At 40.4% G+C, this 71,208-nt stretch overlaps 6 protein-coding genes across 7 annotated transcripts in view; 3 read left to right on the forward strand and 3 right to left on the reverse strand.

Moving 5' to 3' along the window:
- Positions 1-2,597: 2,597 nt before the first annotated feature.
- LOC310985616 (neuritin-like) lies at positions 2,598-5,956 on the reverse strand (the record flags this gene model as incomplete). Its single annotated transcript, XM_083971235.1, has 3 exons — positions 2,598-2,841; positions 4,938-5,091; positions 5,905-5,956. 3 exons carry the CDS (start codon positions 5,954-5,956, stop codon positions 2,598-2,600), a joined length of 450 nt encoding a protein of 149 aa, XP_083827361.1.
- Positions 5,957-8,719: 2,763 nt separating this feature from the next.
- LOC310986111 (translocon-associated protein subunit alpha-like) lies at positions 8,720-20,197 on the reverse strand. The gene is made up of 9 exons (XM_083971877.1): positions 20,007-20,197; positions 18,770-18,891; positions 18,441-18,534; positions 18,185-18,312; positions 17,390-17,524; positions 15,734-15,810; positions 14,979-15,057; positions 9,743-9,836; positions 8,720-9,601 (listed from the first exon to the last, which is right to left on the reverse strand). Exons 1-9 carry the CDS (start codon positions 20,074-20,076, stop codon positions 9,537-9,539), a joined length of 864 nt encoding a protein of 287 aa, XP_083828003.1. The 5' UTR covers positions 20,077-20,197; the 3' UTR covers positions 8,720-9,536.
- Positions 20,198-22,460: 2,263 nt separating this feature from the next.
- On the forward strand, positions 22,461-27,561 carry LOC310985950 (signaling threshold-regulating transmembrane adapter 1-like). The gene is made up of 6 exons (XM_083971630.1): positions 22,461-22,552; positions 26,213-26,329; positions 26,413-26,434; positions 26,551-26,612; positions 26,689-26,765; positions 26,961-27,561. Exons 1-6 carry the CDS (start codon positions 22,525-22,527, stop codon positions 27,234-27,236), a joined length of 582 nt encoding a protein of 193 aa, XP_083827756.1. The 5' UTR covers positions 22,461-22,524; the 3' UTR covers positions 27,237-27,561.
- Positions 27,562-32,576: 5,015 nt separating this feature from the next.
- On the reverse strand, positions 32,577-34,022 carry rh50 (Rh50-like protein; the record flags this gene model as incomplete). Its single annotated transcript, XM_083971236.1, has 1 exon — positions 32,577-34,022. The coding sequence occupies one exon, from the start codon at positions 34,020-34,022 to the stop codon at positions 32,577-32,579; it is 1,446 nt and encodes a 481-aa protein (XP_083827362.1).
- Positions 34,023-35,389: 1,367 nt separating this feature from the next.
- Positions 35,390-47,670, forward strand: arfgap1 (ADP-ribosylation factor GTPase activating protein 1). Of its 2 annotated transcripts, XM_083971592.1 has the most exons (13): positions 35,390-35,610; positions 38,025-38,095; positions 38,670-38,779; positions 39,142-39,313; positions 39,554-39,654; positions 39,765-39,851; positions 39,943-40,057; positions 40,280-40,336; positions 40,446-40,478; positions 41,592-41,648; positions 42,844-42,903; positions 43,906-43,961; positions 44,066-47,670. In XM_083971592.1, exons 2-13 carry the CDS (start codon positions 38,036-38,038, stop codon positions 44,412-44,414), a joined length of 1,257 nt encoding a protein of 418 aa, XP_083827718.1. In that variant the 5' UTR covers positions 35,390-35,610; positions 38,025-38,035; the 3' UTR covers positions 44,415-47,670. The 2 variants fall into 2 exon arrangements, with proteins under 2 accessions (XP_083827718.1, XP_083827719.1); XM_083971593.1 differs by lacking the exon at positions 41,592-41,648.
- Positions 47,671-49,951: 2,281 nt separating this feature from the next.
- Positions 49,952-71,208, forward strand: part of elmo2 (engulfment and cell motility 2) — a gene marked incomplete at its 3' end in the record, with an annotated part of 32,614 nt that continues 11,357 nt past the window's right edge. The window contains exons 1-11 of the mRNA XM_083971828.1: positions 49,952-50,145; positions 56,113-56,181; positions 57,027-57,123; positions 58,217-58,257; positions 58,986-59,058; positions 59,815-59,865; positions 61,069-61,238; positions 62,146-62,245; positions 63,091-63,242; positions 67,372-67,450; positions 70,779-70,814. Coding sequence (XP_083827954.1) covers positions 57,046-57,123; positions 58,217-58,257; positions 58,986-59,058; positions 59,815-59,865; positions 61,069-61,238; positions 62,146-62,245; positions 63,091-63,242; positions 67,372-67,450; positions 70,779-70,814 — 780 coding nt within the window. The 5' untranslated portion in view covers positions 49,952-50,145; positions 56,113-56,181; positions 57,027-57,045. The remainder of the gene's footprint in view (positions 50,146-56,112; positions 56,182-57,026; positions 57,124-58,216; positions 58,258-58,985; positions 59,059-59,814; positions 59,866-61,068; positions 61,239-62,145; positions 62,246-63,090; positions 63,243-67,371; positions 67,451-70,778; positions 70,815-71,208) is intronic.

Below are 71,208 nucleotides of genomic sequence, written 5' to 3' on the forward strand. Positions count from 1 at the left end.
GAAATATCTAAAATTAGATGTGACAGGGGATTTTTTCTTTCTTTCATGTCTGCACAGTAAATATGAAATTAGCTTGAGTAAGAAGCTCCACCTCATTGGTTCACAGATCTCTGCACAAAAGGTCAAAATCAAGTTGAGTTGAGATTAAAGGTAGAGTCTGTAGGATTCTGCTTCATCGTCGACTGTGTCTTGTCTGTATTCTGATGTTTTGGGATGTTTTTGGGCGGAGTTGGTGTGTTTTCTCCAGCCAGTGACAGAGCATTTCAGGTGAAGTTTGGTGTGTAACGCTGTGGGTTTGTATAAAAACAACCCCCAAGATAAATACTGGACGCGGTCAAGCCGGGGGAAATGGACACTTAGCAGAGAAGAAAAGGAAATACGAGCCGCTGACTGCCCGGTATGGGCGCGACTCTCCAGTGCTTCACTCAGACTGAATTTCCTTTTTCTTCTCTGCTAAGTGTGTTTATTTCTCCCGTTGGCCTGACTGCGTCCAGTCTCCATCTGGGTGGTCGTAGCAAATATTCAAAGGAGAAACTTTGAATGCCGAAGTGTTCAATGTGAACAGCAGCTGCAGCATTTTGAATGTTGTGCTTGCAAACCTACAGACTCGACCTTTAAAGGGATAGTTCAACATTTTGGCAAATTGGCCCATTGCCATAATCCCTATAGTCATAGCAGTAGGTTCGTTACCTTTAATTGTCGGTGCAAGCTATTTTTAGAACGGCGGAGCAGAGCCGTGAGCTGCTCAGAGCTACGCTACGGAGACTCATGGGATTTTTTGGTTTCCTTCATCAAACTCATCAAATACACAATCCAACAACTCCAAAACGCTCTGGACAAGTTGTGACCTGCACATTCACCACGTTATGAGATAATAACACAACGTTACGAGACAGAGTTGTTTTAGAGGGAAATGTAGAGACTGCTGCTTTTTTTTTTTTTTTCATGCGGTTTTGCATGAATTTACCTCTAAAACAACTCTGTCTGATAACGTTCTGTTATTATCTCCTAGCGTGGTGAATATGAATGTGCAAGCCTCCGTAGCGTAGCTCTGAGCAGCTCACGGCTCTGCTCCGCCGTTCTAAAAATAGCTTGGACCGACAATTAAAGGTAACGAACCTACTGCTATGACTATAGGGATTATGGCAATGGACCAATTTGCCAAAAATGTTGAACTAACCTTTTAAGTATTTCTTAAAGCTACTGGTCTTTTAGCTATAGCTTCACATTTAAGGAACAGACATGAGAGTGGTTTTCTATCTATCTCAGTAAAATCCAGAAATGTTGAATTATTCCTGTAACTATGACGATTAAAAACATACACTAAGTGGTGCAGCAGGGAGTGGACACATGAAATGACCGTTAGAGTGAATATAATAACTGTCAACAGACTTTGATCTTTATAAAAACTAAAAAAAAAGTACAGACAGTATTGTGTCCACTCCTCGTACAGTTCAGACTCTGTTCACTCTGAGTGTTTGTTTGCACTCATAAATTGGCAGAAATGTTAATTTTCCTCCTCATTGCTGCACCAGTTTCCAGACATAAGGGGAGATCAAGCTGTAAGTATCTGCGAGGATTTCAAACATAATTAATCACAGCAAATATTGATTGGCTCGCCCACAGGCGTCCGTGGCTCGGTGTCAAAATAATCCTTATTAAAACATTTGTCTCTCTTAAAATCCTTGGCTTTAAGTTTTGAACTCAGAAGTTTCTTTGCTTCCTTCCTTCCTTCCTTCCTTCCTTCCTTCCTTCCTTCCTTCCTTCCTTCCTTACCTCTCCCCCCACAACCCCTATAGTCCAATAATTTTAAGCCAAAAAAGGGGTCAACGTTGAACAAATTGCAACAGGAGCAAACTCAAAAGCCCCGAAGAATCCCATTAGGGGAAAGTGTAGAAAAAGACCCAAATATAGCCCATTCATACGCCTATTAATTATTTTTCTCACCTGAATAGGGTAAAATTTTTAACCTTTAGATATCTCCATGAAAATTACTGAGAAAATTTGCATTAAGTTGCATAAATTCCGCCATTTTGACGGCACAAAATATATAAAGGGGCTGTGGTGGCTCATTAAAGCTACAGTTGGTAAGCTGACGAAAGTGAAAGTAAACTCCGTGACTTGGTCTGAAATTTCAAGACAATACACAGTACAGGTCCCTTTAGGAACCTCTGGAGTCAACTCATAACAATTTTCCAATGCCGGTACCACCACAGCACCTTTACGTATACATGTGCCGTCAAAACGGTGGAATTTATGCAAATTTATGCAAATCTGATCATGTTAACAAAGAATTTAAAAAAAACTCGTAATACATTTTTTGTTTCTCTTAATGTAAGTAATCAACTCAGTAATTTTCATGGAGATATTTAAAGGTTAAAAATTTTACCCTATTCACGTGAGAAAAATAATTAATAGGCGTATGAATGGGCTATAGCCTATATTTGGGTCTTTTTTGAAACTTTCCCCTAATGGGATTCTTCAGGGCTTTTTTTCCCCTCACTCAGGACATGTTTAGGATACAAAATCAGTTGAGTTTGCTTCTGTTGCAATTTGTTCAACCTTTTTTCATAAAATGACTGGACTACTAACCCCTCTTATACAGAGCACCAGTCGGACCCGGTGAGGATGAGGATCAGCGGCAGAGCGAGGGCGGCGATGGCGGTGAGGCCGAGCGATCCGGTGCGCCGTGGAGCCGAGCTGGGGCTGCACAGGTCGAACAGACTTCCCTGGAAGCGCATCTTCCTGGAGTCCTGCCGCAGCGTCTCCCAGATGGAGCTGACTTCCTCCTGACAGTCGGACAGCGCCGTCAGGGCACACGTGTGGAAAGCTTCCCAGTGGCTGCAGGGCGAAACACACAAGAGGATCATCATCATCATCATCATTATCAGAAATGGACAGAGTATACTCTACCCCAGTACTTGAGTACAAATACTACTGGTCAAAATTTACTCCGTTACAAGTAAAAATAGCTCAGTCCACATGTTACTCGAGTAAGAGTATAAAAATACTTGCTTTTAAAGGTACTTAAGTATCCAAAAGTCCATGCTTTTAAATTTTACTTTAAGTAAAAATAAGAGTAAGAGTAAGAGTAAGAGTAAATTTCTTATTTTTCACATCAGTGAATTACTATAATTTTTTCTAAATGGTAAATGGACTTGCACTTATATAGTGCTTTTCTAGTCACTCGGACCACTCAAAGCGCTTTACAATGTAATGGTCGCATTCACCCTTTCACACACATTCATACAGCACTGTTTGCAGACAGGCTTTGGAAGATAATCATTCACACACATTCACACAGGGCAGGTGTGGGTTCAGTGTCTTGCCCATGGACACTTCGACATGCAGACAGGGGGAGCCGAGAATCGAACCACTGACCTTCCGGTTAGTGAACGACCCGCTCTACCACCTGAGCCACAGCCGCCACACTTTAAGGACCTTTTAAAGGGACAACGAGGAGTTTTGGAAAAGCGAAGCGTTTTCACACTACATTTATGAGCCTCCGCGCGCACCGTAAAATTCTTTGACCGGCGCAAGACAGACTCATGTTTTCATTCATCAAGAATTAAAGTCAGAGGTTCAAAGACGATCACATACCGTCGTAGTTCCGACCATAAACGGCGATTCGGCGGCGTTATTCTCATGACTCGCCACGAAACCGAAAGTAAAGAAACACTGGTCGGCTCACCCAGCATTTCCGCCACCACTAATAATAACAAAATAACGATAGAGACAAAACAATATATTTATCGAAAATGGACCCATTAACAAGTGTGGGTAGCGTAGATTCATCCACATTAATGTGAGACTTTTTTTATAACCAAATATAAACTCCTTGTTGTCCCTTTAAGTATCCAAAAGTACATGCTTTTAAATGTACTTTAAGAGTAAGAGTAAATTTCTTATTTTTCACAACAATGAATTACTATATTTTTTTCTAAATGAATTTAAGGACCTTTTACCTCTTGTTTCTGAGTATTAATTGCACTGATGTGCTGCTTTTAGGGGTTAGGGTTTCCTTCTTTGACAAACACAGCTCGTGCCCAATAGTATTTTAGAAAAAAAAAAAAAAAAAAAAGAGCAGACATGAAAGTAACGAGTACTTTTCAGCCTTACTAGAAATTAACTCGAGTAAAAGTAAAAATATTTGTCTTGGAAATGTATTCAAGTAAGAGTAATAAGTACCAAAGAAATCTAATACTCAAGTAAAGTACTACAAACCCTACTACAAACCCCTACTGTACTTAGTAAGTACAGTACTACTCAAGTAAATTTACTCCGTTACTGTCCACCACTGATCATTATCATCATCATCATCATCATGAGATCAACGCTCGCTTTGCGTCTGCTCCATTTTTCACTCACCATTCAGGCGTCGTGGTGGATTAATTCTGTTTGCCAATGAATCCATCGCTCAGATGGCCACGGCGACTTCGAGTGAGTCTGAAACTGAGCTTTAATTGCCATGGCAACTGCATCACAGAGTGAAACAATATCACAGATGATGATGATGATGATACTGCAAAAAGCGGGCGATTTTCAACTGAGAGGGCTTTTGTGTGAATTCTTTTTTACAAACTGAAACTGTACTGAACTGAGGTTGTAGAGTTCGTGCAGCAACAATGACAAAAACCGTCCCTGGAATTTCATTACTGCTGCAGCGAAGTCATAAATTATTTAGTAGAGTGGCTCAGTGTCTCAGCACCATTCATTTCTCCATTCTCCCTCTGAGATTATAGCTTCTGCTTCTTTTTCTCTCTCCAGTTTTTTTTTGTCAGGAGGTGGAAGATCTCTAGTCTACAGTATATATCCGTCCATATTTTCCCACCCTATTTCCTTATAAATGCTCATGCACAGTGTTTGTTTTTATTTTATTCTATTCTATTCTATACAAGTTGTTACTGTAGTTACTCTGCTGCTAGAGTTATTCTCACCTGCACACGGCTGCCACTCCCCTCTCACTGGTCACGTTCTCCTGGTAGTTGTCCATGCTGTCTCCCAGCTCCAGGACACAGTCGGAAAAGTCCTTATAGATTTTCTCACACTTCACATCTGGAGAGTCTCCTGACACGGCGAGGGACAGGAAAACTGCAAAAACAAAACACACACACACACACACACACACACACACACACACATATACAAAAAAAACAAATTAAAGTTATCAAAAAGGTCTTTGCATTGCATATTCAGTCTTTTCTTTATGTAATACTTTATAAATACTTATAAAAACCAGCTATAGGTTCCATATGTAAATGTAAAGATTTGTGCATCTGAACTTCACAGATGTCAGTGGGCGGCTGCATGGCTGCAGAGCAGATGTTGTACCACCGAGAACAGGCTTGACCACTGCAGCTCATACATACATAGGCTACATACTGTATATTTCACTTCCACATGGACCGATGAGTCTGGTTAGAGGTTTTTTTGCAATTTAAATGGTAAAACACATCCACAACTGAACATTTAGTGAAAAGAAAAAGGTTCATTTAGCTCAAATAAAGCACTTAATATTCATAAAAGTGACATCTAAGAGAGGCAGAGAGAGACAGAGAGAGAGATGAGTCCGAGTCCTAGGGGTTTATTTTTTTTGTGAATGGTGCACGTCTAAAAGAGAGCTCACACACTATCTATCACCTAAGTATAGATAGACACCCAGTAGCCTATCTATGGTCGCTGCTGGCTGGGTTTGTCCTGGAAGCAGCAGCTGGTGCAGATCTCAGACTCAGAAGCATCATGATGAGAGATAATAATAAGTGATGGAGAGATGAGATAACATGCAGAGAGAGCAGAGAGAGAGATGCACGGAGATAATAATAAAAACCACAACAGATGCACATCATGATAATAAAAGATGAGGATGATGGAGCAGCACAGAGCAGCTCTTCGACTTCTTCTTACCCAAGGCGAGAGCGAGAATCCCCCCGATCTTCGTCGACATGTAAAATCCCATATCATCCCATTTCCAGCGGAGCAGCGGAATCACACGTAGCCGATTAGCTGCCCATGCTTAATGCGCTGCTGCTGATTAAGCGGCGATAAACACTTGGTGGGTGTGTTTCTATATATATGTATGTGTGTGTGTGTGTGTGTGTGTGTATGTGTGTGTGTGCTCCGTCTTTTCCTGCTCCGGATGACTGCTGACGTTACCTGCCCCCCGGCGCGCGCGCTGAGCTCATCCTCTTCTCCCCCCCCTCAGCTCAGCTCAGCTCAGCACCGGACAGCTACAGCAGCTCCCACGTCTCCCCGGGCAGGAAGCGCCGAGTGCAACCCTCCTCCTGCAACACACACACACACACAACACACACAAAAAGGTGTCCCTGCCACTCAATTCGTCACATTAGATATTTATTCCGGATGTGTTATGGATGATAAAGCTGCCATTGTTCCATTTGTGTTGCATGCTTTCTTTTCTTTTTGGGACAATTAGCCTATCATTTATGAGTAATAATAATGTTAAACTTATTATTGAAGCTTAAAAGTTCTTCTTTAGAATAAATATGCAACTCATGTACAAAGGTTGAACTGATGGACACACAATGTTTCCCATAAAGGACAATAAAATGACACAAGTATAAATAAACACAGAAGGAAAAATCAATACAGAAATGCGGAAACAAACATCTAAATGCCTAAATTAATTAATTTTGGAGATAAAAAAAATGCTATTGATATATTTATTTATTGATACATAGGCTACAATATGCTTTTGTCCTCCATTGTCTTCAAGTATGTTCTATAGGATGTTATGGTAATTGGAATCAAATAGTTTGGTTTTATATCATGAAGCTGCATAATCCATTTGAACAGCACATTTTCAAATATCCTTAAAATTTGTGCGACTTTATGTTGGCCTGGGTCCACCCTGAAGTCATCTTATTTACTTATATCTACTTTACCTATTTTGTACAACAATAAATTATGAGCTATTTCACACTCGAATCATGGTGGCTGTCTTGAGTTCTGGGAAGGGAGCGTCTCGTATTCATGTTCAGGGATGCAAACGGGTCAGGACCAAAAAAGAGAGGAATTGTCTGGCGGGGGGGGGGCTCACCATTAACAATAGCTTCTTCGTTAAATCCAAACAGTCCGACACAGCGACGCACTGCTCCTTTAGACTCTAAAGTCTCTGTAGCTCATCAGCCCGGAACTCGCCGTCATGGACCAGAAGCGACGGCGGCGTTTGGCCTCAGTGTCGCGGACTTCCAGAGCAGCTACAGCAGCGTTGTGACCTCGACCATGGTTGATGAGAGCAGAAATGTTGTTGTAGGCCTGTGCATATTCTCATTTGTCCAGGTCATAGTATTTCAAAGGAGGTTAAATCGAAAGCAACTGGACTTATAGCCTACTGAGTCTCCACACCAGTTAGTTGGACCAGTCCCAGCCTGGTCAGATGCTACATGAACTGATGAAGCCTCATGGATGAAGGTGAAACGTCTTCCTAGACAAATAACTAAGTCCAGTTGAACCTCCTTTGAAAAAAAAAAAAAAAAGTTGTTGGCGGGCTCGCGAATTTTTTTTTTGACACGAGTCAAGGAGCGATAAATCGCGTATCTCGCGTATCTCGCGTTTGGTCGCGCGTCACAACTCGAGCGAAAAAAAAGCGTTCCTCGTGAAAAGGTGATGAAAAGGACGAAGACGCGAAGGTCCCGTCGCCATAAAAGAATCGGGTGTAGCGTCGCAAAAAAAAAAAAAGTCGCGTATACCGCGTCGCCCGCCTAATCGCGTCTTTGCGTCACGGCCTTTTACACCGCGGACGTAACGAATAAACGGTGACGTGTGAACGAACAACATAGAACAGGACCAGACGTGGCGTCGTTTCCTCTTTTCACCTACAGCTCCACTCTCCCTTACTTACACAAACTACTGTTATTGTTGAGAGCAGAGAATTGTGGGATTTGTAGTTTTTGTGATTTTCCTGGTTCACACATGTATTTTTTTTAGGGGCAAATGCTCGCCCATGGTGGGCATAAGAAAATTTAAGACCTGTCTAAAATTATTTAAGACTTGAACACAATAATTCAACAAATTTAAGACATTTTAAGGCCTAAAAGTGCCCCCCCCCCCCCCCCCCCCCCCCCCCCCCCCACGATTCACACAAGTCACCTAATTGGTCATGAAAAAAGCGAGTTTCGCTTTTCGGCGCGCTGTTTGCATCCCTGCATGTTGCTCCTCAGAGACCCCTAGCTGGGGCGTAACATTGAAAATATCGGTCTGTGACCAGTTCAAAGGTTTTACCTGCTGGACACAAAATGTTTCTATGGAGGACCAAAAATGACATAAGTATGAATAAACAAACATATGAAGTACAAAAAGCACAAATACCAGTACATGTTATTTCTGTTTACTTATTAATACTTATCTATTACTTACTTACTTGCTCTGCACAGTGATGTAAGGCTAATCATTGTGTGCCAATCAAACATCTCTTTCAATAAGCTTTTACAATTTGGTCCAAATCCTTTTTAAAATATATTTTCAATCCGAGGCCATGTATTATAAATCCTCACCCAAATATTTTTTGCACAATCTCTGTGGTAATAAGTGACTTTCATCCTCATTTCCTGATCTGACACCATCAGTTGAGAGGATTGCAACACGGCGACATGAAGCACAAACCGTCAAGTCTGTGCACATGACAACAACAGTGTAATCAGGAAGAAATACTGTAGCTACGTATACCGATTCAAAGAAAAGCAACCACGGAGACCACAAACACATTTTGTTCACCCTCTTTTTTTTATTTTTATTGTTGTTCAAAAAGGAGTTTCATCACAAATAACGACCCGCGCTCCGACAGACCGCAGCGTAAGTAAGCGCCTGATAGGATGAGAGTCTGAGCGGCCTCACCACAGTCGTAGGTGATGATGATGAAACAGATAAATTAACCTCCAGAGAACAACGCTGTGTGAAAGCTTGTTGAACTTGCAGCTGCCATTGTCCCCTCTGTAAAACACACGCACACACACACACACCACATCACACCTCACCACAGCCATTATTACACTGTGTCTGTGACTGGACGTCTAAAGTAGGGTGGTAGATAGATAGAAAAGGGGCATCGCAGCCGGCACAGTACAGGTTAAAGCACAGCGGTGGTTTAAGTTAGAGAGGAGGTGCAGCGTGAGACAGGAATGTTTCAAAGTCATAAAACGTGTTTATTCCCGAAGATTCGTCTCTTCAATGTGATTATTATGGCTTCACAGCAGCTTGTACCGCATCCCTTTGTGTTTTTTTTCTCCATTATTTTTAATGACTTATTGGTGCATCCTTTCTCACTTTGCACATACACACACACACGCACACATGCACTCATAAAAAAGTTGTTTCAAAAATGAACTCTAGTGAAGTCCCGTTAGCGTCTGAGTGAGAGGCTGAGAGAGCTCCACACAAACATCTTTAACACACTTGGTTTGTGCTGGGAAGTTGCGTTCCAGCTCTGCGGACTCATAGTGGCTGGGAATCAATAATCTGATCTGGATGGAAACCGTTTGATGACGATGATGACGATGATGGATGCAGAGTGGACGCGTTTATTGATCGGTTCCAGCTGCTCTCTTGGTTCTTTTCCGTGGAGACGTTTTGGGGGAAGCCTTGTCTGTGAAGAGAGTAACAGGAAGTGAAGATCAGCTGTGTGGTTTGTGTTGTTGTCAGTCAATCAGAGTTTTTACAGTAATGAGTTTGTTATTGGTTGTAATGTAACAGCAGCTGGGAACAAAGACAATAAAGTTGAACGTACTCATGACGTTGAGCGTCTCCTGAGGGATCCAGCTGATGTCGACATCGTTCATTCCACCGGTGCCCTTCTCGATTTTCACTGGGAGTCTCTTCTTCTGCAAAACACAGATTCAAACACAGGTTTAGATGACTTCATTTCATACTCTTAAGCCGTTTTCCCACTAAAATTAGCGGGTCGACGCAGGTTTTTTAAACGCGGGTCGACCCGCTAACAATCGGCATTTGGCCCCTTTCCCATTGACCAAAATAAGCCGAGTCTGACCCCCCGCGGGGGGGGGATCAGACAGAGCAACCATGTTGCCCCGCTCTCATCCACGGTGCTAGTCATGCCACAACCATCCACCGCGGAGGTCTGTCGGCCGAGGCAGACGAGGCGTCTGGCCGACCTGCGGAGCACCAGGACCGCGGAGGACAGAGAGTCTGCCGCGGCCATATGACGGTTCGTCCGCGACACAACACGTCAGTTAAAGTCCCTGAAAAGTGACACTGGATTCGTTTTCTGAGTTAATCACATCCCAGACATATGTCCTATTAACCATCCTGCCAATTTTGGATGCTAGAAAAATTCGTTTAGTAGGTGAAATTAGGTTTTAAAATCATGACTAAATGAGGCAGTTCTAGCAGCTCTGGATGTCTGCTGCAGGCACATAAGCCCCGCCCACTTGCTGAGCTTCGTCAAGTTTCAACTGTCAATCAAATGGCCTACTGCTAACTGTCACATCGTACCCGAGCAGCTACGGGCTTGAGCCTGAGTCTGAGTCCAGCTCTTATCTGAATGTCTCGGATACACACTGAGCAGTGAGGGAAATATGCTGGGGGCACACGAATCTCCGCTACCCTGATAGCGTTAGCTCGGCGGCTAATAGCCCGGCGCTAACACGTTAGCTCGGCGGTTAGCACTAGCCCGGCGAGCTAATAGCCCCGTTCACCCCGAGCCACTGCAGCATCGGACCCACGGCTCACCGCCACAGCAACGGGAGCATTGAAGGCTACACCACAACAACAATGAGGGCCGCCACCGTCAGCACAGGACGACGGGCCTAGCGCTAGCCGCCGAGCTAATGCTATCAGGGCAAGGGGAGATTCGTGTGCTGACGGCGGCGGCCCTCAGTTTTGTTGCCGGTGTAGCCTTCAATGCTCCCGTTGCTGTGTCGGTGAGCTGTGGGACGGACGCTGCAGAGGTTCACCTGGGCTGTGGCTGTTTTGGCTTTTAGTTAGAGTTTTAGTTAGAGCTCCGGCTGGTCCCACTGTGGCTGTCTCATTAGTTTGTTTGAATTAAAAGTGGAGCTTCTTGTTTCACATAAGAGCAGCGCTGCCTCTGGGATCTGTATAGACTATGTTCAAATAACACCACATTTACATCAATAAATAAATGTTTTACAATGACCTGATAAGTCTGCATTACATTTTATTAAAGGAGATATCAGTGAAATGTTTTTGTTAATATAAGTCCTAATTAGTCATATTTTCCGTCAGCAATCACTTACATAGAGTGTTTCGACCGGAACACGAGTCTCTCCGTCACTCTGCTCTGCTGTAACCCGAGGAGAAAACATTTCTTCTGGGATACAAGTGTTATCCAATGAGGAGAGAGAACGGCATGAAGGGCTGTGTGTGCAGCCAAGGGATGCGCGTGAATGTGGTGACGTAGCACGAGGACCAATTGATGCCTGACAAGGGCGGGGGCTGCTAACTCATGGTGCGTTCAAAGAAACTCGTACTTTGTGTTTTTCCTTCCTGTGAAGTCATACCAGTTCGATCTGGTACGAGTTCACGGGTCGGAAGTTACGAGTGGCCGTTATAGGGAACTTTCACAGACAACAGGACGGTAAAAACACGAGCTACGGGTTACCTGGAACGCTACCAAGTCGTAGTTGTGACTTGAAGCTGTAACTTACGGTTTCAAAAGCCTGCCTTAAACGCAGCATTAGCCGAAACGGCCGCGAAGCTGATATCTGCTTTAAGACAGAGACCAAGCTAGTGGACTGGGAGCTCCGGCGGCGCTGGTAGCTCTAGGGGTAGTGGCAGCAGACGCTCGTTGGCATTCTTGAAGTATTTATAATATTACTGTGCACATGGGAGGAGTTATGAAAGTAGGGACGCCAGTGCGTCACGGCGCCCCCTCTGTAAGCCTGCCCTTAAAAACAAAGACCACTGAAGCTGAGTGAAACTGTGAAACCCTAACCTCTAAAATTAAGCACTGCACAGAAATGAGTATTTTTGCATGTTTTTATCAATAAATTTCGAACACTTTTAATATATTTTGAAACAAAACTCAAATTTCACTTTCCAGGGACTTTAAACAGACTGTCGCTTCTTTTCTTTTTTTTTCAATCGTTTTCGGTCAGTGTTCTCTGATCTTTTGATCCCAGTCTCGGATGAGAGCAGAGCGGAGCAGAGCTTTGTTTTGGTACGTGATATGAGACGCGACCGGCGCAATGACGTGGCGTCACGTAACGCTCAACGTCGTCACGTAAATTAGCGGGTTGACGCGTCGCTTGCCGAGTCGTTTGAGTGGGAAAGGCGCACTGAGCCCAAAAGCCGATTGTTAGCGGGTTTAAACGGGTTTTCTGGCCAGTGGGAAAGGGGTATTATTTAGATTTCATTTCTAGTTAAGAGTAAAAAAAAAAAAAAAACGCAAAGAAGTGTGTGGCTCAATTCACAAAGTCTCAGACAACAACAGGATTAAAGAGGATAATAAAAAGATAAAACAGTCAAATAAGCAAAAAGTGCTAAAAATGTTAAATAAGATACAACACTGATAAAAACAACCAAACTACAGAACCAAACAATGTAAGAACTATGAATAAATAGACAATAATTAATAACAGCTCCAGAGAGATCTCATGCAATTTGCCATTTACAGCTTGTTTACCAGTGTGTGATGGCAGCTGGAATAAAACTGTTGTTAAAGTGATTAATTTGTTTTACACAAGGGGGCAGTTGTGGGTCTGAGAAGTGAAGCTCACTTCCGCGTTCAAAAAACTGCAATCCCCCCGGCTTCCTCTGGGGGCTGGTGTCAGAAGGGAGCATTCCCCATAGACCCCCATGTTAAAATCGCCGATTTTACATCCTCAGTAAACATGTTAAAAGCCTGGTGTCAGAACGTTTTTTTTTCTCAATCGATAGTTTCTACCCCCGCACACACTCTGAGGGGGGTGAATTTTTTTTTAACTCTACCATTTTACTGTTATTAGGTTAAGATTCTGGCCAATTAGGGCGCGGAAACGTTGAGTGACAGGTCCGAGCAGCTCCGTGGACAGCTGCTTCGAGGCCAGTGGGCGGGTTCTCGGCCGGCCAATCCAACATGGCGCTGTTCAGGCCGCCATATTTGAGTCACAAAAACGACTCCCCGAAACCAATGGGTGACGTCACGGATGCTACGTCCATTCTTTTTACAGTCTATGGTTTTACATCTTTGTCCAGAAGAAGAGGCTGGACCTCACCGTGCAAATGGTGCAGGATGTTACTGATTTCTAATGGATTCATATAATATAATAAGATTATAACTTGTTTTTCATCTATTAGCCTCTTTCTGTTACAAGTTAATCGTGTTTCAGAGCAATATTTACAACCGCCATTGTTAATGTGTCCTCTACTGTCTTTATACTGCTGCTGGCTTAACGCATAAAAATATTGTTTTGTAAATTTGCATTGGTAAAATAAAAATGTATAAATCTTGAAGGGATAGTTCAGCATTTTGGCAAATTGACCCATTGCAGTAATCCCTATAGTTTTAGCAGTAGGTTCGTTACCTTTAATTGTTGGTGCAAGCTAGGCCTGGGACGATAATCAATAAATCAATTAATCGCACGATAAATGAAAATGAATTCGATAGTTTTTCCGGCCTCGATAAATCGCCATGTACATGCGCACATTTGTTTTCCTCCAACCAGGCTGGATGACAAGAGGCTTCACTCTGTGCATCGGTCTCAGCACCTGGGCCGTTTGTTTTGCAGAATGAAAGGAGTGAACCCTCTTTTCAGTCATCCAGGATCTTTGTTTCCCAGAATGCATGTCGTGGCAACCGGCAGCGCTAGCGGTAGAGCCGTTAATATAATACATCCATGGGTAGAGCTAAAGCTACGCAGCTAACAGCTGTTCTCGCTGCAGCGCTGTTAACACGTCACTTTTTAAAGTTTTAATATTTTTTCATGCCAGAAAGTCACAGTTTAGATCCCAGTCTGTGGTCAGTTTATCCACATCGCCTGTTAGGAGATTTCCTCCGACGTTTTTGGAGCTAATGTGGTAGCAGCGAGCAGGAGGAGCGGGGCTTCCCACAGTCTGCAGCCGTCTGCAGCAGCTCACGGGCCGGTCAACCTCCGTCATTGGGGGAGAAAACGACTAAGAAAACTTATCAGCAGGTTTTTAGAGGTTTACCGCCGGCTGGTTTAATACTTTATAGGAGATAAATGCTAGTCTCATTGATGAAATCTTACATCTGTGGAAGTCACATTAGTTTGTTTGAATGAAAAGTGGAGCTTCAGGTGTGTAACGTTATTGAACAGAAGAGCTGCACTGCACTGTTTATTTATTTTATTTATTTAGGATAGTAGCTATATGTTCTTGTCATTCCAATTACAATGGTTAAAAAAAAAAAATACTAATGAGAAATAAAAGTTTATCGCATTTAAAAGGGTCTACTTGCATTATTATGAAATATTATTATTATATTAGTGGTTAATTTGTTCTCAAAAAAATGTGTCAATAATATCGTTTATCGTCAATAATTTGTGGGACAATATATCGTCCAGCAAAATTTATTATCGTCCCAGGCCTAGTGCAAGCTATTTTTAGAACGGCGGAGCAGAGCTGCAAACTATGAGATAACAGAACGTTATCAGACAGAGTTGTTTTAGAGGTAAATTCATGCAAAACCGCTGATGCGTGTTCCTGTCAGGAGCAGTTTTCCGGCAAGCAATTTCTGCATTTGCCTCATTATCTCATAGCGTGGTGAATGTGCAGGTCACAACTTGTCCACCAGAGCGTTGTGGAGTTGTTGGATTGTGTATTTGATGAGTTTGATGAGGGAAACCAAGAAATCCCATGAGCCTCCGTAGCGTAGCTCTGAGCAGCTCGCGGCTCTGCTCCGCCGTTCTAAAAATAGCTTGCACCGACAATTAAAGGTAACGAACCTACTGCTATGACTATAGGGATTATGGCAATGGGCCAATTTGCCAAAATGTTGAACTATCCCTTTAACACACACACACACACACAAAAAATAATACACGTACCGTCCTTGTCTCCAGGACCTGGTAAATCCCGAAGAGCATCAGAGCCACCAGTCCACCGAGGAACACGTACAGGAACATCCTGCAAGAAAACAACAAATCATTTCACAAAATGTTTTTTCTGTATTTAAATATCAAGTTCAGACCGAATTCACTCTGCAATTTACTTTCCTGACAGAGCCTGTGTATAATATGCAGGCACTTTTGTTTGAAATGTTTTATTTATATTCATTTCAATAAAATAAAGCAGCCAAGCAGAGATTTTTGTCTCCAACCTTCGACTGTGTACTGACTAAATAATGGATGTAAATTTAATCGGAGCTCTGTTCTGACAAATGGCTGCTTGCAAAAAAAAACAAAAAAAACAAATTCAAGTCCAATTCTTGGTGTGAACATGCAGCACAAAGCCTGGTAAAGCAACAGAAGCTCTGACAACTGATGCCTTTGTGCCAATTTCACACCTTCGTTTACAGGTTCTTACATGTGCTGCGGTATTCAGGAGGAGCTGGTGTTATGAAGCCTTATAGAGACGGACTGGGGACTAAACAAGTTAAGTTAAAAAGAAAAAGTTTATGTAAAATGTGGGGGAGAAAAAAAAACTGGAGATGTTATTTAGACTGAAGTGCGATGCATAGAAATTGGCTGAGTAGATCCATCTGCACACTGTGAATTTGTCCTTTTGCTATAATTCACACTCTGGTTTCATGGTTTCCATATTATGATGAAATATAAACCCAGTAAATGACGGTATTTCTTACGTTTCTCCGTCCAGACCCTCTTCCTTCTCAATGATGGTGACGGTCTGGTTGTAAATGGCGGTCTGGAACACGCCACCCTGAAGAAAATGGAAGAAAAAGAAGATTAGATCAGCAGAAACCTCTTGGTAACTTCTCATTAAAATGAAAAAAAAACACTGTGACAATATGAGTCAACATTTATCACGTAGTCTGTTAGAGCGTGGAAACAACTGTCGATACTTAGCAGGGAGAAAATAATGACAGTTACAAACCCACCAGCGGGGTCGGTTATAAAAAACATGACTAAGGAGAAGCTGCTCTCCTGACAAGTGGCTTCTTTAAAGTTTTAATTTTCATGAATCATCAAGATTTGTGGTGGTGGGCTGTGAAAAACCGTCCTGTGGCACAGTCGCTGTCTTCACACACACACTGCTGAAAAGTTGTAAAAGATGTACTTAAAAACACTCGGAGAGAAAGTCTTTGCTTCTTGGAAGTTATTTCTCTGGCTTTTCCCGTATTACAGTTGGTGAGTGAGTGAGAGAGAGAGAGACAGGAAATGTGAAGAGGATGATACACAGTACCGGGCCACAGGCTGGACTCTAACATGAACTCTACAAAGTGGGAGGAAGCTGAAGTACCATCACTCACTGACTACGTTTACATGCAGTCAATAACCCTTTCATAATTGGAATATTAGCAATAACCCAGTTGTGCATGGCCACCAATAACCCTTTTAAAAAACCAGAATATGCTCACATTCCCGTTTCTAAAAACTCGAAAATGACCCCTGGATTACTCCTTTTCTAACCCGAATATCTGGCAGTGTTCCTAGTCCTACACATTTGAAACTTCAAAATCCCATACCCTAATTTCCAGAATTATCGTAAAAAAACAAAAAAAAATTGTGACATTTGAGTAATTAGATGTGTATCATGTAAATAAATAGTGAAATTAATTTAATTTATTAATTTTCATTATTCTGAATTTGTATGCCATTATGTGACCAAATAATTTCCAAGAGATTGTAGCAAGTTACAATAGCGCATACAAGATAATTAACCCAAATAACCAAACCCAGATAAGAAATAAGATGAATATATTTCCATACAATAGTTTCCATTTTCCATACTTTTCCAGATCTGGAATTGTATAAAATCAAATTCCATACTTGCGTAGGAACCCTGATTTGGTCATGTATACGCCTATCGGGATATCCTCATCTAAAGGAACATGAATTTCTTGGTCTTTTGTGTACAGGAGCTACTTGTTGAAAACATGGCGAAACGCAAGGTAACATCACACTTTTGGAGCGAGGAGGAAACAAATCACTTCATAAGTGGTGAAAGACATGAACATCATGTCTTTTGTAGATGGTAGAAAGTACCGGGATAGCAAGCTCGCCGTGCTGTTATTGTTTTTGGATACAGGAAGAAGAAGCGGAAATGACGTGCATTGTGTCATGACGTTGTCCGCGTGTCGCTGTTTCGGGATATCCCGATTGATTACAATTGCCATGTATACAGGAATAACCCTGCTTGCTCACACATGTAAAAGGGTTATTCAGGATGTTTCAGAAACTGGAATATTGACCTTAACCTGAATATTGACTGTATGTAAATGTAGTCAGTGAAGTCAGTGATTGGTGATTACAGGGCTGACCCTGTTTGTTCTCTTTACCTCATTGTCCAGGTAGTTGAGGAGGATCACGAGTCCGAACGGGCGACCTGCCATGGGCTGAGCGGGGATGAAGGAGTACTCGAAGGTGGCCTGAGCCTGAGGCTGCACCACGGTGTTCAGGGGCAGAGCTGTGAACTACAAACACACACACACACATAATATTAAAATAGGCGATTAAACTGTTTAACTATGACATGGTCATTCATTTTAGGGCTGCACGATATGAAAAAAAAACATCATCCAAGTTAAAAAGATGTGGGATGTCAGTGTGAATGCTCTTTTTTCGCATTTGATTTTCACTTGAACATCACATCTTCAAACAAACATGTTCCTTTTATGTCTTGGGATTATGATTTGCATCTCTGCATCAACATAATACTTATGGTGCTGACAATGCACAACAATGTTGAGACACATTTTTACCTTTATCAATTAAAAATTACAGCTCCAGTGATTCTGATCTTGCACTTTGCCATATTGTAATTTCGATCAAACTGTGATAAATTGTGCAGCTTTAATTCTTTCCATGAGAATTTATCATGTTCAGACATATGGCAGACAGAAAATATTGCTTCTGTCTTCTTTCCACACTTGCATATACATTCACTAAGATAAAATATTGTGGATTTTATTTTTAGTCTAGCGCTTATGAGCCTTTTATATAACTCAAGGAAATACTTTTATTTTAATAATTCACACGACACATTATTGAGTTTTTAAATGATCTGGCTATGTGTATGCAGCTGTAAAGGTGGAGACGTGTTTGCTGGCGGTTTCATGTCAAATCAAACTCACGTTCTGAATGTAGAACTGGAAGTCCTGAGGGTAGCGGAAGGAGGCCTCCAACGACTGAACGCTGAAAGCCTCAGAGCCCTTGTTGGTGAAACCCACCAGGAACCTCACAATTTCATTGGCAGGGAACTCTGAATTAAAGAGAGATACAAATAAATATTAAATACAGATAAAATACAAGGTAGAAATAGTATTAAGAAAGCGACAGAGTTTCCTGACATCTAATCGCAAAAGCTCAATAAATGAGATCTGGACCGACCTTCTCCTGTTGTGAAGATGATGGTCGTGTCGACATCAGAGTGAGAAGATACCAGTTTGTCAGAACCTTCGTCAGACTCATCTTCTTCACCTTCCTGTGGATGAACAGGACATTGTAATGAATCTCAGGATGTAGGACCCACGATACAACATTATCACAATACTTAAGACACAACATGACATTATTGCGATTTTAAAACACCATTTGTTGCAATAACAAGTTGTGTTATGTTCCGTTTTTATCAGTCTTTGCAACTTCAAACTTTGTCAACATCTGCTGTTCTCAGTCAGTCCTTTTTTATTTTTGCAAAACAGGACTCAAACACTTACTGAGGCTTGTATCTGATCTTCCTCAACAAGGACCTCTTCTTCATCCTCCTCCTCCTCATCTACGGCAGCATCGGTGTCCTCAGCGACGTCCTCAGCAGAGTCGGACTGTGCAGAGACATGGCCTGTACCGAGAAGAAGACAGCACAGAGAAAATTAGATGTTTCAGAGAGTGACTCGACTTGATTTGTTCTGTTTATTGCACATTTCCTCAAGTATCCCTTTTTCTGCCGAGTGAAAACTGGACAACAAACATCATCATCATACTCATATCCACATTATTAATCATTTTTCTTCCTTTTGGATAAAATATCGCCACATTTTTACATATATGTCAACCTAACCCTTGCTGCTCATTTGTGGAGCAAGTTCAGAGAGGCTGTGTTGTGAAAATGTGTACAAAAAGGGTATTATTCACCCCTATTAAGAATCCGTTACTCCATATGTTTGGGTTTGGGTAGAGCTGGAACATTACATACAAATCAGGTATAAATATGCAGCGAACAACTATTGCAAGAAAGCGAAAACCAAACAGGAAACAAATGAAACTGTTGTTGCTTCTGCAATGTTTTCAATGTATTTCACTGTTGTGTGTGCCACTTGTATTGAAATATTGTACAGATATATAGCCCCTATTTTAAAAAAAAACATTTTGAATCTAATTGATGCTTTTATCTGGTTAAATAAATAAGATATATAGACATATATAGTGGGAAAAGGGGGCTGAGAGACACGTAAAGACCCAAACACCAGTGACCATCTTATCTATGGTGACGTGTCCCAGACAGAGGCAGCAGCCGTTAACCGTCTCTGCTAGCTTACTGTTGGTGCTAACTTTCCCCCTCAAAAACGACTATAAATATTTAAAATAAACCACATAAACAGCTCAAAATGTGACTTTTAACTTCACATTTAACGACTTTGATGTCTGTTTTGCACTTGTACGGTGGCAGCTGGTCGGAAATCGTCGTTTTCATTCATCACAAAAGCTAAAAGCGAAGTAACGTTAGCTCCCACCGTTAACACGTTAATTTACAATGGTGAGATTTAATCCGAGTTTCCGTGTTGGTGAAGCAGCAATGGAGGTCGTGAAACTGCCCGTATACAACTCCATGACGGTGCCACGTCAATACGTAACAGTAATAATAGCTTTAAAAAAAAAAGTAGAAAGAAAGTCTGAACCAAAACCAGAGGCGAAGACGTTATTTGTAAAAGAAAGAAATGGAGACACACAACTCACCGATGGAGAGGAGTCCGCAGGGGAAGGCCAGGAGGAAGAGCAGCACCAGTTTAGACCCGAAATTAAACATTTTTCTGTCGGAGTGGCGAGCAGGAGTTAGTAACACATCAGCGTTCAGGAGCGGAGAGGACAGCGGCCGAGCAGAGGGCGGGACAAGACCGAGTTGGAGGTTTGGTTTGGGGAGGTCCGACCTTTTTTACAGTCTATGGGTCCGACCGATACAGATCAACACTACTACACACACCACAGCCACAGTGCAACGTAACGAGAATGAAACATGAAGCGAACCCGGAAGAAGAAAAAACAAAAAACTACGGTGGCCCCGAGAGCTCAATACACAACCGCAAGTCCAGAAAGTACCATCAACTGTATATAAAAACAATAGGAAGGTGAACTTATTTTATTTTTAGGGAAATTTCACATTCATAAAAAAAAGGAAGGAACGATTCGAGTTTTTATACATTTTTGCACGAACTATATCAGTATAGCACCACTATGGATGGACAAACCAAACCAAAAGGCATTAAAAACAAACTCTATTTTGGTCAAATTTTTATTTAAAGGTCCAGTGTGTAATAATTGGCAAGGTTTATTGGCAAAATCTGAATAAACTACCCATTAATATATTTGTATAAGTGTATAATCGCTATAAAATAAAAAATGTATGATCCTTTGTACCTACACACATCAGGCTTTTTAATTCTTCTGCAAATGCTAGATGAGCTGCCAGACAAATGCTTTTCTCTTTGAGGATTAATAAAGTAAACTTATCTTATCAAATTCACCTTATTTTCAAACACCACAAATAGGTGTTACATAAGCTTTGAACCAAAGTGTCCCACAGTCTGTCCCTTTATACACTTCTGCTCTGTTGTGAGTTATTTTTGCAACACATGCCTTATGCAATTGATGAAGTTGTTTTCTGAATTTTTAGCACATTTGTGTTTTTTTTTTTTTGTATGAGGCTCTAAACATCTAAAAAAAAAGTTGCATGGGAGTCTCTGGTATGGTGGCCCTGAGGGCTCAATGCACTGCAGTTTAAGGAAAAAAACAGATTCAGATATTTCATTATTCACATATTGAAAATATGTTCTGTTAGCTGAGCATTAGTCTTTCTTTAGTCTTGGTCTTTTTTGTGTTGACACTCTGACATTCTTACAGAAACATGGCTAATTGTTTACATGATTTATAAATAATGATTCAGTCTCTGACTTGCTGCAACTGAAACCACAAGGAATAAAATTTCAACAGGGAAGGATGTGAAGAGGCCAAAAGGCCTCAAGAGGTCACTGTAGCTCATGTGCATCAAGTGTTGAAATCCCCAGAGGAAAATGCACCTGGTTGTAAAAAAGTTGTGTTTTAATAAAGATATGCAATTCAGGTTCAGGTAGCAGGTTTGGAATATAAAGAAGTTTCAAGCAACAGTCGAAACAGATTAACTGAAAATGACTGATGCGCAGTGTTTAGTGAAAGGTTTACATGGTTTTAGTCGGTGCAAAGAGACAATAAGAGTGTGGCATCAGCTCAGACAGGGTGGAGCTGTCAGCAGGAAGCCAACACAGCTGTGACGTCTAAAGAACAGAGCAGTGGTTAAACTCTGAATATCTGTGAATCAATTCCTTACACCTGTGTGTGTGTGACTGCGTGTCTCATGTGCACTTTCACCTTTGGTAATTCATTAAAAAAAACACACACACTCTGGCTGCTTCTTCTGTGCAGATTCATCACCTAAAACAACTGTTTGGTAACAGTTTTACTGTTTTGTTAAAAAAAAGGTGGACATGGCTTGATGTGTCAACCGCCCACCTACACATGTCACAGGAAACTACTTGTCCAGTGTTGTTGGGTGGGGTGTGAATAAAAACAAAAAAACAGCAACAACATGAACTGGCTTGATCACCAGCAGCTTCAGCGAGTCAGTGGAGAGTTAGAAATCATCTCAGCCTCTGCAGACGAATGCAAATCTTTCGCATAGATGTTTTTTTTTTGCAAATATTCATGTTAAACAGACTGAATGATAAAAAGTCACGACACAAGTAAAAGAAATCAACAACCATCTCACCCCTATAATAAAGGTGTCATTGTAATTAAACAATTCACACATGCAGTGTCAGTTTCTGTCATTGTCTGTGTTGTATTTCTGTCAGTGCAGCATCTTGCAACTGATTTTACTGTTGCACAAAGAGATCTGTTTTATGACAGTGCAAATATTAAGGTTATTAAAGCAGGTTTCTGTGCTCACCATTCCTTAATATTATCAGAGCAAAGGTAAAAGGGGGTTCACATGCTCATTATTTGTTGCCTTGCCTTTGCCAATCTAAAAAAAGTTTGTGGTTTTTTGCAGAAGCACACATCCTGTCACTGTCCTTTGAAAAAAGAGAGAGAGAGAGTCTCCACCAGCGTCACATTGTGCAGCATCAACATGCAACAGATGCTGTAGTCTTATTGTCTCACTTTTGTTATCATATACCGAAAGAGAGACAGCGAGAGCATTGTCTCTGTTGAAAGCTTCACTGCCATGGGGTCCTGTTGCAATGTGACGGCCGGTAAGTTTTGAATCTTTACTGTTTTTTTTATTATAAAGATATTAGATATGGAGCTTTGAAAAGTATTCATGATTACACCATCATTTGGCAGTTGGCAGTAATCTGATTTTATGTATTGACTGCAACAGCTTGGAGTTTTTCTTTTCTACATGAGACTCAAGTTCAGAAAATACAGATGAATCACGATTATTATACACTTATTTGTAGAGGGGGGTTAACTGCTACTCAGCTAACGAACAGACGGTCACAGTGGGCAGAGGAAAGCACTAAACTGTAGGTTATTATAAGGACCAGTTAGGGGGAAAAGTAATGTAAGGATTATCTAGGTCTCAGTCTGTAGAAGATCCATGAAGATAATCCCAATATCAAATAAATGATCGACTAAAAGTAGAATTTATTCTATTAAATTTGATGTTAAATCTTGCTAACTTGCTTCATCTCAACATTTCTTTACAATTTAAAGTCAAGATCTAACAGGCAGAAGTTTATACCATGAAAAACACTTGACAGTAAAGAGGAGAAACGCTCTTTTTACGCTTTTGATAAATGAGATAAACAGAGAAACAACATTAAACATCTCTATGTACACTGACAACTGGTCAAATGCCTGTGTGTAATATAAAAGCACTCACATAAGGCAGATGAACAAAGATGGTCATCACATTAGCATTAATTTGGAGGTTAATGTGATTATATTCATCCAGTTTGAGCTCTGTTTCTGAAATATCTGAGCTATTGAAACTCTAAAACACTCACCACCTACTCTACTTTTGTTTGTAAAGCTCTGTCACCTTTTACCCTTTTAGCTCCTGTGGCTAAAATGATGACGCTGTATGGGAACATTGAGAGAAAACCAAAAGAGAGAAGTTGTTATTAATAAGTTAAACAATGAGCAGAATATGAAGCTATTAAAACTCTGCAGAGATCCACACATGACTGCACATTACTGTTATTTCTCTATGGGATTATTACGCATGATTATTACTGTCATAGACTGGTTTAGAATAAACTAATAAAAATGTATTTACAGTATAAATTCTTCTTTTTTTGGTACAATTTGTCTCAGTCGGCCGATTTAATTGCAATCCATCCACAAGCCATCCACAAGCCACCATGGAAACAATATGATATGATTATTCGTTCCAGATATTCTCTGATGAGATTACAATTTAATGAGAGCAGCCAGTGTAAGACATTCATGTCAGAGTATAACTAATTAAGCTGGTGCTCCTTTGCCCTGAGGAAACATGCAGTATCATGCAGGACAGGGGAAATTACACAGCATCACAGTATTCACAGTGAGAATAATGAGAATACAATATATACTATATTATAGATTTATACTCATAACGGGTCAATCATCAGATTAATCATCATCAATCTTTATATTCAGCCATTTATAGCTACAATTATTAAATTACAATCATGCATATTTATTTAAGGCAAACACAATGCGCCCACACAATTTTAAATAGTAAACAAACGTCAAAGAATCCATATCTAATTTTAATGTAGAGGTGTCACACAGCGGTGTAGTGACGGGATATTTTAAGTGTGATATATAGTTCCTGAGAAAAATGAGTGTGTACCTCAGCAGGTTGGAGCAAAGCAAGGTTTGCAAATGTGTAGTGAGATAGGAAACACGTCCTACTGTAGCTTTGCTTTGCTTTGCTGAGTATGAATTTTTTGCAACAACTACAGAGTTATTTGCAATCATGCATGTGAGCTTGCTACTAAAACCACATCTCCTGTCGCTGATTGCTGAGAAGATCTCTCAAAGGAAGACGTAGTGTAAATCTTTTCCTTATGGGCGCTTCACTACTGTGCAGCAGGGATTGACTTTTCTTTTTTCCACCAAAAAATACAATACATTTCTATTTCTATGTCAATTCATACGGCTCAGTATACTTCTTTACTATAACGGACACTGATTTTCACTGCTCAAAGTTACGTGACATGCTACATGTATTTATATCGCATGGCCGTTTATATGTTTGGAGATGACGGACTAGTTCACATCAGCACCATTAGACTTCACTAATATCAAGTCATTTTCACTTGAATTAATCATTTACTTTCTTGTGTGCTAAAATTAAGAATACAGGAAAATTGAATTCAGAGTTATTTATAAACAGGGTGAAGTGGTGCAGTGCATGGTTTGCATTGTCAGCAATGAAAGGTCTGGGTTCAATCCCTGATCCGGGGGAAGTCCAAAAGATATGTGAAGATGGTGGTGATTGCCTCCCTCGTGATGGTCTAATGCCAAATATTGAATTGTCTGATATCAAGTAACTGGAACAAAAAGCCAGTGTTTCCATTTATTTCAAACTTAGTCAACTTATTTCTGGACTGGACCAACTTATTTTAAGATTTCTTACTGCTTTCATAGATCATTTCATGAATATTAAAGGGATAGTTCAACATTTTGGCAAATTGGCCCATTGCCATCCCTATAGTTTTAGCAGTAGGTTCGTTACCTTTAATTGTCGGTGCAAGCTATTTTTAGAACGGCAGTGCTCAGAGCTACGCTACAGAGGCTAATGGGATTTCTTGGTTTCCCTCATCAAATACACAATCCAACAACTCCAAAACGCTCTGGTGGACAAGTTGTGACCTGCACATTCACCACGCTATGAGATAATAACAGAACGTTATGAGACAGAGTTGTTTTAGAGGTAAATGCAGAGACTGCTTGCCGAAAAACTGCCCCCAATGGAAACACGCATCAGCGGTTTTGCATGAATTTACCTCTAAAACAACTCTGTGTGGTAACGTTGTGTTATTATCTCATAGCGTGGTGAATGTGCAGGTCACAACTTGTCCACCAGAGCGTTTTGCAGTTGTTGGATTGTGTATTCGATGAATTTGATGAGGGAAACCAAGAAATCCCATGAGCCTCCGTAGCGTAGCTCTGAGCAGCTCGCGGCTCTGCTCAGCCGTTCTAAAAATAGCTTGCACCGACAATTAAAGGTAACGAACCTACTGCTATGACTATAGGGATTATGGCAATGGGCCAATTTGTGTTTTCTGCAAAGTGTTTTCTTCTCTTGTATTTTAGCTAACTGTTACTTGTTTGTGCAGTGCTGAAGCACCGAGCTGGCACTCATCACAAAACACTCAATGGTAGCCTACTTCTATCTGACCTGTTAACAAAAATAAATCTCTCACCATCAGTGTGAAACCGAGTGGAAATTGCTGTTTTAGTTAATGTGACCAACTCAACCAAAGGACGTAGAGTGAGTTGTCATAAACAGGAAGTTGCATTCAGTGAGCTGACCACTGTGATCTAAAGTTGTAAAGAGACACTAACCCAAGCTCACATCTCCGGCTCTTTCATGAAACTCGGTGATGCAGTGGTTTAGAGATGAGGCCCACTTTCTGTAAACTTTGTTGCATGATGTTTGCTGGTCTGGGGACATGCTCTCCCACATACACATATGCGGTGCGGTTAGTTTTAAATTAAACATTGGTTTGGAGACATATGTGAACATGTTGTGTTTGTGATTCTGTGTTTTGTATTTGATAGGTTTCCTGTTTGATTTTAGCAGTAGGTTGCAGCTCTCTCTGACCAGGTGGACTCATCTGGAAGCCAGTTATGTGTCCAATATGTGAGAAGCTGTAATAATAAATATATTTTTCTTTATTTCTCTCTTTGTCCAGGTTTGAAATTCTTTTGTGAGGAATCTAATATATACACCCTAATAGGAGCTATCGTCCCAATTCTGGTCATCTCACTATCTTTGAACATTTATTTCTGTGTGTCAAAATATTGCTCAGGTAAGTTCATTTTCTCTCTTTAAAAAAATCCACATAACACACACTAATTTTCTAAATTTCATTATGATTGTGTCATTCCTCAGGAAAAAGAGGCCGAAAACAAAGGTAGGTAGCACATGAGAAGAAGCACATGATGTCCACTTTAAAAACAAATCAGTGCCAACTTGTATATTTAAAAAAACATATCTCCTCTCTCTGTGTGTGTGTGTGTCAAATTTAAGACGGGGCCCGACGCAGATGGAAGACAACCCTATATATGGAAACATAAGCTACACGCAAGAAAGTAAGTGAATGCATCGTGTGTGAGCATGTGTCTTTATGCATGTACCTCTGTTAACCGTGTGGTGTTGTTTCCATAGGCAACAACGCTCTGTTCACAGAGGGCAACCGTCCACACTCAACGCTCAGCTCTTCATCTGTGAGAGACCAACAAAGAGTAAGTTCTAACTCACAGGTATAAGTCTTAAAAGCAGTTCCAAAAAAACAAAAAACAAAAAAAGCACACTTTGCCAGACTGGCAACTGCATAAAAGGGCCTTTGTAAACACAGACAAGATTGTTGTGGGTTGCTGTAACATTTGGAGGAGCTGAAGAAGCGTTTTATTTTGTTTTGTTTTTCTCTCTCCTCCTAGTCCAAAACTCAGGACTGCTATGCCAACCTGGCCCTGAAACCTCCGAGGCTGCAGTCTGGACGCAGCTCTCCACAGATCCAGTACTCGGACGTGATTCAGTTAGAGGTGCCACAGGGGGCAGAGACCCAAAACGAGGGCAACCATGACGCCGGCGCCCCCGCCCTGTCCGATCTCTACGCATCTGTGCCATCCCAGCGTGTTAAGGTGAACACCGCAGACACCGGAGAGGACTACGCCAACCAACTCTGCTCTGACACTGATGATAACGTGGCATAAATTGTCTTTCTTTTTTTCTTTCTTCACAACTTTACCTGCCGCCACAGGATGGCGCTGTTTGTCATCACATAAAAAAGATGATAACATTTTTTGTTTAAAGGTGACATGAGCGCTGTTGCAGACTAACTGGTTCCTACTAACTGGTTTACAAGATATACAACAAGTTCATATAATTTGCTATGCGGGTCATTCCACCAAAAGAGTGCCATTCGCTCATTGTAACTCTTAAAAAATAAACTTCATTTTTCATTCCATTTCAGTATAGAATTTTTTTAATATACACATTTACTCATTCAAAATGAGTACTGGTCAATCTCAGGCTACTTTATTTAATTCATTGCTGCTTTTATCATTGCTTTTTTGAAGAATGAGTAACAGCAATGAGGGTAACAGCAATGAGTTTTTAGCATAAAATCAGCAATTGTGTGAAATCTAGCCAAATAGCATCTATACTAATAGCTTGAGCACACAGAGCACATTCTTAGGATTTAACGGAATATTTTACTTTTGATATCAACAAACACTGTCTAGAGATAATTTAGGTAACAGGAATGAGTTTTAAGAGTGACCGACCCTGACATAGCTACAATGTCATTCAATTTCAGGAAAGATAAATTACAGAATTTAATTTTGGTCTTCCCATGACTTTCAAAAGACCTAAATGATGTCACTTCCAGCTGAACATGTCACTGGTGGAATGTTTTATAGTGTAGAATGTGTTTGGGTAACAGCACTGAGTGAAAACCTGGGGACGGGACTAAAATGTGAATTTCAACCAAAATATAATTAAGTTTTGATTTAAAAAATGTTATATAAGTGTAGATATAATATAAAGTCACACTAATATGCAAAAAAAAAAAGAGATTTTAGAAGGATTTTATTCATTATGCATTGTGGTAAACTATAGCGTTTGGCTCTGGGGACATGCAACAAAGGCTATGTTTCAGTGTTTTGAAAGCCTTTTTATAGTAATTTAAAAAATATATATCTTTAATTTCTACAGTGATTCATGTGTATGGTGCTTTGTTTATTAATTAAATGCAATTTATATTATATTATTACATGTTTTTATACATTTAATATGCTGGGGACAGAAATGGCACTCTTTTGGTGGAATCGCCCAGGATTAAATCAACAATCAAATTTACATGATTGTTAATCTCCTGTAACTTTCAATTATTAGTTCACATACTCTTTACTGAAATGTGCATGGTTTTGGAAAGTGTACAACTCTGCACAGTCAAGTCAAACGTCCAGACAACATCTAAAACACATCTGTGAGTGCCGATGGACTTTGAAATATTTTCATTGATCGACACGTGATCAGTCAAATACTGCCGACTCTCCGATTATCTGCTGACCACATCAGTGCTGTTTACTCGCCCTACCTTCACCCAATCTTTTATGACATAGTTGGATTAATATAACGTCCTTCTGATATATCAATGTTTAATCCTATCAAATCCCTGTGTCCTTCAGATTTTGCCCTGACTGTCTGATTGAAGGGTTATTGAGATAATAATAAAAGGCAACTGAATAAAAGTTGTTAGCCCTTACTATGATCCTCCTGTTTCAGTATTTCATCGGTAAGATGTTAATAATTGTCATATATATGAAAAATAAAAATAAACACACATCTTATTTTACACTTTCACTGCCCTTCTCTCATTGCTTCAATTGCATCAAACTCAAATTTACAGCATTGTTTTTCACACATAGGCTTCCCAGCAGAAGGACGGTGCTGGTCTGTACTTTGTATTTTTCATCACCCAACTTATCTGTGGTGGCAGTGATATCTGTTTGGAGGGCAATAATCAATAAGATAATAAGCCTTTATAATTTGGGTGTAGCAGCAGGACAGTTGTATCAATAGGTGGGTGGGGTGGGTAGTTGGTGGCGGTGGGGATGTCTGATGTACCTGCACTGCCTGACGGGACTCTTGGTCTTGGTGAAAATGCCAATAATAAAGAGAGGAAAACCAGAGGTCATGATGAAACATCACAATTTCACATAATAATGATACTAATAATTTAAAAATATATATATTTTATAAAGAGGTATATCATTTAAGATACATTAAACAAGAAGAAAACAGTGACAAATAAAGACCCATCCAATGAAAAATAAAACAAAAGTAGAAGTAAAATCCTGTGTCCCCTGGTATTTAAAACTGAAAGAAATTACAAAATAAAAGCACCACTGGTTATGGCCCACGACTGTGGAACAGCCTTCCTGAAGACCTGAGAGCAGCTGCGAATGTGAACATTTTTAAGAGCAAAGTTAAAACACACCTTTTTAGCTTGGCTTTTGATTAGATTTTACTATTTTATTAGTTTTCCTATCCTTTTATTGCATTTATCGATTTTTACTTTTTATTTAATTTTTTATTATTATTTAATTTTATTTTGTATTCATTTTACTTTTACTTGACTTCTTTTAAGCTTTATAACTGAGTGTGTGCGGGTGTGTGTCTGTGTGTGTGTGTGTGTGTGCACGCGTGTATGTAGCTGCGTGACTTTGGGTTTTATTTTTGCTTTGTTTTGTCTGCTTTTATGTTGTAAAGCACTTTGTGCTACATGTCTTTTGTATGAAAAGTGCTCTATAAATAAAGTCTGATTGACTGATTGATGGTTGCCTATAGAGGGTTAGAAATGCCTTTTTGTAGAAGTTAGTTTATTAAAAGAGATTTAAAATTTGTTAAAGAGCCAGCTAACCTGAGGTCCACAGGTAGGCAGCTGTTCCAGAGTCTGGGGGCATCAACAGCAAAAGCCCCATCACCCATTGTTACCAGCTGAGACCCTGGAACATGAAGATGGTGCATAAGGGATAAAAAGCTCAGACAAATAGCAAAAAGCAAAGCAAAGCTGTGCTACGCTTTAAACACCTGTAATAAAATCTTAAAATCAATTCTGAGTTTCACAAGCAACCAGTGACATACCGGGACAAGTACAGAGTCAAACTACTACGATGTTTTTCTGCGGGAAAAATTGAATTCTTGATTAAGTTGATAACTTGATGACCCGTGTGGTCTCAGACTTTTGGACCCCGCTATACACGCATCAGCACTATCTGAGTTATAAAGTTTACGCAGAATTTATTAGGAAACAGAGTAGAATGCTTCATGATTAGATAAGAGTCTTTACTCCTTCACCTTTGTTACAAATAACATGCACTTTTACACATTCCTGGTTAGCCAAACCAACACTTGGCATCTGTTATTAGTATCGTTATTAATAATTATTTTCTTTATGATGCATTAAACCTTTAAATATCACTTAAGTACAAATACCGGTTAAAGCTTTCATCTAAGATAGCGCTAAAGTGGCAGAATAGTCTAATAAAGTTGTAAAAGTTGTAATAAAATACATCCAATCAGGTGCTAATACAGTTCATCATGTTGAGAGCCCTTAAGGTGTAAATCCATAAAATTTCTAATCATAAAATTGAGAATGAGTTCACTCTGTCTTGATGTTCGGATAAGTTGGCAGGATATTCGTGTTAAGGCATTGTTTATTGGTTGACATAATGCTATTTTCCCCTCTGGGTGTTACACTCTTTTTACTAGCTGGCAGTATCAGGAAATGCTGTATAAACAATTTAATACCATGTGCCAAACTATCTGAAACTGTCCAGATATTATCAACTACTTATTAGTCTCTTGTCAGCTTGTTCATTGATAACATACTGCAATTTCATAGTTTTTTTTTCTAATTAAGTGACCACCATCAGCTAAAACATCAGATAGTAATGACACCGTGTCACCATTAGTGTTGTATAACACAAGTGAGTGTGGGGTATGGGGTGGTTGTTATCGGTTACAGTACATTAGTACATGTATAAAGTAGTTAATAAACCTGTCACATTGAGATATGGCGCGCGTCAATGTCATGAAATATGACATTGTATCAGATATGAATTACTGAAAGTGCAGCGGTCTTGCAACAAAAGTCAGTGCATGAATTCAAAGATTCCTAAGGACCAGTGAAAAAGCAGTAATCATTTTCTAATCGTTTTATGTTGAATGTTTGGTGACGTCTGTGATCAAATATGCACTGAAACACACTAGAGACGCTTTACATTTCAGCATATTGAATGGACCATGAGGGGATAATCATGAACAATTAATGAGGGTGACTTATGCCACTTAATTAGCATTAATTATAAATGTAAGTAAGTTAAAATAGAAAAAAGAACTGAAGCTAATGATTTGATTGAATCAGTCGAGAGAACTATGTTCACTAGGAAATGTACCACGGAAACCAGATTCAGATTCAGATATTTTATTCATGTACTTAGCAAGAAAAAATGTCTTTCAGATGAGCAGTTACGACAGATGTACATGAAAGGGAACCCCAAAGAAGCAGAAACTGCTTAGGGACCCAAACAATCAACAGCATTCTCTATCCCACCCCGCACCCTTTATAGCCATCCATTGGTACACGCAGTCATCGACCTATTCCACACACAAGCACCCACACACTCATACAAAGGTACACATACACTCATAACAGCGTTGTTCCTAAGAGGTACATGATTCTGACAGTGGTCAATTAGTTATATTATAAGTTATATTATAATTATTACAATTAATTATAATATATAATATATAATTATAATAAAATAATTAATTATAATATAATTATAATTATAATTAGTTATATTATAATTACTTACAGTAAGTAAGACGAGATACATGATTCTATAAGGCGAGATACGTGATTCTAGGCAAAACATGATTCTGGCGGAGGTTACATTATAAATAGTATATGATAATACGAGATACATGATTCTTGCAGAGATTATATTATAAATAGTATATGATTAGACAAAATACAAGATTGTGGCAGAAGTTATACATAGGAGGACAGGAGTTTCTTTCTAACTTTTTTTTTTTTTAAGGCAGAAAAGGATGTTGGCCGATGTTGTAAATAATAAAAAAGGTACTGTGAGTTTTGTTTTTTGTTTTTTTTCCCTTTTTTTTATTTTGAAAGAAATTAATAGTACAGATTAAAATATTACAATACAATTACAACCATATTTCATCAGTGTAGTAGTCATTTTCCATTTTACACACCAAAATGTAAACTGCACAATGTAAACAGCTTTTTGTGAAGGATTAATATTTAATTCCAATATTAATATTTGATGACCATTAAATGAAATTCCTAAATGTTTTATTCCTCCACCAGGCATAATAATCAATCATACATTTACAACACTTGCAAACAAGTAAGACAAATATTGTCATTTTTAATAGGCTGTAATAACAGTAGTTTACAAATGAAATGTCTCATATTCACAAGAACATTGACTGTGCGCTAAATGCCTCTGAGTGACACCTCAGATTCTGCTGTCCATTTGCTTCATTTGCCCTTTGTCATCATCGCTTGGGACAGCTTTAACGACTTTTAAACTGTAAAAGTCTGACGGCATGTCGAAGAAAAGCTCATCATCAAAGCAGTCCTCGTCATCTGGACACGCCAGGTAGGGCAACTTCAAGACCAAACCGGTGAGAACGCCACCAACTGCAGATGCTGCAATGGTAGAGAAGATCGCCGCAACCTGGTAGAGAGCTTGTTCCTGCGCAGTGCGGCCCAGACCCGGCTTCAACCCGGGAACCAGGGTCTGCAGCTCCAGCAGCCTTGGATCTCCCTCGGGTGGAGCACGATGGGAGAAGATCTGGTACATGCTGGGCCCATAGGTTTCCTCGGTGGCTAAGAGGATGGCGCAGATTCCTGCCGTGGATGATATGAGGCCAGTGAGCCCGTGGAGGTTGTGGATACCACACTGGTCTTGAATCCTCAAGTTGCGAGCTAAAAAGGGTGTCAGGTACCTGTATCCAAAGAAACAGGCGGTGCAACCCATAATGCCCAGGCTGTATGCAGCTGCAGGGGAAATCATCATGTCTACAGATGCCCCAACAGTCACACCGCCGGCCAGAGTCACATTCTGAATGTCAGCCATTGTGAGTTTCCCCCTCTTGTTAAACACGGCAGAGAGTGCAAAGGCAGTGAGGGTGGACGAGCTTAGACCTATAAAAGTGTGGAGAATTGCTCTGTGTTGGTCGTCGCCCTTGAAGGTCAGAGCAGAGTTGAATGACGGCCAGAAAACCCACAGGAACAGGGTTCCCAATACACACAGGATGTCAGACTGATAGCTGGTCGTCTCTTTGGCGTGTCCGTCATTCAGGCTGGGACGGTACAGAACAAATGTCACTCCTAGGCCAAAGTAGCAGGCAAACAGGTGAATGAGAATACTGCCCCCTGCATCATTGATCCGAATATATTTCAACACAGCCCACTCTACCACAGAAAACACAGGGATCTCCAGTAGAGCCATAACCAGCAGCTGGACAGGACTGGTCTTTCCGATCACTGCTCCAAAAGAGATAAGGACCACAGCACAGGCGAACTCTGCGTTCAGAAGATTGACGACCCCCAGGTGAATTTTACCCTCATGGCTAAATTGGAAGAAACCTTGAATCAGGATCGCCCACTGGATTGAAAATGTAGCTGTGAGAAAGTTGAAGACCATCCCACTGAAGCCGTAGAATCGGAAAAAGGCCAGCAGGCAACCGAAGCCCACGAAGATCATCACCTGCACGTCAGCAAAGTAAGGGTAGTCGCGATACAGGGAGTTCTCCATCGGGTTGGTCTGATTGTTTTGCAGCTTCGCGTTGGCATTGTCATCGTAAGTAACAAAAAAAGCGTAAAGAACCAGCATAACAACCTCCAACACGAGCACCAGCACCGGCAGGCGCACTCTCAAACTTGTAGACGGATTCATGATGATGCACAACTCCTAGTTCAAAGAGTGGCTCCCCCAGCTGCTCCGGCATTCCTTTTATACCTCTATTTTATCAGATAAGAGCAGCTAATAATATTGGTTAAAGAGCCTAACCCCTGGACATGGTTATTTAACACACAGCACGTTGAATACAAACGTGTACCTGACTTAAATCCCACACATTAATGGTACCTTCATGTTTTTCATCACAGCTCCAGGTAGCAAAAATAAAAGATTAATATAAATTCTATAAAACAAAAGCTGCATTATGGTAGAGTTATTTAATTGCTTTTCCCCCCCACAACTACCCTAACTTTTTTTTATGTTTGGTATTTGAATGTAAGAAAGTTTAGTTTTTTTTTTGTCTATGGATAGAATGACAATTGTCATCAGTATGTGTGTGTTGAATTTATTCGACGCTGATAACAACACACAGTGATAAGATGCAGAATGAATGTTATTATTGATGGGTTCATACTAGGGGGACTGTGATATATAAAAAACAAAACAAGCAAACATTTTTTTGTTGTTGACATGAAAGCCTTTCCATATTTCAAAAAGCATAAACATTATTATTTTACTGTCCCAATGACCCTTTTGTTGAATTAAATATCATACATAACAGCAAAAGTTGTTTCATATAGCCTAAAGTAATCTTTTCATACTTAAAAAAACAACAACAACAACAAAAAACAACTGTGATTAGGGACACCCTGCATGCTAAGTTAGTATAAGGTAAGGCAAGGCAAGGCAGCTTTATACCAACGGGCAACTCAATGTGCTTTACTTAAGAAAACGGTAAGAATTGGAAACGGGGGAAAAAAACATTTAAAAAAATGAAATAAAGAATTAAACATACAATTAAAAGCAAGAAAAAAGAATAAAAGAAAGTACAGAAAAGAGAGAGAAGGAAAAACATATATAATACAAATACAACTAGACAAAAAAGAGCCTAAAATATGAGTTTGCAGCATGAAATATTGATTTATATTAAAACAATTAAGAGGACTTACAGTGCAAATCCAAGGAAAAGAGCTCAGCCGTAAGCACATGAAAAGAGAAATGTTTTTAACCTGGATTTAAAAATGCTTAGCCCACATAAAGCTAACATAGCAGTCTAGCTAATTAGCTTGCTATCTATATGATTACAGCCTAAACACGGTCTAATGACATTTTAAGTGTTTCTCCCAGCGTAATTAACCGGTTTAAAAACAAATTTAAAACAAATTCATAGAGCTTACCTTCCATCCTCCGGGACCGAGGAGGCAGCGACGTCCAAATAACCGTAGAGAAAGAAAAACCGGACAACGAAGAAGACGACGAAGAAGAAGCGAGCAGCGAGCTCCCATGATGCTTTGCACTGCCAACGTATGCAAACAGGAACATGGCTACCGGTTTTTAACATCAGCAGCCCATTATAAGAAAACACACACTCCTCTGTGATACTACTACAGTCTTTGTATCTGTGACTTGGCGACAGAGGAGGAAGAGAAAATAAAACAAAGCCGTCGTAGAGTTTGTGAGCGGGAGCCGGCGGAGCCTTTTGAAAGCAGCGTAAATCTCCTTCTTCTTGTTGACAAAATCACAGGTAACGGAGCAGTTAGCGAGCTAGCATTAGCACTGACAGTCAACTACGGTAACTAGTTAGCATATCTCGAGTGAGTGGCTTCTGAAATCTGATGTTGCTGTGATGTCCCGTCCACAAATATGCTTTTAATTGTCACTTAAATACAAATACGTAAAATAACCACGATTTTAGACCTGAATTTTTAATATTACAGTCGCATATGATGGGCGATAGATAGATAGGTGTGTGTCTCAGTGGTGCGTGTGGACGAGTCGTGGAGCTTTGACACGACAGCACTTCAGTGACATGTCATTCATTTGATATCTACAAAAACATACCTTAATAGTAAGGCCTCGTAGTTGTCTAACTTTAACACATTACATTTCATTCAGTAACGTTGGGCTAGGCCGGCTAAAGGCATGGAGGAGGAGGAGGAGGAGTGCTATTTGCTCTGCATTATCTGTTTGGTTGTGGTCTATTGACAATCACCGGGTGGTGCACTGACTGGTCATAGAAATATCTAGCCTATATGGTATATTGATTATTCCACGTTAATAGAGAGTTAATCTGATATAATCATGTGACAAGTGTCAGAAGGAAAAATCCATTAGCAAGGCTCCAGACTGCCTTATAAATGGTGGCATTTCGCCCCTTAAAATTGTGACAAGGCAAAGTAGATTTTTCATCGACTTGCACATGTGCAATCAGTAAATTTACCTTCTTTCTTTTTTTTTTACACTGGTGAAATGTGTTGTGGGCAACTCAAAAAATCTGGAATCTGTCATTACAGGTGGAAGCAGGCCAATGTATGGGAGGATCATGAATGAAAAGGAAATGTGGATAATTTGCCTTGCAAGTCGATTTATGCCCCTAAATTTTGTGTTTGTGCTCCTAAAATTTTAAGTTAGGGGCCACTGTGCTCCTAGTAACAAAATAGTTAGTCTGGAGCCTTGATCAGCGGCTCTATTTTCCTCTGGAGACTCGTTTTTTGTGTGTGTCTGTTGGAATTATGTAATTTTATGTAACCTACAGGGTTACAACAGAGGCCTGCTTTACATTATGGTGTGACCATCTGTTTCGAAACCATATATTCCATCTGGGTAAAATGGCAGGTAATGTCAGGAACGCCCACACGCCTGACACCTCAGGACATCAGACCAGTCCAGTACAGTAGTATACGACAGGCAGAGGCCTTTATCTGACCCTGCAATGCATACGTGTTGAGTGTTGAAAGCACTCCCGCTCTGTAAACAAATACACACTCTCTATCTGTCAGATTTTTCAACCAATAACTGAGAGGGCTCTGAGATAGCTGCAGAGTTTATCAACAACTAACATCAAGTAGCTAATAGTTGTGTAATGTCTGACCATGGCATCTACTATAATGTTTGTTTGATGCAACAGCACCAAGATAATTTAAAATCTGTTTGCTTGAAGACAGTCTTTACTACATGAAATCATACTTTAAAAACCTTGTTCTCAGAGACTTTTCTTACAGAATTTTTCTACGAGAATTGACCCTAAAATCCCTCATAAATAACCAGTCTGTTACTTGTCTGTTAGAAATTATATTGGACTTCTCTAGTGATATTTTGTTAGGTTGGTCCATGGATTGATTAACAAAAATATAGCTGATTAATTTCCAGTTTAGATTTGGATGTTACTGTTTCTTTAAACATGTCACATTGTGCACTGGACAGCTGTGATTTCTCTCTCTCTCTCTCGTAGACTGATTGCAGGATATGGCTGAAATATTAACAAAAATAATTGTTGTAATCACAAAAATAACCTGGTAAACTGTCTGTGCACCATGAAGGTGTCGTCCTAACCACAGCCCTGTTTAGTTGAACCACTGACAATGATGATAAATCGACAACAATAGCAATAAGGTTCCAGCGTTTTATCCCTGATCTCCTGATCCAGGTCTGTGCACAGCGAAGGTTTTATTGCAGTTTTTTTTTTTTTTTTTTTCACAGCCTGCTGCTGCTTTCATCCACTCTCCAGACGAGACACAATTAATCTCAGGCAGGGCTGCTGTCCGTGGAGCAGGTCCATGTTTATTTTTGATGACACCATCAAAGTAATTTCCCTCTCCACTGTTCAGTGTTTGGAGAGGTTGGTTCGGTTCAAATGCACAAATTAAAACCTGACCTGTGTTATATAAGAAAAGTGTCAACTTCTATTTTAGGGTGTATTTTCTTTTTCAGGAAAAAGACTAATAGTTTGTGGTTTCAGTACGTAGAATCGAGCTCTGCTGTTGCTGTGGTTTTAAGCAATGGTGGGTTTTTTTTTTTAGGATGTAGCTTGTTAATGTAAGAATGGATTCAATAGGTTTAATTCCCAGGTGTATTTATTGTTGTGTTGACCAGATTCACGTCAATAAATTGATTCCCTGACCTGTGGTTAAAAACGTTCTCTGCAATTTTCTCTTCCAGTTTGTGTCAAGATGGCGAGTCCAAGGACCAGACGAGTTCTGAAGGAAGTGAGAACCCAGGATGAGAACAATGTGAGTCCTCAGACCTCCGTATACCAGGTGTTCGGTTCCCGCAACCCTTCCCTTCGTATAATGTTGCTGCTTTCATCCTTCGTTCAAAATAAACAGTAGAAGTAACTTTAGATGGAGTTTCACCTCCAGTGGACATGGTGTTGGCCTGCATGTTTGGCAACAGCAGCGGGCAGGAAAACTAATATCTCTTAAGCAGCTATAAATAAATGCACTCAGAAAAATAGCCTTACATCAGTCTATATGTTTGCATTAAAATAGTTTTTTAAACCCTGTAAAGCAAATAAATCTGTGTTATTTGCTTGACAGGGTATAAAAGTGTATCCTTCGTTCTTTGTTTTTTTGTTTTTCGGTTTTTCAGTTTTTTGGTTTTTGTTTCAAAATGGAAAAACAGAAAAACAGACCCATTTTCTGTTTTGTTTTTTTTAATTTTGTTTTGAAACAGAAAAACCAAAGAACGAAGGGTACACATATTCAAATATTATTCTTTGAGATATTTTTTTTTAAACATAAGCAGGGTCATGCTATCATTATTAATTTACTTTTACATAATAATAATGATCCTTTTTCTTTTCAGCTCTGTTTTGAATGTGGTGCTTTCAACCCCCAGTGGGTTAGTGTGACCTATGGCATTTGGATTTGTCTTGAGTGCTCTGGCAAACACAGAGGTCTGGGAGTACATCTCAGGTAAGAACCTTATGCACCTATGCACCGGGTGACATTAGAAATACTCACATGTAATCTTTAGAAACTGACATTACTGGTCAGATTTTATGTGTGTAAATGGCACAGATGTGATTCAGCTTTTTGCAATTTCATTCACCAGTTTGTAAAGTGTAATAAAGGACACTGAGGATTAGATAAACGTATTCAACACCAGTTCTGAGCATTATTATAAGCAACATTATACGTGTCTTTGAGACATTCTGCATGCATCATGTATGTTTCCATTATTGTAATGACTCGCAAACTGCAAGAAAAGTGAGGGTGTCCATCATTCATCAGCGTTTTACCATTGCAGCCTGACAATGTTTATCTCCCCTGTGTAGTTTTGTGCGCTCTGTCACCATGGACAAGTGGAAAGATATCGAGCTGGAGAAGATGAAAGCAGGAGGAAACGGAAAATTCCGTCTGTTTCTCGAACTCCAAGATGATTATGATCCCACCTGGAATTTACAGGAGAAATACAACAGCAAAGCTGCCGCGCTCTTCAGGGACAAGGTGAGCTGTGCACAGCCACGGTGATTAACTATGATTAACATGTGGAATGAAAACCACAGCTGAATGCATTTTTGTATTAAAAAATGTTTTATCTCTTATCTTTTATACGATTCGAAATTGTGATTATGAATCGGAACAAAAAAGGAAAGTTGAAGAATAATTGAATATTGGCTGCAGTGTCTGACTGATTTAACCCACTGATCAGATTAATTCACATCGTGGTGACTCTGTGTGCGACAGGTTGCAACTTTAGCAGAGGGTAAGGAATGGTCCATCGAGACGTCCTCTGCCAAGAACTGGACATCTCCTCAACCGAAGACGAGCCTTTCATCCTCTCATCGGTGAGTGCGAAGGAAGCTTTAAACATATTCACCCTGTGTGTGTGTGTGTGTGTGTGATATCAAATACAGAACAGGCATCAAAGCAGTGAATTCATGTTTCTGTTACGCAGCTCCGGAGGGCCTGGACAGAACTCGGCAAAATCTGGCGACAAAGCTTTTGAAGACTGGTTGAGTGACGATGTGAACTCTTATCAGAGGTAAGATCCTCACAAGATATTAAATTACTATTCAATCTTGTGTCATTTTCTGTAAATGATGTTTTTAAATGAATGTTTGCTGCCTCTTCAGTGGAGGTGGTTACAGTGGGAATCAGGAGAACCGGTACGTCGGCTTTGGCAACACGGTGACTCCGGAGAAGAAAGAGGACGACTTCCTGAACAACGCCATGACTTCTATTTATTCAGTAGGTCACAGTATTGATCCTTATAGCTGATTTACATGATGCTGATGTACATTTTATTACTGCATTGTAAAGCACTGTGGCGCCATACAGTTAGTATTGTGAAACACTTTGGTTGACCTCGACTGGCTTTGCTATAGAAATAAATGACCTTGACCTTGTTTTGTACTCTTGCTTTGTATTTTTCCAGCCTTTTAATTTTTCTTTTATCTTCCCTTTGAACAGGGTTGGAGCAGTTTCGCTGTTGGAGCCAGCAAGTTTGCCTCTATTGCTAAAGATAATGTAAGTGTGCTTATTATATGCAATACATGTATGTAGAGTTTCTGCGTTTAGATAAGAACATGGATAAAAAAATACAATCGTCGTTCATTTCATTTTCCTCCTCAAACAGACATCTAAACTGGCAAACCAAGCTACTCTAAAGGTAAGATAAAGGCTAACTCATTATATGAGCAAGGATTCCTCTGTGTTACTCTGTGTATTGTTTGAAGTGCTTCCCTCCTACTTGAGAGTGTAAATATTCACATATTGTATGATATATTTCATGGAAAATCTCTCAGCACATCATGCAAACAGCTCTAATAACTGTGTGACTATACTTTAATATCTCTTTGCCCTCTCTGGATGTAGTTAAAGGGCTATAAAGCGCCCCCTGAACTGGTAAAGCAGATAATAGGTGCATGGCACTTTTCCCAGCATCATTTCATTCTTTATTTTTAAATGCATTATCACTTATTTATTTTTATTTTTTATTTTTTCTCAGCTTGTCAGTTCTTCCATCAGTAGAAAGAAACATTTTGAATGTCCGCTTCAGCTTGGATATATTAACACATATTGCATTGTGTCTGTCTTGGTGCCTGCACTTTGAGTTAATGGATAACCTGTGAAAGGCAGCTGCTAACTGTTTTACAGGACCGAATATATTATGGGATGGGGATTGCTTCTAATTCCGACCCCTAATATAGAAGTATTGTCCACTCATATCCATTAAAAAGTGGGTTATCCATTCATGCATGGCTACTTTTTGTGTTTACTGCAAACAGTGCTGTAGGGGTGTAATGGTGCTGCAGGGATATTTAGCACACTGAATTTCTGGCCCTTCATTTGAATAAAATAGTTAAAGTAGCACTAATTCTTTTTAAGTCTATTCATATTTTGATTTTTTTTTTAAGTTAGGAAACAATAATGGGTAAAAAACACAACTTTTTATTCATTATTCTCCCAAAAACATAGGTGGCAGAGTAAAAGGCAAAGGCTCTTTTAGCTTCTGGAGTTATTGAAGTGAACTTAAGGCTGATAACATTTCAATGTATGCAGTGCAGCCTCGGCAGAGAAGTTTACACCGATGATGCAAGTGTTTTTTTGTTTTTTTTTGAAACCATTACACCCTCTAGAGCTTGTTCAGTGTCATGGTGAATGGGAATGATGGGTCACTTTATGTGCAAGTGCAGAACAAGCAGCTCAGTGTCTTGCGCTACTCTGAATGTTAAACTGTGTTTCATTCAAGTGAATTCTCCCCCCTCTGACTTCCAACCAGGCCACAGAGTTAGGACAGACATTAAATGAGAATGTTATCAAACCTACCCAAGAAAAGGTAACATTGATGTTTGAAGTTGTCCATTTGGTGGGGTGCGCTGCTGCTTTTCTAGAGACAATGAAATAACAGCTTCAGATGTGAATGTGCTATTTTCTACGCTGCTTGTCTTCTCTAGTATCTGCTTTATGCCAGCTTACATTAAACGACAAAAGCCGCCGCAAATAAAAAAAATCAAACCCTACTTGTCTTCACAGTTCAGCTGAGAGCCGTTTATTTGGAGTGGTTATGAGTCAGTGAACTACTCTCAGCACAGTCACTGGAGACGGATAAAAAGTGCATTTAAATACACATTTAAGAGCCAAAGTCTGAAGCCTTGTTCCTAGACACTCAGTGAAAATTACAACGTCTTCCTGTTGTTATTAAAATGTTCATTTAACACGCTCTGTTTTCTAAAATGACAATGTAACTGCATCAATCTTTTATTCGTCTCGCTCCTGGCAAACACACAAAAAGACACAACCTGGAGCTCTTCAACTGGCAAATGAATTTGTCCCTGGCAGATGTTGCATTAAAAATCAGCTTTGTTTTTGGAAAGAGAAAAAAAAAAGTGCATGAAGTGAACTGAATAATGTTACCACCCAAACAATCATGGTGAGTGTTTTCCACATAAATGCTTCCACAGCTGCTCTAACGCTTACTGTCAAATGAGCAGCTCCTGGATGTGTCTGTTAGAGAGATCTAATGGTGTTCATGAATCAAAACACGCAACACACAGTGAGCGAGGGTGCTCTTCTTTGGTTACGGACATGAAGTTACAAAGAACTGCAGAAAAAAATCCAAGGCACTCCTCTTAACTCTGTATTCATTGGAAAATCTCTTTGCCTCTGCTGCCTAGTGGTTTACTCAGAGTGGCTGATATGAATGCAATGCTATTGTCTTCTAATGTACAGCTGGCCTTGGTGATATATTTCTAGAATCTGCTTTTTTGTTTTTGTCTTCTTTACTCTCTTGCAAAATGCTGGAAGCTGCATTACTTTGGAGTTTTTCTCTCTTTTTGGGGATAAATCACCATTCAGAGACAAAATGTTGTTCTTTTCTCACGTTGATTATCTGACTGAGCCCCTAATCAAACACATGCAATCGCTTTTCTCACAATCAAAAATTATTAATTATTTCTCATTATTACAAGTACATTTGGATTTTTTCAGTTCAGTTTTTAATAATTTGCATCAAACTATTTGCATCAATGCAGGTGAAAGATGGAAAGTTGCTAGATGAAATGACAGTCAGCATCTCTGGGCTGGCGACCAAGGTAGGACGGGCAGATCTCTGCCACGCTGCACCCGCGCAAAACCAGTCTCCGTAGTGAGGAACAGCAGCTCTGATGTAAAACCTCAGGGTCTCTCAGTCCAGATGTGCAAACACGGTCTATATATTATTGTAAACCCCCCCAAAAGGAGACTGGTTTTGCTGCAACGATGAATGTACAATGAACAATTCTAACTTCATGTAATCTCTTTATTTTCCTTGCTGCCATTGTTATTCTGGTGGTGAGTACTGTGTTGGAAAATAAGCATGTGTGAGGAATGTTAATATCACTGCCTCTATTTCTGTTGCTAATATTAAAATCGCAGCAGCGTCTGTTGACTTGTTGTGTACGCTGCTTATTATTATTATATGTTTATTATTATATATTCAAGTCATACTGTTGCTATAATTACTGCCTCTAGCTCCAAGTTTTGGATTTAATTTCCATTTAAAGTGAAATAGCGTGTATATACTGAATGTAAAAAGTCATTATATTTAAGTTAAAGGGATAGTTTGACATTTTGGCAAATTGACCCATTGCCATAATACCTATAATTTTAGGAGTAGGTTCGTTACCTGTAATTGTCGGTGCAAGATATTGTTAGAACGGCGGAGCAGAGCCGTGAGCTGCTCAGAGCTACTCAGAGCTGCATGAATTTACCTCTAAAACAACTCTGTCTGGTAACGTTCTGTTATTATCTCATAGTGTGGTGAATGTGCAGGTCACAACTTGTCCACCAGAGCATTTTGGAGTTGTTGGATTGTGTATTTGATGAGTTTGATGAGGGAAACCAAGAAATCCCATCAGCCTCCGTAGAGTAGCTCTGAGCAGCTCGCGGCTCTGCTCCGCCGTTCTAAAAAATAGCTTGCACCGACAATTAAAGGTAACGAACCTACTGCTATGACTATAGGGATTATGGCAATGGGCCAATTTGCCAAAATGTTGAACTATCCCTTTAACAGCTGCATAGAATCTTGTTTACCCACGTTTTCCTCTTTTCTCCAGGTTCAGGGAGCTGGTGCAAAATTGACAAACCTCTTCACTGGAAAACCAGAAGATGGGTATGATAACATCGAAACAATTGTATTCTGTGATTTAATCTCATCGGACACACACACACACACACTGTTCAGGCATTTCTTCATGTTTGGTCTTGTGTGTTCAGGTCTGCCGGAGAAAGCTACCAGAACATGGATGCCACTGAGGGATATCAGGGCAGCTCTAGCTCCGGCCAGGCTGTCGGCAAGGACTTCTGGGAAACCTTTGGCAGCAGCAACTCCTTAAAGGCCCCAAAGAAATCCCCCAGCAGTGACAGCTGGACCGTTGCAGATAATTCGGCGAAGAAGAGCTCTGACAGTTGGGACAATTGGGGCACCGAAGCCGCCTCCAATAATAAACACAGTACAGAGGAGAGCTGGGAGGCCTGGGACAACAACTGGGAGAACGCGGAGGGAAAGACGAAGAAGAGCCCCACGAAACCCGCCGAGGAGACCTGGGATAATGCAGACTGGTAGTGACCTCGCTCCTCATCCTCCCTCCCTCTCTCCCTCCCATCCATCTCACCTTTCCCCCTTTTTCTGGCCTTCTCCCCCTCCGTCTCCCTCCCTCTCTCTTCATCTCACTGGCACTTTCAGGGAAAGAGCTGTGTCCACTTTTCTTTTTGTCAATCCAAATTCAAAAAAATATATTTATTATTATAAACCCAAGAAACAATAGATGAAGCCTGGGGTTAGATTGAGCTCATTATTGAATGAATATTCTTTAAAAAGCAAAACAAAAAAACAACTATATTGACTTTGCAGTCATGTATATTACTGTAAATTACCTTCATCACAGGGAATTACAATTAATCAGTGTAGATATGGTCATGAATTTACTGCCTGGTACTCCCCCCAATACGTTACAGATAATGGTGAATAAGATAATGTTCATAGTGTATCATTGGTTTAATGATACTGGGTTTCAGTTCGCCACATAAAAAAAATATATAGATGGAAATCTGACATAATGTAAATATAAATCCTTGTAAATACAGTATGATTGACTAAACACTAATCACATTCATTTCTGTGTGTTCAATCAGACCGACCTGCTCTGTCCCTCGACCTTTTGCACATTTTATTCCGGGAAAAACTGATTTTTGAAAACACATTTAGATCGAATACAGCAACAAATTGGCCATCATCAGACATTATTATTAAAATCATGTGTGGATCTGTCAATATTGAATAAAATTATCCAATATGTTACATGAGCCAGGGCTTCGTGACCTGTTTATTGTTTTTATTTAAACACTTTTTTGTTATTAAAATGTGCAAATAGTCAAAGGGTTTGATCATTTGATATCATGCTACCAGGACACTGGGAAGATGCTTGGGGGTAAATGAATGTATCACGCTGGTGTCATGCAGACAAGCTGACTGAAACCATTTAATTCAGACAGATGAGCTGTTGAAACTGTTTTTGAAGGCTTGATACAATATTGTGGTTTTATACTATTTACTTTTTCCATCTTCATTCCCTCATGAACAGCAGCTCAAGACGTAATTGTAATGCCCACACAACAAAATATTCTCTGCAGTGACAGATAAAGTATTATTTAAAACATAGCCTATCCAAAACATCCTATTGGGATTTTCTTTTTAATGCAACATTAAGTTTCTTTACACTGACTTCACACAGTCAGGACAGGCTGTGTCCGACTGTTGTAATGGCTCATATTAGGAAAGAAACTTGTTGGATATCAACTTTTGTTTCACATAGACATATTTGGTTATTTTAAATCTCTAAAAATGATTAGTTTATTGTGGAATATTTCACAGGAAAGCCACTCATTGCGAGGTGATATGCTGTAAGTACTATACGTGAGTTGTGTTTTAATAACTGGACACAGATGGGGAAACTGGAGATTGTTTTTTAACTGGTGAGCCCGTAAATCTAATCTTATATGAAGAAACCCAGCGTGATCCTGTCCTCCACATCTGTGTCAAGTGACAATGCACCTTTAGTGGGTTATGTGTTGCGAGGATGCGGTGTCACAGATATCTTCCTGAGTCTGTTAAAATCCGAATTGTGGAGTTACAGTATATTAACGAGGCTCTTTATTCGCTGAATGCTCAGATGGTCGTAGCTCTCAAAAGGCTTGTTATGAGTTAATTAAATCAACCTGATGCGTCAGTCGGTGAGATAAAATGTCAGCTGCACTTACACCGTTCATCATAGATGCAGATGCATTATGAGGAGCTCGTTGTTTTAACGAGTCGTAATGTAATAGATGTGAAATTGAATATCAGACCTATTCGTTTGGTCGTCTTAAAAATGTAAATGAGCTGTCGAGTTTTGAAACAAGTCCAAATTTTTGCAGCACCTAACTTCCCCCATGTGGCCTTGAATTCTCTATAACACAGTGCTGCAGCTGCAACTGCAACTGTATCCTACTGTTTAGGACTTAAAAAACTTTTATCTGTTTGTGCGTGTAGTGATGCTCAGTCTTTATAAACGATGCAAACCGCTGGATTCAGACGAACCGACGCCGACTGATTTGCTCGGTGTGAGTGAGCTGATTGGACAGTAGTCAGTCATCAGCTACTCAGTGTGCCAGTGTAATATAATTGCTGGATAGTTATTTGATATTAGGGTGTTATTATTACTATAACATGTTGCTGTATTCCTGCAGGCGCCCCCCCCACTGGGCCTCTTGAACGGTAACAATTAGCATTTTTACTATCACACGTTTTGACTAGTGAAGGATAACTCCTGGGATTTTTTACTCCATGCTCATTTCCTACCTCTAAGAAGTCTTCAGTTTACTGCCCAGTACCCAGTACTGAGCATGTTTTTGTTTTTTTGTTCTCTAAACCTTGCATCATAGTTTTTTGATGTAGACCTTATTATAGCAGGCTGAAGGCAAAATGTGTTGTAACAGCAAAACCTGCATATTGGTCTACACACTGTCTGTTGTTATGTTTCTTGTTTAGTTATTTCTTTTCACTGACAGTGCAATGAAGAAACAAAAAAAAAGGAAAAGAAAAGACTTATGATCATTCCAGGTAGATTTGTGTCGCTCTAACCCTCTGCAGTCATGTGTTCATGTGTTTAAATGCCTTAAAAAAAAAAGCCGTGTTTGCTTTCTGTCAGTTTGCTCGTGTGTCTGATACGGTGAGGTGTACATGTCAGTAAGTCAGCATCAAATTATACAGTGTCACCCTCAACTTTACCGTGTATTATGGAAGAGTTATGTCAGCTATTTTTATTTTTTATTTGATGATAATATTACATAAAACATATAGATCTATGGGACTTAAATGGAAGACTGTCTCTCGAAATATCTAAACAGTCACTTGCAGTCAATTGCTTTTCGGGGTACTTGATTAGTGGTAAAATTACAGAATATGTTAATAAATGAAATGCATCCAATAATTATTGATATAAGGTGAATTTTTTTTTTTTTAATAAAACCTGACTTTTTTCCGCCACATATACTCAGATTTGAATAACTCAGAGCAACAGTTTAGCTCAGTGTCTGTGCCTGTCGATCATTTGAGGTTCGGGTATGTCCACGTTTGGTTTGTGTGATGAAACTGTAATGTCAGAAATACTATTTTTTGATGTCATGCATGAGATGTAACGTGGAGCTAAATGCATTCAGCTGTTTTTTGATTTTAAAAAGGTGTTTTCCCTCAGTGAATTGAAGTGCAGTTGTCTGCTTGCCCCCTTCAAGTTTCACCAGCAGCCCACCCCATCCCCCCCTCTCCCCCTTTTTGAGGTGAGCCAGTGTTACATTCTCAGTTGAAGCTGTGGATATTTTTTCCTGTACACAAACATGGTTTCTGTGTTAAATAAAACTGTATTGTGCTGTGAATGCAATGAAATCGGTTTTTAGCTTATTGTCTCTGCGATGTGAATCTGTCTTGGTGAGGAGCGGTTGTTGTTACACTACATGTTGACACTCGGATACAGTAGATTCTTCTCTTGCAGTAGAGGCAGATTTTTCTCTGAATGAACACCAGTGTACAGGAATCATGTTGCAGGCAAACAGATGCATTTCAAGTCCCTGTTGCTACCGTGACATGGCTGAATCCTCTGGGCATCTTGCAAGCAAAGAACCCAATGAGTCAGTCGACATTACATGGATGTTGAGTCAAAAATAATTTATGTTTCATAACCTAGATTAATTGTCCAGTGACGCCAAAGTAAAAAGCTGTTATGCCATCCTTTGAGCCAAACTGGTCAAAATGTAAAGATGCTTTTTCCACCATGATAGTCACAGATTACATTATGATAATGACTGATTGTGAAAATACAAAAAACATAAACATCCTATAACAATACAAAACTGTAGCAGTTCAGTATGTATAAGAAAACAAACTAAAAGTTCTCATCTTGATTCAGACATCCTGTCTGCATGTCTTATTTTCTAGCCAGAGATCTTTTGTCAAGATATGATAGATTTCCACAAGCCAGCAGCTCAAGCACACAGGTAGAGAAAAATAAGAAAATATGTGTTTAAGCGGGGGATTTTTAGTGGGGAAATAAATTCTCTTTGCATTGTACATCCATCTCCTGCAGCGATCACCTGCTGTGATCATGGTGCATAGGGATTTTTTTTTTTGTACATTATCATCACACCTCTAGAGCTTGAGCTCCCATGAGAAAAGTAAATCTCACCTCCCCATTCCCTTCTCCACTTAAAGCAGATATCAGTGGAATGTTTTTGTTAATATAAGTCCTAAATAGTCCTATTTTCCGTCAGCAATCACTTACATGAAGTATTTCAGCCTAAACACGAGTCTCTCCGTCACTCTGCTCTGCTGTAACCCGAGGAGAAAATTTTCCTTGTGGGATACAAGTGTTATCCAATGAGGAGAGAGAACGGCATGAAGGGCTGTGTGTGCAGCCAAGGGATGCGCGTGAATGTGGTGACGTAGCACGAGGACCAATTGATGCCTGACAAGGGCGGGGGCTGCTAACTCATGGTGCGTTCAAAGAAACTCGTACTTTGTGTTTTTCCTTCCTGTGAAGTCATACCAGTTCGATCTGGTACGAGTTCACGGGTCGGAAGTTACGAGTGGCCGTTATAGGGAACTTTCACAGACAACAGGATGGTAAAAACACGAGCTACGAGTTACCTGGAACGCTACCAAGTCGTAGTTGTGACTTGAAGCTGTAACTTACGGTTTCAAAAGCCTGCCTTGAACGCAGCATTAGCCGAAACGGCCGTGAAGCTGATATCTGCTTTAATTTCATCTGATATGAATATAGGCTATCATAATTTTTATCTGCAAGCCATTTAAAAACAGTTCCTCTCTTCTTCTTTTCTGCCAAACCATTGCAATTAAAACTTGATATCACTCTCAGACATAAAGACATGTTGACTTGAATAATTTGCACTCCAAAGTTCTTTGGCATGAAATAAGGTGAAACATAAGCAGCTATAGCATAGGGATTTTTTTTTAACAGCATATACATGTAGCCTACATGTCTGACTGATTATTCAGTAACTCATTTTTGGATAATTTTTAATGTGATAGGCTACTCAGGTGATGAAAGAAAGTTTTGATCATTGATATATAACTAGAAAATTGGTCTTTATTGTTTATGAGAGGCTGAATGTTTTTGAAAAACTGTGTGATAGGGGGAAGAGAGTTATATGTTATATAATGTATGGGTATATACGTATATGCTGTCTGTGTCTATAGGATGACTAACAAAGCCAGAGATATTGAATGTCAATCACTGCACCCACACATAACATGCAGGTTATCAAACACGTGCAGCAGAAAGAGTGATGATGACGACACAGACGACGAAGCTCGAGCGTCTCATTTGCCAGACGGTGACATTTTAACATCGTGTGTCCCGCCTACAACAAGGCGTGGAAATGTGTGTCTGCTGCTGCTTTCCAAAAAGTGTTGTTTCCACGGGAGAAGATGATGAAGAGAGGGGGGAGAGAAACTGACTGACTGAGGGACATCCTCATCATCCTCATCATCTATCGTGAGTGAGTGAACGAACGAACGTTAGCGGCATTCGGGCGTTCATCGATCGGTTCATCGGTTCATCGGAGCAGAGCCAGCGCGGAGATCTACAACGGCATCGGGGCATCATCATGTGAAGAGCCGCCCAGAGAGAGAGAGAGACAGGACAGGACAGGACAAGCTGCATCAGGACTGCAATGGAGGCTGCTGCTGCTGCTGCTGGATCACTGGGACCAAACATTAGCCACAGCCTTTTGGGACAATAACGGTGAGTAAAGTCACACTCGTTAGCCGCGCCGAGCGTTGCGTTAGCCGTTGTTTAATTCACCGAGTTCTTATTTTCGTGAGGGTCGACTCGCCGCGTATATTAACCCACAACCAGGCAACCGTCGCCCGCTGCATCAGCTCCGGGAGATCGATCATCGAGCCCCTTCTGGTCACCACCACCACCACCCCCACCATAGCCTCTATCGATCCGTATCGATCACGTATAAGCAGTCTTTTAGAGATTTTAATAAGCGTCTGTTGAGATGGTGATGATGATGGCTAACTAACGGTAACGGTTGATGCCAGCTAACGTAACGTTAACGGTTGTAACGTTATGCTAACACGTAGGAGGATGACCGTTGAAAAATACGTTTATCTGTCTAAAATTGAATCATCTTTTTATTTATTTTTGCTGAGGTTTAAAGTTGTTGTTGTGTGTTTTTTCCTCCTCCTCCTCCTCTACTAACTGAGCAGTTTTTTTTTTAATTCACCGTTTCACCACAGGCGGCGCCAGTTAGCACGTGACAACAAGCACGAGCCGCCATCAAAAGTTCCCACGAGCCCCCCAACATGTGTGAATTAGTTGTTGTGGTCTCGAGACCTACTTAAAACCACATTATCAAGGTCTTGGTCTTGTCTTTTGGTCTCGGTTGACCAGTCAAGACCACAGCTGCACTGACGTCGTTTTTTTTGTCTCTCTGTCTCTGTCACTCACTCAGTTTGGTTTATGGGATGCAATTCAATAACTTTAAGATAATTACAATTAAGTAGGCTATATGCTTGGTTGCACCACTGTCAACAGTGGAAGGAGACTTCAGCAGGTTCTGTGCTGTATTCTTCTGTTCAGCATAGATATGGCAGGGCTTCAGACTGCCCCTATGAGTCAGTGCAGGTAATTTTTTCATGTGCAACCAGTAAATTTGCTTCTTTTTGTGTAAAACTGGTGAAACATAGAGGGGGAGACTCATAGAATCTGGTATCTGTCATTACAGGTGGCTGGTCAGTGCAAATGAAAAGGAAATTGCAAGTGGATTTACGGTGTGCGCCCCCCGAAATGTTCTTCTAGCGCTCCTAAAATCTTAAGTTAGGGGCCACTGTGCTCTGAGTAAAAAAAAAAGTCCATCTGGAGCTGTAAGGTTTAGATTTTATATAAAATGATCTTTTCTTTTTAGCTGAGGAATAATGTAAATATCAAGCCACATGATTATTACCAGTACTGGGACTGAATACAGTAATGGTCTTAAAGATGGTCTCTTGGTCTTGGTCTTGTCTTGGTCCCGTGTTAGGTGGTCTTTACTACAAAACATGTGTGAATCTTTTATTTGAAGCAATTTGAAAAACCGACAGAAGCCGCTAACCACATTATAAGAAGTGGAAAATGGCGTCAGAAACATGGGGCACTAGTAAGCTGCTGGTGGTTATTGTGAGGTGGGTTAAGTTGGAGGGGGGGATAAGAGTGGAAGAATTTAGAAGTGGGGGGGTCTTTGTGAAAAGAAGCCCCAGCCCCACCATGGGGTTTCTTTTCTTTTCAGGCTGGAGATCCTTAGCAGCTGTTGCTATGCTGCCTCCTCAGGGCTGTGGAAACAGGACTGTGGGCAGAAACACTTCCCATCACTTCACAACACAACACAACACTGAGCTGCTGCTGCTGCTGCCGCCACCAGACTGTGTCCCTGCTGCTACACATTCAGACAACAACTTTGTCAATTTGACAAAGAAACTCACAACATCTGCCAATACACAAACAAACACACAGGAAACAATGTAAGTGTTTCCAGGGACATAAAAAAGTGACGGACCCGGCTAAGCTAATAAATACAATACATATTCCAAATAGGGGTGACAGTATGATATATTGGGATACTTATAAGCAAGTAGCAAGTAATATTGCAATGTTAAATTCCCAAATTATATTTTTTATAAAAACAAAACCCGTAACGGCCAAAGAAAACACAATATTGTATGCACAAGGAATAGTTACACCTGCATTTGTATTTCATAGTTCATGTAACTTCCTACACCATCAGTAAATCATCATTTATGTACAATCTGACAGAGGAATAAACATCTACTACAATTAGTAGAAACCTCGAAAGTGTGAGCAGGAAGTATCAGATCATATTAAGAAATGAGAGTTATTGTTAACATAATAAACTGTCTCTGCAACATTTAACAACAGTATTTTTCGTCCAATATGAACGGATGAATTTCTTTTGGTTGGAGGCTCAAATACGACACCAAACAACCGTCTCCATATAAACTATAAAATATCGATAACGGCGCTTCAAAGAATTGATACAGTATCATCAGAGATGTTCTATGGTATCATGCAATAAAATGTTGCAATACTTTATTGCACTGATATTTGAATACACACCCCAATCTGATTCATTTGATATCGACGATATATAGATATTGATAATAAACCAAATAAACTCACCTTATCTTCAAACCTCACTGACAAGGAGTCGTCTTCAGAGTCTCTAAAGTCAAGAACATAAATGTGCGTTCGTGTCCCCGGAAACACTTACGCTGTGTTGTTAGTTTTTTTTAGTATATAGTGCATGTGTTGCTTTCTGAATTTACAGCACGTTAAGTTGCAGTGCGTTGAGTTCTCCAGGTCACCAGGACTGGGTTTAAAAAATTAATTTTCCGATTCATATCGATCTTCATTTTAATTCATAAAATCCTAAGATCGATCTTTTGATATGCCATTACACTGTTGCACTGTTTACTTCTGGAGTGGATCATGCTACATAAATGTGCATTAATGTAACTGCTTTTTGGCCAATTTAATGTAAACATGAATATTTTTGATAATACACCAGTCACAGGTTATTGAGTTTCCATCTTTGCACAATTTGCAACATTAGTTTTGTTAAAATCTCTTTCATAACCAAGCAAATTGGTATTAAAGCTGAAATATCACTAAATGAATCAATATCAAATCGACTCTGGACCTTGTGAATTTGAATTAAATCAATTCAGTAAATCAGTAGTGGAACCATAATATCAGGTGTTGTGACAGGTGTTATTAATGACAGTAGGCTAATTGTCTGCCTGCTGGCTGGCTTGTTCACATCCTGGGACAACAAAATAAAGCAGAATCTTAATTAATTAACAGTTACACCAGGTACTTTCCGGGTACCACAAAGCCTGCTGGGAAAATTGGCCCATACCCCTGAATATTACTGTCATGCTGTTTTTTTGTCACTAAACAGAACAGAGAGATGTCATTAAGGTTTCTAGCATTATCAGCAACACCTGAGCTTTTCCTGCTAAAACATATAGGATTAAATTGTAGTGTAGACAAGACTCTGGGATAAAGTGGATTCAGTGTCGGCTCTCTACTGTCAGAATTAGTTGTTTTAAAGCTGACTTTCAATGCAAAATGTTGCGTGTCATTCTCCTGTCTTTATGTTTACTGTGAGCTTAGTTGTGTAGTCAAGACTAGAAGGAACTGCCAAATAAAACTACAGCATCCATATTTTACAGGATGCATCACGTCAGATGGCCTATCCCAGAATAAATATCAGAAATGTTCAGAAAACCTTCACTCTCGTGAGTTTATGTTGCAGCCTTGTGCTGAAAAAGAAAAAGAGAAAAAGAGAGCTGGCAAAGAGTCTGAATTTGTATTTACGTTTTAATATGATCTTAATTATGATGTTTAGAGTGTAGTTTTAACGTAAGGCTGCAAAATAAGCAAAACTTGAATGGTTCTGACTCCTGAATGCACAGTGTCCAACTCTATAGTCTTTATGTCTGTGAATATTCTCATTTATCCATTTCATCGTTATCTCTGGGCAACAAATTGAATCGAAGGCAACTGGACTTATTATTAGTTTTTAATGAATTCATTAGTATTTGTCTAGGAAGACGTTTCACCTCTTATCCAAGGAGCTTCATGAGTTCGTAACACATCGGTCTGACTAGTCCTCCTCTTTTTTAACAGAAACTACAGTTTCAGTGATTTATTTGTACATTTGGTTGGAAACCTTTGAGATGGGAATACACAAGAGATTGCGATATGCAATATTTAGTTGACACTTTGATCCATGTCATGATATGCAGTTACATTTGAGGAGGAAGAGTGTCATATTCTGTCATGTTCAGCCTTATTCTTAGATTTGTTATGAATTATTCAATGAGGAATTTTGTATGAAAATGACTTTTGCTGTCTTTAAGACTCGGATGATTACCGTACGTTTTATTATTCATAAAATAAAATAAAAAGGGCCCAGTGCTACAGGATGATATTGGCATATACTATTCCTGCCCGACAGTCAAATAAGTGTAGATATCAAGATGAGTACAAGTCTGCAGAGCTGTCAGTGAGTCTCCAGTCGTCAGGGAAGCAGAACTTGGAGGAAAGTTTTCTGCAGTGATCACACATCATGTGGTGTGACGGACGGACGGACGGTCGGCTGGAAGACTCTGACTTTAACTGGCACTTCACACTCTCTTGCGCCATCATTCGTTGATATCAAACACACACACACACATATTTATACTGTATGACCCTATCTCGGTCTGATAATCTCTGTTGTTACAAATGATGTGCAGAATCCAGCTCAGTGATCTTGTAGTTCAAAGCTGTAGAGAGACGTGTCGACATCAAAGGACTCTTCCACGCGCATTATTCACACCACAGCTTCAAAATTTCATCTCAATTTTGAAACGTTTTCATGGCGACAACAAGAGCCGACATCTGCTGCGCGGCGACGATACACTGAGACAAACTGATGCCATTTTTCTCAAAAGAAAGAATAAATTGCTAGGAGCAGATGCCTGTGCTGCAGAGCTGCATTGTAACTGGTGACTCTCTAAGGACAGGAGGACCGGGTCCAAGATGGTTTTGTTTCTCCTACAATAGTTTGGTAATGATTAAGGTTTCTTCACAAACCAACAGCTGTGAGCCGTTCCAAGGTGTTTTGTATCCTGGGAGCCGTATGGAAAACACAGTGGTGTCTTTTTCTTCTTTATCACCCTCTCCCCAGTCACAACAGAGTCTGTCACACTGGGTTTTTATGCTTCCTTTCCTTCACATCAGTTTGTGTGTGTATCGTCGTCGTTCTTGCTTATAAAGAGCAGTCGCTGCTGCAAACAATAAAATCTGTGTTTGTCCAAATCCAAGGCTGGGAATACTTGATTTTCATGTGTGAGCAGCTACATCACGACTGTTAGGAGACAACAAATAGCAGACATTATAAGATTTCATTTCATTTTAATAACTTTTGTTGTGATAATGATTCAACATTTGATATCTGTAATCCGGTAACAACGTATTTGTCTGTAAGAATTACAAACAACATTTAACTTGTCATGTCTGACAGGGCCACAAAGTAGGTTTTAAAAATATCTTTGTCATTTCCTCTCTGCGGCATCTTGTCATTCACCGGACAAAAATATGAAGCGATAAAGGGAAATCAGTCAGGCGTCATGTACTGTATGAGTGGGGCTCCACTGTTATTTTTTTTTTTAAACAGCTCCAGACATGAAAGAGTTGTGTTTGTCTTTTTTTTATTCCTCCACAACAAAAGCACAGTCAGACTGCTTTATACACGCTGCCTCCACAGTTTGAAGAGGCCGACTTCTTCTTGAAATGTCGGAAAGTTTGTGAAAAACAGAAAAGAAGTGTAAAGATATTGTGTTTTTGTATTCATCACACTCGCAGTAAAAGTGGGAAACAAACAATGTCCAGGGCATCGAAACCACAGAGGAGTCCAGCGGGCCGAGGGCTCGACCCAGTCAAGAGATGGATGTGTGTGTGTGTGTGTGTGTGTGTGTGGGGGGGGGGGGGGGGGGGGTATTTTTGTAAAAACTGTCATGCTTATTGATCCCTCCACTGACAGATTCAGTTCAGAGGAGAGAAAACGCAGCGATGGAGCAAACTGAGCTTGTGAGACTTTTGAGGAAAACACTGACACGACCACTGTGTGTGTGTGTGTGTGTGTGTGTGTGTTCACAGGGGAGCTGACACAGTGGTTTTTCCAGCAGAGCTGTGAGAGAGACTGACCCCTCAACACTTCTCTATTAGGTGATGTATAACTTCTAGTTCATGTAAATCTGAAGTTAATGATCCGACGACAGTATCAAACTTTATATTTTGACGAGTGCAGATCAAGGAACACAGTTAGAGGTAGAGACTTTCTGAACAGACAAGCTTCTAAATGTGTTGATGTTGGACTTTATTAGCCCCTTGAAATCTGAATTATCAAATCATTGATAAATTATTGAAACTGGATTCTTCATAGGACCTCCTAACAAACAATGTGAAATAAAAGAAAATTGCATAATTTTGCATATTTTCATTCATATCATCACACTTACAGGATTTTAAAAATGTATTGCTCACAATTTATGTGTTTAAATTTTAGTAATAAGTAAGTACACACTATTAAGCATTAGTTAAGCATTAAATACTGAATTAATCATTTATAACACATGAATACTCATTAGTATGTAGTTTATAAACACAGTTAAAAATGTTTTACTCATTGATAAGCATTTACTGTATTTGTAAACAACATACTAATGAGTATTCATGAGTTATCAATGAATAATTCAGTATTTATTAATGCTTAACTAATAGTGTGCACCATATTTTATGTTATATACACAATGGTTTTTTTTTTAAAGAAAAGTATGACACTGATCATATAGAGGTCTCAAAAACTGATGATGAACTTTTTGTACTTTTATATTTTACTATTTTCTATTTGTTTTAGTATTGTCTTGTATGAATGACTCACTGCAAGCCAGATGTACCTGCTGGTACAAATAAAAGTAATCTGAATCTGAACTGTGTGTATCAAAAATGATGCACTAAGCGTTAAAAGGGTTAAAAAAAAAAGATTTCAAATGCTTTATTTCCTCTTCAAGGTGCTACGACATCACAGCCATGCCGCCCCCCGCTGACATCGTGAAGGTGGCTATCGAGTGGCCCGGTGCCAACGCTCAGCTCATAGAGATGGACCAGGTCAGTGTTTGTGTGTGAAACTTGACATTAAACACAGCTGCACACACACACTCAAATACACACACACTCACACTCTACTCTGGCTGTAATGAGGTTTATCTCAGGGTGAAATGATGCACAGCTGTGACACACATGAGTGATGCTGAGATGCGTTTAAGTACCTGTAGTGGTTGTTGTGACAAGAGAGTCACGGCATGACTACCGGTAATAGATTAAGGCCCCATCCACACGAAAACGCGGCTTCACTGAATCCGATCTTTTTCTTAATCATTTTGAAAAAAATCTCCGTAAACACGGCATCGTTTTCAGAAATATCTGCGTCCACACTGATCCAGTGAAAACGACCCAAAACGCTGTAGTACCTACATACTGCAGGCGTGTGTGTGGAGTGTGTGTGTCGCTGCAGCGCTGCCTGCCACACATAAACACTTAAAACAGCTGAAGAAGACGAGAAGTCCCCGCTGTAATTCAATAGAAGAAGAAGTTCCCCGCTGTATTCAAACTCAAACATGGGATTAAATGTTGACAGGGAGTCGTGTCAGAGTAAATATGACGATCAGTGATGATTAAACAGGCGCGATTCAGCCGCAGCGTCTGAGCGACGCAACGTTAGTCGGCCGCTGTTGTTGTTACGTGCATAGACTGTCAGTGTGCAGCAGCTGCTGCAGCGGTGTGTGTGTGTGTGTGTGTGTGTGTGTGTGTGTCCCAGGTTACAGGTAGAGCGGCGGGGGGCATGACATCATCGTTTCTGAAAAAATCCGTATTGGCCGTCCACACGGATACGCTGGGGCGGCGTTTTCAAATTTTCCCACTCTGGGACCCGTTTTCAAAAAATACCGTTTTCACCCCCTGAAAACGCTGGATCCGTGTGGACGCGAGGCCGATCCGATAAAGTATTTATCCGGATTCGAAAAAAACGAATTCGTCTGGACGGGGCCTAAATTAAAGTAAATGTGCCTTTTTAAAAGTCGTATTATGATCTTACAACAGGAAGCTGTCAGTGTGACATATTAAACATGTCATCATTATTAAAGTGTCAGTTCAACTTAATGTTTTTGATTTTTTCTGTTTTATTTTTTTTCTCACTTTGCAGAAAAGACCTTTGTCCTCAATAATACGTGAAGTATGTGACGGGTAAGAATCACTTAGATTTTTTATGCACTTATACCAAATGATGACTCAATATTTATAAAATAATGCAGTGGTTTATGCTCTATAAGAGGATTCGAGAGGCTTTATTTAGGCTAAGTGTTAGAATAAGCTCAAAATGCATCAGTGTGGTGGTTTAGATCTAAGGTCTAAGTTTTAATATATCATAACCACATTCAAAGAATTGCAAAGGTAGAAGGCCATGTGTATGTTTTCTTCACTGCTGATCACTTTTCTAACCATCCTTACCTTCTCTTGTTTCTTTTTATTGATCATCGTTGCCTCTCGTGTTTCATCTTGTGAGTTCTGGCTTCACTTCTGTCTTCTGTGGTTTTTATTTTCCCCCTTTTGTCTCCTACTTTAATGATGAATATTACAAATGTGTCTCCCTCCTCTCCACCGTGGGCCTGTGCTGTTTCTACCCACCGCCTCCCTTTTCCATTTTCCCAGTTGAAACAGAGAAGAGTCTTTGCACTTTTTTCTCTTTACACCCACTGAGTCATTCTCCTCCACACTCTCTCAGTTTTGCCGCTCGTGTAGCTTCGACTGCTAGAGGGAGCAAGTTGACTTTCAGCAACCTTTTGTTCATGCAAACTAGAGTATGCTGCTTTATAACAGCCCTGCATTATTCTCCTCTGATTGTGTGCAAGGTTTCGACACTTATCAACATTCAGAATGAATTTCACTTTCTGTCTCTCTGCTCTTGTCCTCAGCTGGTCTCTGTCGGGCTCGGAGCAGTTCGCTCTGCGTTACGCTGACGGGCCTCAGCTTTACATCACTGAGCAGGTGAGTCTCACTGGGGCCTTTTTTTAAAAAACTCTTTATTTTTAGATAATTTTAAAGAGACCCTGAGGAGTTTTATTTGGTTATAAAAGAGTCTCATATTAATGTGGATGAATCTACGTTACCCACACTTGTTAATGTGTCTATTTTCGATAAATATATCGTTTTGTCTTTATAGTTATTTTGATATCATTTAGTGGTCGGTTCGCCCAACATTTCCTAGTTTTCCTAGTTTCGCCGCTGCCCGGCGGGTCATGGGAATAACGCAGCCGGATCACTAGTTGCATCGTTTATGGTCGGAACTACGACGGTATCTAATCGTCTTTGAACCTCCAACTTCCATTCTTGATCAATGAAAACATTCTTGGCAAATGCTTTCGCTTTCGTCCGTCTTGCGCCAGTCCAAGAATTTTACCATGCGCGCGGAGGCTCATGGGAAATGTAGTGTGAAAGCACTTCAGCTTTCTGAAAGTCCTCGTAGTCACTTTAACTCTTTATTTTTAGATAATTTTCATATTTTAATGCAGAGACTGAAAAGGCAAAACAAAGGACGAATACAAAACACTGAGCAATTAAACAAATACCATACACAACACATCATAAATGCCAGTTCTGCCATCGTTTTTCTCCCAGATCTCGTCAGCTTGAATAAGTCATTTGCTTTAGACCGGGGGCTTCTTAACGTTGTGTTGATGATTTCAATCATGTTGATCACTGGTGAACTTGAAACATTTTTTTCTTCCTTTACTGTCTTTGTAGAGTCGTGGTGAAATCAAGAATGGGACCATCCTCCGATTGGCCATCTCACCTGTGAGTGACACTCGTTTCTGTTCCTGTTTCTGTCTGACTTTGACTTTACTGTCCCCGAGGGGAAACTCTTTTCCACAGCACTGCACTTGTTTGACAAAAGAAAAACAACAAAAACAACAGATGTGACAAGCTAACAACAATACTTCAAACACAGAACACTTCACATCCACCCTGACACACATACACAGTTCGGTTATTACACTCGACTCGGCTCGGCGGGGCTCTGATGGCTGAGGGGATCAGGCTTCTCCCCTCCTGCTGTTCAGCTGTATTCTGTATCAACAAGGCAACAGGCAGATCTTTGTAGCTCAAACATTCAGCTGAGACCTTGAACGTTTTCCTCTCAGGACACTGATCTTTGCTCCATAGGAAAATCTCAGTTCATTAAGCTGAGAAAGAACTGGAGACAAGTCATTGTGAGGTTTTATTTCATGGTGGGCAGCAACAGTGTATTAAATCCTTATATGATCATTTACAGTTTAGTGTGGGTGCCTTATATCTAACACCAAAACATGAAAATTGACACCTAATTCCTATTTACTACAACCTGGATCTTATTTTTCTGAGTCAGAAGAGTCATATAAAGTCAGATAGGGGCAAGAAAAGGAAAGATTCAACGCCTCCAGATTTTGTTTCATTTATTTATCTGATGAGAAAATATCAGGACAGATCATAGAAACTGTCACTCACTTCATAGACCGTCTTTAACCCTTAATACTTAATGCCCTCTGTGCTTTAATTCCCCCAAAATAGAGCTGCTCATGTTCTTGTTTTGAAATCTCTTGTTGGCCTGTTACAGTCATCTCAAACATGTGGAAAAACAAAACAAAAGGCACCATTTGTTCACTAAACTCACCCGTCACAACATAAATCATGTGTGTGTGTGATGCTTTTCATACTGCAGCTCTTAGTCTCATTACATTTGTTAATGTAGTAACAGCTTTAAATCATTGTCACCTCATTATGCAAGAAGCCAGAGCAAACTCACTGCTCTCTGTTGAGTGACAGGTTTTAATTTAATAAAACATGCTGCCATCCTTCAGTTGCTCCTCTGATAAATAATTAGCACTTAGTTTTTTTTTTATCACTGACCGTCCATCAGTGTTAAAACAAGACACCAAAAACATCAACAAGCTTCTCCTCGGTACTTTGGACTGTGCCGTAACCAGCTGTAACATCACGATTTTTTTTCTTTGCCCACAGGCTCGTGCCGCTCGTCAGCTCCTGGAGAGGATCCAGTCCCACGGCATCGACGCTCGCCTCGAGGCCCTGAAGGAGCTCGCCAAGCTGTCGGCAGACCCCACCTTCGCCGCAGAGTTCATCAATATGGAAGGAATCGGGACTCTGGCTCGTCTGGTGGAGAGCGGCACGCAGTGAGCACACCTTCTGGTTTTTAGACAGCGACGATGCAACAGGCTTCAAACGCCACATTCACTGTTGCACTGTTATTTACATTAATGACAGTTGTTCAGTGACAGAGTGTGAAGATGAATTTCCCTTATGGGACAATAAATGCATTCTATCTTCTGTCTATAATGTAAGAGTGTAGAAGTTGGACGTTCAAAGACAGTGGAGTGTTTGCTGTTAGTTCAACATTTTGGCAAATTTGCCTATTGCCATAATCCCTGTAGTTTTAGCAGTAGGTTCATTACCTTTAATTGTTGGTGCAAGCTGTTTTTAGAACGGTGGGGCAGAGGCGCGAGCTGCTCAGCTAACGCAACGGAGGCACACAGTACTTCTGTCATCAAACTAAACACACAATCCAACAACTCCAAAACACTCTGGTGGACAAGGTGTGACCTGCACATTCACCACGCTATGAAACAATAACGTATAAATATGTAACATTATGACACATGAAGCAAATACTCCGAACTACTTTCGCTTTTGAAATCACTCCACCCAGCAGCCGTGTCTGGAATGTAGTTCCGGCTATGCATTTGCATCTAAAACAACTCTGTCTCATAATTATACATGATTATCTCATAGCGTGGTGAATGTGCAGGTCACAACTTGCCCACGAGAGCGTTTTGGAGTTGTGTATTTGATGAGTTTGATGAGGGACAGGCAAAAGTATTGCTTGCACCCACAATTAAAGGTAATGAACCAACCTACTCCTAAAACTATAGGGATTATGGCAATAGGAGAATCTGCCTAAATGGTGAACTATCCCTTTAAACCCAGAGTTAAAGTCGTCATGATTCAACTTCTTTATGAGTTGTTATTTCTTTAAAAGTTGGACCAGGTCAGATGACGATGACTTCTCTTTCCTCCCGTCAGCTTTGGCGAGATGCTGGCCTTCACTCTCACCGCCTTCCTGGAGCTGATGGACCACGGCATCGTGTCCTGGGACCTGATCTCGCTCTCCTTCATCAAACAGGTTCATGATCCACAACAACAACAACAACAAAAAAAACCAGTAGAGTTTCAATAAAATGAAGAAATATGAAGGTTTCCATTCCCACACTTTTATTTCATTTACTTGACCTTCCTTTCGCCCAACGTGCTGGAAAATGAGTGGGCGCTGTTGCCTAGCAACTCCTCAGCCCTCACATTATTCGGGGCTCCCTAAGTGTGTATGGATCGGTGGCTGTCCTTCTGACAAACTTCACTTTGACTTTGACAAGACACCGACTTAACTTTTTAACTTTTAAGATTACGTAAGCGTTTATTGAATAATGTACAAATCAATCAATCGATCAATCAATCTGGCTTTATTTGTAAAGCACTTTTCATGCTATAGAGCTCAAAGTGCTTCACATGATAAAAACAAGGAAAATAGGGGACACATATTGGGAGACACACATGCATTCACATACACATACGCATTCACACAATAATTTTAGAACATTGTATTTTAGAGACATCGAGGAAACGCTATCTTACACTCAATCGCTTGCAATGGGGAAAACAGAAGATAAAATGAAATAAAATAGATAGAATGAGAATGAATGAATTAAAATAGAATAAAAAAGATAATAATAATAAATAAATAAAATAAAATAGGTAAACACAATAGATACATATGTATAATGTGTACTGTAGGTAGATCAAGGGGATGGAGAGATATTCCAATTAAGACGATAAAATAGTTTTATAACGATAAAAATAATAAGATTCAGTTAAAAGCCAGGCTAAAAAGGCAGGTCATCAGTTTGCTTTTAAAAATGTCCAGATTCTCTCTCTAAACGTTGTTGTGTCCACGTCGTGTCTCCTCCGTCTCAGATCGCCGGCTATGTGAACCAGCCCATGGTGGACGTGTCCATCCTGCAGCGCTCCCTGGCCATCCTGGAGAGCATGGTGCTCAACAGCCACAGCCTCTACCACCGGGTGGCGCAGGAGATCACCGTGGGACAGCTCATCGGGCACCTGCAAGTGTGAGCACACACACACGCACAGGGGCTTCCCGCACTCTGATAAGGGGGGCAGAGGAGATGGTTTAACTAATAAAGTAGATTATAGTGATGTTTGTTTGGTACTAATTAAAGGGTGTGTTCAGGATGTGTAGATGACCTCAGTCAAATGGTTTTTCCTTTTATGACTAGATCCCATTAAAGACCAAAACCAGAACGTTTCTGCCTCTCTCGGCTGTTATTTGTTAGGATTAGGGTCCCCCCATGGTTCCCATTGAAGATGTGAAAATAGGTCAGATGTATATGTCATGTACCAGTTGCAAGATCTAGATTTCATTGGATGTTGCTCAAACAGAAGTAAATACCAAACTTGTTGGGAACTATTTTCAGCAGTGGATTAATGAACAGTTTCCACACTGGTTTAGTTTTAGTTTTATTCATTTGCACCATAAAAATCAAGGACAATTACAAAAAACAGAAATTAAACAAGAATACTAAGTGTAGGAGAGGTTAAAAACCCGATATGGGCACCTCCCCAAAGAATATGCAAATATTCAAAAACAATTCAACAACAACAGAAAATAAAATGATTACAAATAGAAGAACATGTGTTGCAGCAGTCATAAACAGGCAGACTCACGGATTCGGTCTCACGTCTGGTCCGTTTATTCTCTTCACACAACTGCTGCGCTATCATGTAACTTTCTTGTTTCCGTCTCAAAAACTACGGCGTTACAATGTTTCTTTCTCTTTTCCGCTCTCCCGTCTCACAGGAACTACCATAGCAACCACAAAAAGAACACTCGTAACCATGACAATTACACGCGCTACCTGTTGGTGAACATTCTATTTCCCAACTGCTCTTAACTCAGCATCAGTTTAACCATGTTTATAAAAATAATAGGCTACATTCACAGATAATTAAAAGAAAATCATGGAGTCCCCTCTAACAGCAATGGGTCTCTCACACTCACCCCCACTTTAAAAAGATGGCGTCCCGACATTTTGTTACACCTTTTTCCAACACATGAATACATGGAAAGTAATGAAATGGAATGGGCATGTTAACAGTCTAACATCTAGGCTATAACCATTGGTTCATGAGACACTCAGACTACCGTGCACTGCAGTCATGTCTGCTCCTAATGTTATCAGTCTTACTACCCAAACACTTACATTCTTAATGTACATTACGATGCCATGAATTCCTAGCACACCTTTGAATGGATCTCTTAGTCTTTTAGCAGTCCTAAAACTCAAGACACAATGAACACAAACTTGGCCAACAGTATCTGTGTTCTTCTAACATCACATTCACAGAAAGCTCTTTGGTAGGCTATAACTCTCTTACTGGGACCTTTAACATTTTAAAGCATTTAGCCATTCTCCATATACAAAACAAACACAATGAATACATTTTTTTTTCACATCTGGTCTCTTAACTATATCTGTTTCTCTTTACTGATCTACGGCCGCTAGTAACCTCCAACAGATATTTCTCTTGTAGAGACTGATCTAGAACTTGGCTGACCAAGTCTCTCATAAGTCAAAGTCTGAGGCTGCCTCCTCTGTCTCCTTGGATAAGGCTCCCGATGCTGGACCTCCAGGGTTTCATCTTCTGAGGCCACTGCGTCTGCGACAACCACATCCTCTGCAATGTTCTCCACCTCAGTTGTGTGTGCTCTGTGCTCATGTCCCTCCCCAACACCTGGAAACACCTCACCCTGTTCTGCATCAGCCTTTCCAGCTTCTGGGTGAAACTCTGCAGCAGTGGAGTTGAGTGCAGGTGAACTCTGGGGTTCAACCGCATGCCAAGTGAATGTCACTGCTGGAAAATCATCATCAGACTCTTCACCTGTGCATGACTGGAACATTCTTTCGGCATCCTCTTCCTGAAGACAGTGGTGGCAGCGGCGGGACTCTGATGGTTGATGCTGGGTCACTGCTGGTCCCTTGGCAGTAACCCTCCGAAGTTTCCCTGCACCTGCGGAGCTCTGCATCCCCTGGAGGTGTGGCCTGGCTGACCACACTTGAAGCAATGGCAGCAGCTGGCTCCCTCGCCGTTGTCCTGGCAGGCTCTGCAACCTCTTCCTCGGATGTCCTCTGCGGTCTGCTTTGAGGGCGGTGGTCTCCCAGTGCCCATAGAAGCGAGCATCATCCATTTCATCTCCGCTACTTCTGTTTGAAGCTCGTTTACCAGCTTATGCATCTCAGGCTGAGGTGGGAGCTGGACTGGCTTTAACTTCTTCTTGGAAGGGCCTTTTGTGCTCTTCTCGGATGGTTTAGGGCAGGTGAAGGAGCTCCGTGAACTGTTTCCAGTATCACCGGTGGTCTGCAGCTCATTCACTCTCGGTGGCTTGGTACCAGCTCTCGACAACTTGTTGAGTCTCTCAGATTCAAGGTTTGCTGCCTCAGTCACTTTTTCAATTAAGGTTTCATCAGTCACATTCAGATTATCCAGAAATGGCTTGATCTGAAACTTTATATTGTCATTCAGCAGTCCAGTCTCCACTGACCTCAGGAACTTCTTTTTGACCAGGGTCACGTTGTAGTGTTCCTCAGTCTCTCCTCCCTTGGCTGCATATAGGAGTCTGTCTTTAAGTTCAATGGCACTGAACAAAAAGTCTTGTGCTGACTCTCTTGGCCCCTGGGAGATATTGACCAGCTTTTGGTATAGATCTGATGTGTCATCTTCTTTGTAATGCCCCTTTAATATAATTTTAAGCTGAGGCAGGGTCAGATCAGTCTTAATTTCCAGCATGTCACGGAGCTTCAAGCCTGGACTGATGGCTCTAATCACAGCCTCGATGACGTCTGACTCACTGTGACCCTTACGAAGCCCGCTCTCCATCTGGTGCATGAGGTTGATGAAAGACAGCTTCTCCCGCTGTCCTCCCTCGCCGATCTGGCCACAGATGCGGAACTCCCTCCGGATGGTCACCTCTGGCACCTTCGCAGGAGACTGTGGTTGGACGGTGGTGACGGTGGTCACGTCGGAAATCTTTAACTGTTCACCGACGCCTCTGATGTCTTCATCGACAGCGGTGCGGGCCTGCTGCAGCTCCACACACGTTTCTCCCCTCTCTGCCGCCCGGTCGGACTGCCGCTCCGCCGCGTCGCCGCTTCCGCTCTCCATGAACGTTAACAGTAATTTTACGGTGTTCACCGCGTCGTCAACGTCCATGTTGTCTTCAATGTTGTCCAGCTCTGATTGCACAGTCAGAATTAGTCTTAGTCTCCTCTTGTTAGCAGCTGTTTCATCTGTTTCAAAACATTTGAGATATTTACAGACCTCCATAAGTCCGTCCCGGCTCAGCTGACCAAGCTTGGTGCTTACATGGTCGAGTAATATCTCCAGATCCATCACAACGGTTGTTTTTTTCTCGGCCGTTGTTGTCCGTTGGTCTAGGTTTTTCTCGGAGAAAAGCTTCTTCCTCGGTCGCGGTTCAACTTTTCCCCTGGGTTGGCTCGCCAAAATATGTTGCAGCAGTCATAAACAGGCAGACTCACGGATTCGGTCTCACGTCTGGTCCGTTTATTCTCTTCACACAACTGCTGCGCTATCATGTAACTTTCTTGTTTCCGTCTCAAAAACTACGGCGTTACAATGTTTCTTTCTCTTTTCCGCTCTCCCGTCTCACAGGAACTACCATAGCAACCACAAAAAGAACACTCGTAACCATGACAATTACACGCGCTACCTGTTGGTGAACATTCTATTTCCCAACTGCTCTTAACTCAGCATCAGTTTAACCATGTTTATAAAAATAATAGGCTACATTCACAGATAATTAAAAGAAAATCATGGAGTCCCCTCTAACAGCAATGGGTCTCTCACACATGCACCTATTAATCTTGCTAGTATAATGAATCCATTATTGGTTTTGGTCATTTTATGGGAATTTAGAAATTGAAAACAACCTTGTACTGTAATATCTCAGTGAATAACAGTGAATAACAGTGATTGGTGTAAGAGGAGGCGTCTATAGATCCTGCACTCACCTCAGGTGTTGGTAGTGATAATGATTAAAGTAAGATTTGCTGTAAAGTAGTATAGTTTATAGTTTATAGATTAGTTAGAATCTGAACTGTGTGGAGGTCTGCAGAGCATGATGCTTCTAACTGTTTGCTGTGATCCTGGACAAATCCTCAGGTCGAACCAGGAGATCCAGACGTACGCCATCGCCCTCATCAACGCGCTCTTCCTGAAGGCGCCGGAGGACCGACGACAGGTGAGCGCACGGCGGCGGTCGACAAGACACAGACAATAGGACCGACTGCAACACAATAGACTTTAATAGACATTAAGCGGAATAGCCGACTAATAATAATGTTTCACTCTCACGTCGGCCGCCTCGGTTCTGCAGCAGCAGTAGGTTAGTTGAGGCTAATCTCATAAATAGACGTCTGTCTGCCAGCTGTCATGTTGTGGATTCTGTCTGACAGTCATCGCCGCAGTGACACACTCTCTCAAAATAGTACTCACCTTCCTTTTGAAGTTTGCACATTTGTTATGCTGCAGTTATTTCCGAGCCGTGTAGCGAGGAGGAGGAGCGGCCGCCCCGCTTGTACCTGACAAACAGTTCAGCTGGGAACCGAGCAGGAGGCACTAATTAAGGATTTATTTTTAGGCAAAATTCTGCGGAAAGTGTTGATTTTTTTTTTAATAAAGTCAAAAAGTGAGTGAATAATATACTGTAACTCACAGGAGACTTTGTTAGCAGTGCAAGCAGAAGTCAGATGCATCCAAAATATACAGAATAAAGTATATGCAGCAGTTTGATTTAAGAGTTATTGGCAAAAAGAAACTTGCAAATCTACACAATCTAAAGGTGTGAGTGCTGTTTCAGACGTCTGTCACTGTGTTACTGATCATTAATGTCTCATTTTCCAGTGCACTGCTCACTCTGCAGCGATAACTTTGATCCTAGCTCACATACTGTAGTGCACTAGCACACCGAAGAGCTTCACCCTGTTCCATGCACCGCTTTGTCCACGTGTGTGCGTGATTCGTTCTTCAAATATCTCGTGTTTTACCAAAGTCACTTAATGCCACTTAGTGAAACATCATTAACGTAACATCATTAAATAGTTTTAACACAGTTCTGTTAGAAAGCTGCTCTGCTACTGTGCATTCAGTCGAGAAAATTATATCTTCAGAAATGGAAGAAAACATAGAGGATTTATATAGTATGACCATAACAAGCAGATAATTACATCTGACTAAAAAGATACTAAATGTACAGTAACAAGTATGGAATTGATTTTCATTTCCAGGTCTGGCAAGTATGGAAAATGAAAACTATTGTATGGAAATATTTATATTTATCTTAATACTTCTCTGGGTTTGGTCTTATCTGAAGTTATTTGGGTAAATTATTTTGTATGCGCTTGTACCTTGCTACAATCTCCTGGAAATTATTTGTTGACATAATGGCATACACATTCAGAATAATGGAAACAAACGATTAATTGCATAATTTCTTTACATGATATACATCTAATTACTCAAATGTCACAAATTATTTGAATTTTTCTTTACCGAGAAGTCTGGAAGTTAAGGTCTGGAAAAAGTATGGGATTTTGAAATGTCAAATGTGTAGGAACCCTGAACCTGAAATAAGATTAAATAGCATTTAATGTATAAAGTGTTACTACAAGTCAGGACAGTGAATGTGTACACTTTGTTATGTGTTAACAACTCTAATACTCAGAGCAACAACATAAAGTGGATGAGACGGTGATGGGTTCAGGTGCTTCAGTAAATCCAAACCACCACTTCACTTTTACATTTACTACAGCAGAGAGTGTTTCTAACTCTAAAGTGTCAGTGAGAGTCGCCCCTGAACATGAATTAATCTTCAGCTGCCGTTAACGACCACTGGAGGGCGAGCTGAGTCAGTTCCAGTTTACCGGCTGTAATGTGTGATGTGTTAGTGAGATAAATGCAGCGGGGAGAGGCAAACGGCACAGACTGTCTGTGGCCGGCCCTGTTGGATTAACAGTTTACAGCTCATTGAATGAATACATTAAAGCAGTTTGTGTAGTTTTTTCAAAGGGGCGACTTCCTGCAGCAGTGTAGCAGAAGAACAACAGAACAATATAAAAGACTCACTGGGCTCTCACTGCAGTGTTTTATTTTATTTTATTGTTTATTTGACGAGGACAATGCACATTAATGAAGAATGCCGGATTTAGCTCAAGGCTAATTTCCATCCGTAGTCCTCACTCCTCACATTTAAAGACGGACAAACATACCATACAAAAGGATAACAATAGGAAGCTACCTGCGTAAGTATATGAAAAAACATAGTATTAGCAGCAGTTACACTAAGAAAACAGATAGGAACCTGCATAAATATAAGAGGGGACAGAGTACTAGCAGCAGTTATAAAACAGATAACAATGCCGTGCAGCGCTGCATGGCATTGTTTTCTGCATAAATATAAGATAAAACTGAATATTAGCAGCAGATTTACAATAAAATTACAATACAGAACAAGATACACTAAGAAATAAGGGCTACAGTGGTACTGTAATACAGTGTAATAAAGTGCTAATGTGCTCATGTAAATTGGGCGAGAAAAAACTGTCAGGGATGGATAGATGAGATGCAAGAACCAGAGCAGGGTTTCTTGTTGGAGTTGTGCTAAGATGGATTGAGAAACACAACGAAACCAAAAAACATACAATGTAATAAAGTGCTACAGCGCTAAAGTAAAGTGTTGCAGTGCTCATAAGAGTTGTTGGGTGTTTTTTTTTTTATCTTTTAGACTTTTTTTTTTTTTTTTTAGACTTTATTTATTTGCACATATAAAATGAAACAAAACATTTACTTATCTCTCTTACTAGTAAGAAAGATACGAAAAAGAAATGTGCAGGTGAGGTCTGAAACCCGAAAGGCTTATAACATGACCTCACCTTGATCTAACAAATAATTGAAGCACAGTAAAGAAATAATTATCACATACCTTGTGCAAGGTATAGAAATAACAAAATTAAAAAAAAAAAAAAGAAAGGAAAAAAATGAAAAATAAGGGTTGATAGTAAAAATAAAAGTAGTAGTAATGATAACAACACTAAATGAATAAATAAACGAAAAGAGGTGAGAAAAGAAAGCGAGACAAAAAAGAGAACTGGTACAGATGATTGGGTGTTTTTTTTATCATATGTACACAGAGTAAAAAATCCTCCTCTGCAGATCAGGGCAACATGATAAACAGCACATAAACATTTGTTTAAAGGTCCTTTCTCCCTGTGGGTTGGTCCAGTTTTCACAGGCCTCATGTTGATGAAATCATTTCATAAGCAGGTGGAACCAACCGATAAAGTGTGTGGTCGTCACTCAGCTGTGAGAGGTTTTATATGTCGTGACCACTTTGATGTTCTTATTTGACACTGTGCTTGTTTGTTTCATGTCCTTATTCTGTTGCATGCTGTGCCGGTGATGTATCCCTGTATCTCATGGTCCGCGTGTGCACTCTTTGTTTCCATTACTGTTACACCCACGTCCCTCCTCCCTCCCTCCCTCCTCCCTCCTCCCTCCCTTCAACCCCGTAGGAGGAGTATACTAACCCGCTGGAGCAGCACCTGACAGTGAGTACGCATCCCGCAGCATCTCATACCATCACGTCCACCCCACAGCCTCCTTCTCCTCCTCCTCCTTCCTCCACTCTCTTTAGCTCTTTTTCTGTGTCATGATGACTAGCCGCTGCATAATCCACCTAGGAGAGATAGAGCCATAGCTCGGTGCAGCAGCAGCAGCAGCAGCAGCAGCAGACAGACTGAGTCGACATATGGACGTTAGAACAAGTTGTCATGTTTTACAGAAGCTGCGAAGGCCAAACGGTTTCAAACCACTAATGGGAATGTAGCTTCAGGGTGTTGCTGCATTTCACTACCTGTCTAAAGTTCCCATTTACTGTAGATAGATGTGAATTGTGTCTTTTTTTCTTCTTCTTCTTTTTCTTCATCTTCTTCTTTTTCTTCT

Source organism: Trachurus trachurus, assembly GCF_905171665.1.
Source record: "Trachurus trachurus genome assembly, chromosome: 5".
Taxonomy (NCBI): Eukaryota; Metazoa; Chordata; class Actinopteri; order Carangiformes; family Carangidae; genus Trachurus; species Trachurus trachurus.

Coding starts and splice junctions, on each gene's coding strand:
- LOC310986111 (XM_083971877.1), bottom strand. CDS start 20,076: ATGTTTAATTTCGGGTCTAAACTGGTGCTGCTCTTCCTCCTGGCCTTC. Junction 18,313..18,440: donor CATCTTCACAACAGGAGAAG/GTCGGTCCAGAT, acceptor TCTTTAATTCAG/AGTTCCCTGCCAATGAAATT. Junction 15,811..17,389: donor TCAACTACCTGGACAATGAG/GTAAAGAGAACA, acceptor CATTTTCTTCAG/GGTGGCGTGTTCCAGACCGC.
- LOC310985950 (XM_083971630.1), top strand. CDS start 22,525: ATGGGGTCCTGTTGCAATGTGACGGCCG. Junction 22,553..26,212: donor CTGTTGCAATGTGACGGCCG/GTAAGTTTTGAA, acceptor CTCTTTGTCCAG/GTTTGAAATTCTTTTGTGAG. Junction 26,766..26,960: donor CTGTGAGAGACCAACAAAGA/GTAAGTTCTAAC, acceptor CTCTCCTCCTAG/TCCAAAACTCAGGACTGCTA.
- arfgap1 (XM_083971592.1), top strand. CDS start 38,036: ATGGCGAGTCCAAGGACCAGACGAGTTCTGAAGGAAGTGAGAACCCAG. Junction 39,852..39,942: donor GATGTGAACTCTTATCAGAG/GTAAGATCCTCA, acceptor CTGCCTCTTCAG/TGGAGGTGGTTACAGTGGGA. Junction 41,649..42,843: donor TCAAACCTACCCAAGAAAAG/GTAACATTGATG, acceptor GCATCAATGCAG/GTGAAAGATGGAAAGTTGCT.